This window comes from Suncus etruscus, chromosome 1, assembly GCF_024139225.1.
Source record: "Suncus etruscus isolate mSunEtr1 chromosome 1, mSunEtr1.pri.cur, whole genome shotgun sequence".
NCBI lineage: Eukaryota > Metazoa > Chordata > Mammalia > Eulipotyphla > Soricidae > Suncus > Suncus etruscus.
The window spans coordinates 100899361-100971449 of record NC_064848.1 but is presented as its reverse complement, the minus strand read 5'-3'; positions in this window follow the sequence as shown (position 1 = coordinate 100971449).

Below are 72089 nucleotides of genomic sequence, written 5' to 3'. Positions count from 1 at the left end.
CAGTATTTTTCAAGGCAATGATTGCCCACCCCCAGCCCCCAAGAACGGCCCAGCGCTTAGTGGTTGGCCCAGACCCCAAATTTAGAACGAAGTGCTGTTTACTGTGGATCTTCGTTAAGGTAGGTAGGTACATACAGTATCTGTGTTTTGTTTTGTTATCTGAAAATAATGAAGGTTGTAAAACTAAAGCAAGAAAAAGAAAATTGTGGTACAGCACCTGTCACAGACCATGCCACATACATCTTCATGAAACGTCCTCAGTGAGCCTGGTGGAGCACTAACCCAAATGAAAACTTCTAATTTTTCCAGCACAACAGCAAGCATCACAGGAATCTGAGAGAGACATCACTAGACTCCAAGGTAGTGACCAGGCATCTACATTGTTCTATATTTTGCTATTTAAACAACAGACTGTACCTGAATCTCCACTTCTTTCTGGAAAAATATGTTGAGGGAGAGAGGAGTGTTGATAAAGTAACTGTCATTCAAGCATACCACTCTGACAGCTTCTCAGTAACAGAATTCTGGTGCATAATAGACAGCAGCCTGTTCACAGCTGTTTTCCACAGAGGAGGGGGATGAGGAGGAGGTGTGTATTTTCTGATTTTCTGATGACTGGAATAGATCCAGCTACCAGATTCGAGTTAAAAGTTGATGCCTTACAGTTCCATCCACAGCATACCTGAGAGGGTATTGTAAGTAAGCAAGATAAGTCAGAGGAAGAACAGATACTGGATAATCTCACACATATTTAGAAAGGAGAGAAACAAAGGACTTGAAAAGCTTTTGTCTTAGACTGTAAAATTGGTCAACAAACGGTGTGGAGCTAGTGAAGATTGGGCCAGAAGTTATATAAGAACAGGGGCACCTTGGTGGTGGTGGTAGTATATATATAAATGTACATCAATACTATAAATTTAAACACTATCTTTTTGCATGACAGCCAGAGGTATTTTATTTTTTTATTATTTTATTTAAACTTCACTGTTTACAAAATTGCTGATATTATAGTTGTTTCTGGCATTCAGTGTTGCAATACAAGCCCACCACCGATATAATATTCTCTCCACCATAGTTCCCAGTTTCTCCCCACCCTATGTCTGCTGCCTTGGCAGGCACATAATAATTTACTTTGTATTGCTTGTTACAATGAAATGTGAATAGAATTACCAGAAAAAAATCCTTCATAAAAGAAAACTTGTGAAAATTGTATCTTGCAATGGGGATGTTGAGCCACTGTCTGAAGGTTTACTAAGCTGTTTGTTGCCAGTTGAGCAACCTGTGTATTGTTTTTGTTTGTTGAACTTAGGTGGTTTCTATGCTACATTCACATCTAATTTGGTACTTTTCTACCGGAGTTCAGTAGAGGAGTTGAGAGGTAATGCATGGCTGTGTCCACAGCATGTTCCAGAAATTCCAGAATTTGTGGAGTTGGGCTGATGAGTTGACATGGTGGCCAGCCATTTGTGTTGTAGCTGCCACGCATGACATTACATTACAGTATAGAGACACCAGGCAAGCTAATTCATAGTATCAAAGTACTTAAAATAAGTAGGCAAATAAAACTTAAAAACCTTTGTAATTCTGGGGTTGGAGAGATAGCATGGAGGTAGGGCATTTGCCTTGCATGCAGAAGGATGGTGGTTCAAATCCCGGCATCCCATATGGTACCCTGAGCCTGCCAGGAGTGATTTCTGAGCTTAGAGTCAGGAATATCCCCTGAGCGCAGCTGGGTGTGACCAAAAAAATCAACCCTCCCCACAAAAAAAAATCTTTGTAATTCTAACAATAATTACAATAATTGGTTCCATTTTTTCAAAGTTGTTCATGATTTAGTTTTAATCATGCATTTTTTTCCTTTTAGGCATTGTGGTTTGCCTAAGACAATATTTTAAATACTATCTTAACCATATTACCTAAACTATAATAGGTAAGTTAAAACAAAAGTTAATGCACTAGAGAAGTACTTACTGTTGCAATACTGCCCTTGATGGGGTTGACTGATGGAGGAATGGAGGATGAGGCCTTTCTCCCCCAGCTCGGAACATGCAAGACAATATTACTTACTTTTGTATATTATTGTTTGTTTACTAAAAACAAACGGGGGAATTATTGTGTATGTAAACATTTCAATGGGATTATTATGTTACTGACCCTACCCTAATCAGTGATTGTGCCCTACTCTAGGGTGTGACTGGCATTCTGCTCCCACCCTAGGGTGGTACCTGATTCTGCTCCCACCATTGGGTGGTACCTGATCCCACCATTGGGTGGTACCTGATTCTGAAGTATAAAAGCAAGAGTCTGTGGAAGGCGGGGATGGGGGGTGGGTGGGCTTTTTTCCTGGGGCTGATTCTGGGGCCTTTTGGCTTCAGCCTCTTCCACGGAATAAAAGCTGTTTTCTTCAGAAGCCTGACTGCCTGTTAGCTTTCTTCCCGCCGCATTCACCTCAGAACCACCGGCTGAACAGGGTAATAGACGCGTGGTCCAAGCTGGAGGAGAAAGGCCTCATTCTCCATCCCTTCATCAGTCAACCCCATCAAGGGCAGTATTGCAACACTTACCAAAAGAATTATAGAGAAGTCATAAAAAGTGGTACTTTGAATACTTTTCTCTAACATTTAGAGTATGTAATATAGCTATGTGAATATATATCTCTTGGATACATGTGACTTGTTAGTCTGGTATATTATAGTATGAGTGAGGTCAGAGGCAAGTTTTACTTTTCTTTTAATTTCATAGTTATGTTTTTTATATATATTATCTATTTTGTCATAAGATTTTTATTCTCATTGAATTTTCATTAATAAAGCAACTGGGAGATGTAAGGATAATGCTATGAAATGAAAGGCTCTAAGTTTTAGGAATTTCTAGGTACCTGCAGACATATGTTATTTGTTTTTTTTTTTTTGGCTTTTTATTTTTAAAAAATATCTTTATTTAAGCACCATGATTACAAGCATGATTGTAGTTGGGTTCCAGTCATATGTATTTGAAAATTAAAGAAAAAAATTAAACATGCAGATACTCTAGTTATCATGGTGTAATCTTAAAAGTTCTGTCTTGTTAAAAATTAGTAAGCTCAAAATTAAATGGGGACTCTCCATATTTCCTTCAGAAACTCAGAGATCAACTCTTGGAAGGCAAAAGCAGTTGGAGATTGTAGAAAGTATGTGTCTGAATGTATGCATTCTGATATGCATAGGTATTTCTGCTATATTTATAATGTTTTGAAAATAGAAAAACATGAAGAAACACATTCATCTGAAGAATGAGGAAACCCCCTAGGAAAACACTTCAAGCCTTCAAATCCCTCCTCCTAGCACCAGGAAGTGTCAAGTCATTCATCATGTGTAATTAATAGATCCCTCTTTCTCTCCCTTTTCAAGCATAGGCATTGCAAAATCAGTCATATGGCATTGTTGTAAATAACACTGTTTTCAACAATTTGTTTCTATGTCTGGACAGATGTATTGCTTAATTTGTCAATTTTGAAAATTTATTTATTCTAATACATTTTCATTCTTGAATGCAAATATACACATACCTTGTAATGCAAATATGGACAGAATATTTTTCAATATTAAAAAGAACAAGATTATAAATATATCTTCTCAGGATGCTAATATGTTTTATATTAAGATATGTAAGTAAGTTGAGATAGTTTAATTATGCACAGAATGGTCTTCTAGTTGAAGAAAGTAATTTAATGTAAATGTCTATTCAGCACTATCTTTTGTCAGATGCTATTTACTGTTCTATGATTTTCCTTCTTCCATAAGTTTTTTGGATTAAAAATAAATTTCAAGCCTTAGTGTATTGGACAATACAGAATATGTACTAAATCAGTGCACAGATATTTAGAGAATTTTTGGCTAGCTGTTATTTTAGGAGAAAGGTTATTTGTATAAATAGTCCCCAAGTATCTGTTCCAGCATCTTAGAGAGTATTTATTTGAAAATGAGTGTTTAGATGTGAGAATTTAAAACTTTGCATATTTTGATCAAGACATCTAATTAAAAATAAATGCAGGTGTTTATTTTAGCATGGGAAATATATGTTGGAATTTGCTAGACATTTTGGTAAGAGCTGTGGAAGGCCATACTGATGTTACTTAGGGGTTGTTGGCTTGGGAAACCACATGGTATTGGGGACTGAACTTGGGTCAACTTTATGCAAACAAAAGTTTTAAACCCTGCTTAGTCTTTCAATAATAATCACTTCTTTTTTTTTGTTTGTTTTTTTGTTTTGTTTTTTTGGGCCACACCCAGCGATGCTCAGGGGTTACTCCTGGCTGTCTGCTCAGAAATAGCTCCTGGCAGGCAGGGGGACCATAAGGGACACCGGGATTCAAACCAACCACCTCTGGTCCTGGATCGGCTGCTTGCAAGGCAAACACCGCTGTGCTATCTCTCCGGGCCCTAATAATCACTTCTTAAAGAAATGCAATCACCAATATACAATAAACTTTATCCTTTTTCCATTTTACATATGGGTGAATGAATTATAAAATGATTGGTTAAAGTTATAGGCAAAAGAACATAAGTAAAAATAAAAGAATAATTGAAAAAATTCTATTAATTTATCTAATTATGGAAATTAAAGCTTGAGCATAAAATGAACTTCTATGTTGAGTATTTTAATGAAAAATTAAAAGGAATCTTTATTATTTTATAAAACTTTCCTAGTCTTTAGGGCAAATAAAAGTATAATAGGTAACTTAAGTTACTTTTACTTAAATTAAATTAAGTTACTATTACTTAAATAGGTCTAAAAATTCTAATCAATTATATATTTATGTTATATAATTGAGACTAAGGCAGGTATTGTAACTGAAATAGGGACTTGATAATATGACTTCAACTTGATATCTTTGATTTGATAATATGGTTAATTCTTTTATCTGTATCTGAGCATAATAATAGTCAGTGTTATTCTAATTTCAGAAGGAACATTTGTTTTTTAGATTATGATGTAAATTAAATTCTATATCTTTTCTTTGTATACATCTGTATGTAGTCTAAGTGATAAGTCTTATAAGCTATATTTTGTTAAATATGAAAGTGGATTTTAAAGCACCTTGAAAATCACAACACATTGAGTTACTTGCTTTAGTTGGTAGTTTAACTCTTATGCTACCAAGCAATCTATCTCTGGTGTGTCTGAAAAGAACTACTTTTATTTGAAACCTTCTTTGGTGTCTGCAGAATTAAAAGTACAGGAGAAATCTTCATGTGAGAGATGAGGAGGTGATATTTAATCCTATTTGTCAGAGGCTGATGAAGTTTCTCCATAACATTTTCTGTCTTGTATAGCGAGATTGTGCCCATACTCCTAGAATTCTACTCAAAGTAGCACATCCACTTGAATATTTAGTTAAGGAAAAAGAGAAATACAAAAATATATAATATATATAAATTTATATATATATAAATATTACGTTGATATGCTTTTGGTTTATAGAAACACAGATAATAACAAAAAGATAGTAAAAAGTAGTGTAATTATTTTTCTCTTCCTGGAACAATCTTACTCATTTTATCTCTGATTAAAAGACTTGCTTCTCATTTATTCCATTTTTATTTTTTGTTAGTGGGACAGTTTTAATTGTGTTTTTGTGATATGTATATATATATATATATATATATATATATATATATATATATATATATATATATTGGTGAATTGATAAGACCTTGAATTCCTAGCATGGATGAAAGAAAGACATGCAGTCTTGTTTTTCTTTTTTTGTAATATTTTCTTCAGAGGTCTTGCATAGGAAATGTTCACTGTTAGATTCTCCTGTGATACTGTGTGAACCTCTGGTCTGCAGCACACAGGGACCCTTGCCCTTCATTAACAGAGAATCCTAGTTCAGCAGTGGTTTGAACTTTTCTTTATTCCATTTGAATGCACTTACATTTAAAGGTAACTTTAACAGCTACATTTTCTTAACTTCTGAATAGATATCATGGAGATACATCCCTGGCATGTTTCTATAACCCCAATTTATTCCTTGTAGACTGTACTGTACTCATATTGAAAGATCTAAAAGAAAGTAATGTTATTTCTAGATAGCTCACTGCATTGAAGAATCTTAATATATATGGATTAGCTAAGGTCCTAAAGAAAAGTTGCATAAACTGGAGTCATAAAAACAGCATACTGCTGAGACTGTCTTTGAAAATGTGTAGCTTAGAATAAAGGGGCTGATTTTACCACAGCAGTAAAATTGCAGTAGGTCAGCACTTGTAGCTTTGATTGCTGCTTAGAACTTCAGACTTTAGATGTTATGAAAAAGCAGAAGTTATCATGTGTGCATTTAAGAGATTTACTTTAAAACGAAAAAAAAAGTCAGATCATTATTGAGCACCTACTTATGCAAGATGTGGCATTACTTATTTATGTTTAAAATTGAACATTGGCACACAAGAAATTAAAAGGAAACTGAATAATATAATTTTTAACTTCCCCCAAATAGAAAAAATTCTTATTAAACAAGACAGCTAAGTATGATATAATGCCATAACTCACACAATAAACTAATTTCAACTTAAGAAATTAGTTTTACATGAGCCTAGCTATTAGTATTAGCTGCCAGAAGACTGACATGTTCATTATTTTTATTCTCCCTCACAGAGGTTTTGCTAGAGTAGGATTGCTATACATGAATTCATGAGAGAGTCAGTAAAATAGTGAAGGATTGAACAAATTTTCTGAAAGGTTTGAGGGCTGAAAATTTCAGCTCTGATTTTAATGTAATATTCACAGAATTCAGTAACAATTTTGTGAACTTATTATTGTAGATGGACAGAGGATGAAGCTTAGTAGTAAGCCTTTGTCTAGTATGTAAGACCCTAGATTCAATCCCTAACAAAGAAAATAAGGAGATAAAGATAAAGTTAAGCGATATTATGGTGGAGCAAACACAGGAGGATGAATTATTTTTAATATGCTCCCTGAAATGGCTATTTTTAATATATTTTTTATTTAAGTAACATGATTATAGTTGGGTTACAGTCACAAACAGAACACCTTCCTTCACCAGTGTAACATTCCTCCCTCCCAATGCCCCCCAGCCCCCTTCCCATCTCCTGCCAGAAATGGCTATTTTAAAAATAGAATTGTGTGAGAGCTAGAGAGATAGTACAGTGGGTAGGACTTATCTGTGTTTGATACCTTGGCATACTATTATATTTCTTCCAGAAATGATTCCTGAGGGCAGGGCCCAAAGTAAGCCCTGGTACTGCTGGTGTGGCTCCAAATAAAAACACAACAATAACAACAACAAAATTATCCTGTACCAATTGAGAGTAATTACTCTAGAACAATCTTTTTTTGTTTGCTTGCTTTTTGTTTTTGTCCCCCCTCCCCCACCCCACAGTGGTTCTCAGGACTTACTCCTGTCTCTGCATTGTGGTGAGCTCAAGGGACCATATAGAGTGCTGGCAAACATACTCCCTTCTGTCCTATAACTCTGGCTCATGATCGAAGTTTTGGAACATTATTAATACTTTTCAATAGTAATTTTATTTTGATTGGACAATACCTATTTTCCTTACATCATTTCTCTTAGTGCCAGCTTTTTATTTGACTTTTTTTTTTAAATGGTGCCCACTGAATTCTTTTCCTTGAAGAAATTATGACATTTCAAAAGTTAAACAAGTACTATCAGAAAACATATGCTTAGCATGATGGAAAGTTTAGAAGGAATTCAGCAGATGATATCTAATATTGGCTGGATTAGGAGTTGGTGGGTTGGAGGCTAAAGGGTGAGAAAAAGGACCTGCCACAGTATGGACTAAACAGAAACCTTTCAATGTTAGCATACATTTCAATGTTAAGAGAATGTGTATGTGAGGGAACAACACATGTGTGGGTAGAATCTCTCTCCCAGTCTAAACTTATCTTCAGAGTCTTATTATGTTTATAAATTTCACACTTCCCTCCTCCATATCCTGTGGTACTGGTAGGCATTGCATGAACCAGGATTAGTACTAGAGTCTCTTGAACAGGCCTATGCCTACCTCTTGATCCACATCTCAAGCCTCAGAATATAATTTATGTGATTTAATTTTAAAGAATTAAGCATTTTATTTAATTGTAGGGACTTAGGAGAATGCTATAAATTTATTTAGAAATTTCCTAATTAGGGGCCGGAGAGATAGCATGGAGGTAAGGCGTTGCCTTTCATGCATGGTTCAAATCCCGGCGTCCTATATGGTCCCCCGTGCCTGCCAGGAGCAATTTCTGAGCATAGAGCCAGGAGTAACCCCTGAACACTGCTGGGTGTGACCCAAAAACCAAAAACCAAAAAAAAAAAAAAAAAAAAGAAAGAAAGAAATTTCCTAATTAAAGATCTCTAATGGAGGAGAAGTTGTTCGACTAACAAGTATATTCTAGTGAATCTATTTTCTTCTCTTTTCTCATCAGTGCATGCTTTTTTCCTTTTTCTTTACTTTGGGTTCTCTGATAAACTATTGGTAGTTGGTCTTCGGTTTTTCTCTCCATTCTATCATTTGTTGATATAATGCTAGATTGATCGTGACAGTCTAATTTAATATAATAAATCTGACCACCTTTAGGTACATGTCCTCAATTAATTCTCTATAAATACTTATCTTCTTTTGTCCTCATAGATTTTTTTTTGCATCTTCTTATGATTACGCTACAACTTTACCTTTTATCATAGTTACATAATCCACCTCAGGTTTTCTGCTTTTAAGTTTCTGAGACTCTCTTTTTATCTCCCTCACCAAGATCTTCTCCTTCCTCCCTTCACACTAGCAAAAATAAAAATTTAGGAGGGTAAATATGGGAGCTAGAGCAGTAATACAATGGGTAGCGCATTTGCCTTGCATATAGTCATTCCAAATCTGCCTTGTTTTCAAACCCAACAAAATATTCCTGAGTATAGATCCAGGAGTAACTCCTGAGCATCACCAGGTATGCCTCACTTTAACAAACAAAAAATAAAGGAAACCTTTTGTCTCCTGGCTTCTAAATGCATATTTGTTATATATTGAAATGACAATATGAGAGTATCTATTTTTGAGTTTATACAAAGAGATTTTCAGTTTATACAAAGAGAATTATACTGTTTGTCAATTTTTCTGAGTTCTATTTATTCAACTATGCTTATATTTATTTACAAATTTTATTCAAGTAATGAAACACTATTACATGAGGCATATACATCCTATAGGCACATGGATCATTGATTTTGAGCATGGGGTGGGGTAGGATGTGAAGCATGTACAGGAAGTTGGTTGAGAGAAAGAACTGTGAGGAGAATAGCAAAGGTTACAGAGTTTTCTGGTGAGAGTTTAAGTTTTAAAAGAATGTTTTCTGGTTAAATAGTTGAATGTCCTTTTACTTTGATTTTTGAGCTAACAAGATCACTTACTATTAACTAGAATACACTCCACTAGTAACTAGGTCAGTGTTGGAGTTGCATAGCACCAATGAAATAGTTTATAGACATGGGATGTTAAAAATGAGAAGCTAGAGATAGCGTGGAGGTAAGGCGTTTGCCTTGCATGCAGGTGGTCGGTGGTTCGAATCCCGGCCTCCCATATGGTCTCCTGAGCCTGTTAGGAGTGATCTATGAACATAAATAGAGCCAGGAGTAACCCCTGAGCGCTGCTGGGTGTGACCCAAAAACCAAAAACCAAAAAAAAAAAAAAAAAGAGAAGCTACTTCAATGTAGCTTTATAGCTTCTAACATAAAAAATACATTGGTAAGTCCTCCATACATTTAAAAATATTATTCACTAAAAATAATAGTGCTTGAACTTGAGTATCAGAATCATAAAGATGAGTTTATTTCTTTTTTATTTCTTAAAAATTATTTTATTTAAAGATCATGTATCGAGGCTGGAGAGATAGCATGGAGGTAGTGCGTTTGCCTTGCATGCAGAAGGACAGTGTTCTATTCCTGGCATCCCATTTGGTCCCCCGAGCCTGCCAGGAGTGATTTCTGAGTGTAGAGCCAGGAGTAACCCCTGAGCGCTGCCAGGTGTGACCCAAAAACCAAAAAAAAAAAAAAAAAAAAGATCATGTATCACATAGATGACATAGTTTTTCATAATATATTTGTTTCCAGGTAAGTGGCAGAAAATTATTAAAAAATAAAAACATAAGAATGGGAAATAAAGGGAAAAACATACAGCAACAAGAAATTTTGTGAAAATTATATCTAATCATTGCCAGAAGATTTAGTAACCTCTTATTTCTAGTTTATCATTCTGTTACTTCTTTTGTTTCTGAACATTAGGTGGCTCAGATACACATTGACATCTAAATTGGTGTATTTCTACAGGAATGACAGTTTTAAACGAATTGAAGTTGCCCAGAAACTCCAAGCATGTTACTGCAGCATTTGTGGGCCATATTTTCAGCTGCCAGGACTTAATGGCAGGTACTTAATGAAGTACCAGAAGGTGGGGAAGGAAGGGTACTTGCACTCACTCAAAAAAAAAAAAAATCCTGGTCTGTCAGCCCAAATACTGGCATATCTTGAGTTTTGGTCAACTAAATAGCAGTTGTGGTGATGGGTACAGCAGGCCTGGCTTTGGCAGGGAAGGAACTTGTCCTGCCCTCTCTTCCTGAGAATGCAGTTGTGAGCTGTGTAGCAGTTGTTCCCATGATTTTTATGGCTTGGTTTACATCTTTTGATAATAGAGTGAGTCTATGGAAAATGGTTACAACACACAACTTACAAAGGCAATTAGCTTATTTGTTTTGGAAAAATATTTAGTCCTTTTTGATTAAAAAGGAAAAAATTGCTCAGGGTAGTGTCACAAATCACTCTGTCACTTGAATTTTGACACAAATTTGTGGTAGTTTAAAAACAAATGAATACATAGAATTGCATGATTTTAAAGCCCTATGTATTGTTTCTTTTTAATTGACTGATTAATAATCAATAGGAATTTAGCAGAATCAAGGTTATATTAGAAACCGTAGGGTGATTTTCAAAATAGCTTAGAATTGCATTGTTTTTATAGTAACATAAAAGGAATATTATTATTTTTCTAGAGGTAAATAACACAAAGTAAGAAGTGCATAAAATATCAAAGTTTTCTTGACTTTTCCAGTTACTCATCATGCAGTAACTATTTAAAATAAACCCTATTATTTTCTTTTGAAGTTACTATTTTAAATATAAATTTCTTTATTTAAAGACTGCATATTACACAGTTGCTCATAATACATGTTATAAGACCAAAATAATCACCAGTGTAAAATTCCTTCTACCATTTCCTTGCATTCTGACCCATTCTCAAGCCTTTCCCTTTGAAAGCATGCAATAATATATTTTATATTGCTTATTTATAGAGAAGTGGCATTAAAATTACTTTTAAAAAGTACTGAAATAGGCAATTTTGTGAAAATTAATGTATCTCACAATGAGATAATTAAGACATTGTCAGAAGGTTTGCTAAGTAATTTATTGTTGATTTTTTGGTTTGTTTTTATGATAATAGGTGGCTTTGAATCCATATTGACTTCTAAATTGGTGTGTTTTTACTGGGGTGACAATATTGAAAAAGTTTAGAACTGTCATGTGGCCACTTGTGAAGCTATTTGGTTCAGGAATTCCAAGGTATGTGACTCATATTTTGGCTATTGCAGGGAATGGTTTTGGCTTCAGGAAGTACAAGTAGGTAGAGTGGTAGGGTGCCCACACTTACTCCAAAAATATCTTAGTGATATCAACACAAATACTGCCATATCTGGAGTTTTAGTTCCTTTAGCAGCTCTTTAGAGATCAGTGGTTAAATGGGGAAGCTGGACCATGGCAAAGCAGGTTTGTGGATGGTTGGTGCAGAACTTGTGACTTTGGCAAAGTAGGGGCTTGACTCATCCTCTCCTCTAGAAATTGTCAATTTCATCTGAGTGAACAGTATACCCAGGATTTTTCACAGATTTGAATATGCTTCTTTTGAGAATAGAGTGATTCTATGGATGTGGAGGAATGCACACATGACAGTTCCATTTGGGGAGCCTGGTTTCAGCTTCCAGGACTTCTGGAAGTATGAGAAGGTGAGTAGAGGGTGCCCATACTCATTGAAATTAACTTCTTGATCACAGAGTGATAATAAAATAAAGAAACATTAATATTTTTTGTTTATATGTTTGTTTTTAACCACACCCAGTGGTATTCAGGGATTATACTTGACTCTGTGCTCAAGGATCACAACTAGCATTACTGTTGTGCAGTGTCCAGGATTGAATCTGGTTTTGATATATACAAGGCAAGAGGCTTACTTTGTAATAGCTTTCTTTCCCTATTATTATTAATAATAGACAATTAGAATAAATATATAAATATGGTATTTTTTAAAGTAGTTGTTAACTGAGTCTAAAAGGAAACCCATTCTGCTTAATTTTTTGCCCTTCTGCTATTTCCATATGAAAAATTGTTTAATTTTTATATATAACCCTTTGTGTCAACCATTCTTATAAGATTATTTATAAGGGAAGAAGATCTACTAGTATATTCAGTAGCATTGAAACTTTTTTTTTTTTTTTGGTTTTCAGGCCACACCTGTTTGATGCTCAGGGGTTACTCTTGGCTAAGCGCTCAGAAATTGCCCCTGGCTTGGGGGACCATGTGGGACACCGGGGGCTCGAACTGCGATCCTTCCTTGGCTAGCGCTTGCAAGGCAGACACCTTACCTCTAGCGCTACCTCACTGGCCCCACACTGAAACTTTTTAAATAGTAGTGAAAATAGTGAAATGTTTTTGCATTTATATGGTTAATTCTACCATCATTATAGTGTGTGACTTTGTTATTGGAAATCCCTTTTAGAGACTTAAAATCAATGCTTTTTTTTTTTTTACAGATATACATTATATAACAGCAAAAGTACTATCTATTTCAGCTCAGAATATACAAATTTATTATTTTAGAAATTATGTCAAACCTAATGAATCAAAACTATGTATTTGTATAAATTACTGTTGTGAATTCAGGCTTTTGAACTTTTTATCTGTCTTCAATTTAAGTTTTAGAGTAGTCTATTGCTTAATTCCTATCATAACTAATTAATTTATAAATAATTTAGATCCAATCTTCTTCCAAGAAAGAATTTAAGGAGTCCGCATTTAACTAGGAAATTACCATAAATATATAATGAAGTGGATTTCTGTATTCTCTTTTTGGTGTCTAGAAGGTCAGTTCTCCTTGTCTAAGAAAATGATCAACATAGCCTTCTCTTCTAAGCATCTTCTTTTCCCTATACCTGCATAAGCTTAGAGACTATGGGAGTGGAATGGGCTGAAAATGTTCCTTGTCTTAGTCACTAAGGCCTAAATGAGTGCCAAATTCTAGGAATAGAATCTGTGTGTCAGCCTTAGTACTCTGTCTCTGAGATCTATTGTCATGTCCAGCTCAAAGCAGTGCTTTAGTAGCTGTTCAATGTGTGATTTTAGAGTTTTGTTTGGGATATGCTGAGATAGAATTACAAAAATAATATTTTTGCTTTGCAAGCTTTAATTTTCATTTTTTTTTATCAATTCTTTTCTTTCTGCCATAGCAAAAAAAATTCTATTATACCAACTTTAGGTAATACATTATGTTATTCCAGAAAGGCAGCAATGAAACTATGGAATGGAGTTTATATTTGCTTCTATATCATGCACCTTTGACATGAACGAATGGTTCTTTTTCACAAGAGACATTTTTTTTTTTTGGTTTTGGGCCACTCCCATTGACACTCAGGGGTTACTCATGGCTATGTGCTCAGAAATTGCTCCTGGCTTCGGGGACCATATGGGACACCGGGAATCGAACCCAGGTCCTTCCTAGGTGCCACATGCAAGGCAAATACCCTCAAGAGACATTTTTTTTTTTGTTTGTCTTTATTGGGTCCCTGGTACTAGCATGTTGGTGCAGAGGCCTGGAGCACTGCTTATCTCCTACTGCACCTGACAGCCCTACCTCAAAGACACAAGGTCAGAAATGTTAATAGCGCCAAGGTAAACAATAATAAAGTTTTGTGGAACAAAGCTAGCTCATCTAACTCCCCAAATTTGTTGTCATTAGAAACATAGAACAACAGAAAATTGAAGGTTAATCGTAAAATGTATTTTGATTATTTTGATGTTGGTGGATTGTATTTGCTGTGTATTGTGATTTGATGATAATTAAATAGAAATAGGAATTTAATGTGGTCCATTTGCTAGTGTTTTATAGGGTTTTCTCTATAAGCAATGGTTTTAAATAAGTTGGTTTTATGCAGCCAAATAACCAATAGAGAGATATTTTAAAAGGCATTTTACATTGTTTATAAATAATGAGCTTTTAACTTTAGGCTAATAAAACAAAGATAATATAGGGGTACTTAGAGCCAATGGAGTTTTATCTGCTTAAATTTTATTTACATCTGAGAGAACAGAAGCAATGCTGCATTACAAACCAATAAAATCATGGAAGCCAACCAAGGTTTTGTTTCTTCTTTGAAGTTCATTAACTATCTGTTTCCCCAGACCATTCATTACCTCTATTCAACATCCATACCAATCCAGGTTGAGAGAGACTGAGACGTTATTCTTAAAATAGCACCATGTAAAACCTGTGGCCTTATTAGTGAGAATGATTAGGAAGAGAGAAAAGTATGGGAGATAGTATATGACCATTTTATTTTTTTCCTTTAGGTGGACTGCACTCAGCTGTGCATAGGGTTCATTCTTAGCTCAATGCTTAGGCATTACACCTGAAACTGTCTGGGGAGACCATATATGGTACAAGGGTTTGAATGGTGTTGGTTACATATAAAGCAAACACTTTGCTTCCTATAGTATTGGCTTATGCCATGTTAATTTAAATAATGACTTTAATTTAATTAAATAACTGTGATTTATAGTTACTGATAGTTGAGTATTAGGCATATCATTATATCATTTTATATATATATCATTATCATTAGGAATCATTATAGTTGACTTCCAATACAGTTAATTTGTTTAGCCAATTATGCCATTATACCAAGGGTTAGGGACTCAGTGAAGTTCTATTCTCTCATATTGTATGGGAGAAACAGAAATATCTCTTAGCATGAGCACAATAATCACTAGCTTTAATAATTTTTACCTTTTTGTATGTTGTTCAACATGGTTTTTAAGAAAGAATTTTCTAAGTACACAGTATCATATCTCATACCAAATTATCCTAATTTCATTATATTTATTTTAGGTTTGTATTTATATCTCATTTAATGTATTTTTAATTTGCTTCTTAATGTTTGGCTTTAAAATGAGTATTTCCTAGATGTTAAGATACCTGGTTTCTTAAATGGGCTAACATTTAGTATGGGGTTCTAGATGCTAAATGATGAAGATGGTGGCCTTTGCATTTTATTAATGGTAAGTGTTAAGAACAAATTTTTTGTGGTAAAGAAATAGGATACATTGATGAATTTTTAAGGTACTGTACAAGACCTGTGACATTTTGTGCTTGAAACAGGCTGTTTATAACTGTGCCCAGAGAAAACTGCTTTAAATGAACAGGCTTGAGAAAGACCTTATGTACTTAATTTAAATATAATATTCCCATAATTATTTTCATGAAAATCCTTTTATTTTAAATGACCATATCATAGTTTTTTTTTTTTTAATGAAGCTTCTTCAGGCTCATTATTTCATTCTGAAAATGGCCTTTCTAGTCACATAGAGGAAGTTATTCTAGTAGCAGTTTGAGGGGAGAAACTGAATACTAAAATTGATCAGTATGTTTATTATTTTAGGCCATTGCATGGTACAAATAATGACCCCACTCTTAATCACTTTTTTTTTGTTTTTGTTTTTTGGGTCATACCCGGTGGCGCTCAGAGGTTACTCCTGGCTCTATGCTCAGAAATCGCTCCTGGAAGGCTCTGGGGACCATATAGGATGCTGGGATTCGAACCACCGGCCTTCTGCATGCAAGGCAAATGCTCTACCTCCATGCTATCTCTCCAGCCCCCACTCTTTTTTTTTTTGTTTTTGGTTTTTCGGGCCACGCCCATTTGATGCTCAGGGGTTACTCCTGGCTAAGCGCTCAGAAATTGCCCCTGGCTTGGGGGACCATATGGGACGCCGGGGATGGAACCGCGGTCCTGATCCTTGGATAGCGCTTGTAAGGCAGACACCTTACCTCTAGCGCCACCTCGCCCGCCAGCCCCCACTCTTAATCACTTTATTGTTATGATTCTGTTTATGGTTCACAGTACAGCATTAAAGCCTGTGTTCTTCCTTTCACTATACAACAAAGCCACTCCAATATGTGATTGTTCTAGTTGCTGAGGATTAAGACAAGGCGGATAAGTCCTCTTAATGGTATAATTTCTAGTAGGCAATAGTCCTAGGATTGGGAAGTTTCTCATCATTTCTCATTTATTTATTCAGCCATGCTATGTAATAGGCACTCAGCAATGCTATCAGTTGTAAATAAGAAGCAGGAGTGCAGTTTTTAAAAGGAGAATCTCAGCATATGTGGGCCTTGATTCAGGTTGTACGAGATGTTCCAAGGAAACTCTGTTACCACCTTATGCTGCTTTTCCAGTAAATAAAATTGGTGTGATGACATTTTTACTCGTGGTACTGAATTCTTAGAAGGATTATGTGAGTTAATATTTGTCTATCCAGTTTTCACTCCTACCATTACTCCCATTACTCCTCCCTCCCTCCCTCCCTCCCTCCCTCCCTCCCTCCCTCCCTCCCTCCCCTCCCTCCCTCCCTCCCTCCCTCCCTCCCCCCTCCCTCCCTCCCTCCCTCTCTCCCTCCCCCTCCCTCTCTCCCTCTCTCTCTCTCTCTCTCTCTCTCTCTCTCTCTCTCTCTCTCTCTCTCTCTCTCTCTCTCTCTCTCTCTCTCTCTCTCTCTCTCTCTCTCTCTCTCTGCTACACCTGGTGGCAGTGCTCAAAAATTGCTCCTCGCAAGGTAGGGGACCATATGAAATACCTGGATCAAACTTAAGTTGGCCATGTGCAAAGCAAATGCCCTACCTGCTGTGCTATTGCTCTGGCCCCTAGTCTTCCTATTAATCTGACGCTTTATTCCTTCTCCAACCTGTGCACCCACTCCATATCGCTTTTTCATTCTCTCAGACCAAAGTTTAATTATCAATAATTAATTTGAACACTGTAATTTATTAGTGACATGTTAAAAATATTGCATTAAGAAACAGTGAAAAATATGCAGCTCTTTTTTTTCCTCGTATGAAGTTTTTCCCTTTGTTATATTTTAAATCATGGTAAAAAGCCACTGCAAATCACATTCTTTTAGGGACTTAACCAGACAAGACTTTTTATCCAAGGGCAAGACGACCCCAATCAGAAGTTGTGTGATACAGGAGCCTCTTTCACTTTTCAGGTTTTGAAATTCGGAAACATTTCCTGTCTGCCTCCATTACAGGGACCTTACACTTCCTCCAGGAGTGGATTCATCAGACTCCCAGAATCATCCACAGCCTGCAGGGCTACCTTGGCAGCAGAACAGCTAGTATCTGCCTGCTGCTTGAGGATTTTATATGGTTCTGTGAAAGTGCTTCACTGTAATTTAACTTTGCAAAGAAATAGGTAGGTGTAAGAACTCAGTGGAGATTCATTCTTTGGCAATATTTGCATTTTATAGGAAGCATACATATAAATTTCCCACTTCTATAGCAATATGGTTTTAATCTTAATGAATGTCATTTGGCAGTTTTCTTCAGAGAGCAGAATTAACATTCAATGTGAACTGGAAATGTTAAAGTGTTATTAGTCTCCTGAGGTTTTTGCTTCCGGCTATGCAGCTTTAGAGGTTTCATCATAGTTTTAGGTGTAGCAAAATACCACCACTCTTTGTTAGAATAAAACTCTCTGAGGTTTCTGTCTACTTAGAGCTGCCCTTTCAGTTTTTCAAAGGAAAATAAATGTTTTTCCTGGACCTCGAATATAACCTGATGTCAAAAATCAATTGAAAATCCATTAAAATATTGGTCATGAGTGCTTTTAGAAAGCGTTGTCAGAAGCAGTTTTATGGTCATTATTAAATGATTTCTTAATTAAATTGCTTAGGTTATTAGCATGGTTCTGTACAATTTTAGAAACTATTCATTTCTTAGTGATTTACACATTGCTTGATTCCACAGAGTTGAAATGGGCAGACCTATCTTGTGCTGATTTTTCTAGTGCATTTTAAATATTTAAAAACTATAAAAATAAGAACTTGGATTTAATAATTATGTAAAGTTATTATGGGTTTGAAAATATTTAATTTTTGTTTTTGCTGCCTGTTTTTCCCTATCCTCCTCTCAAGTATGGAGCCTATCTTGATTACTATCCAAGCTATGGGGCCATGAACATTTTTCTTTGCATTAATATTCTTGAATATTATATAAAAATGAAGAGTGCTTTAGATTTGGTCATGTAGTAATAAATATAAGGAAGCTGAAACTTTAAAATTTTTTTTTGGTGGGCCACACCCGGCATCTCTCAGGGGTTACTCCTGTCTCTGTGCAAATCACTCCTGGTAGGCTTGGGGAATGATATGGGATGCTGAAAATTGAACCTGGATCCTTCCCGGGTCAGCCAGGTACAAGGCAAGGCAAATGCCCTACCACTGTACATCTGTCCAGCCCCTGAAACTTTAAATTTTCATCAGTGTGACATACATTATATACATACACATGGACCTATTAGATGGTGTGTAATGTCATTGGAGAACATTTACATTTTAATTTTGTCATTAAAAAATAATGTTCTTAGACACACCCAGAGATTCATAGGGCTTTGTTTCCCCTAGTTCTGCAGTAAGGAATCACTTCCTTTGGTGCTCAAGGGAACTTCCGGAGATCAAATCTGAGTTGAGTTGCCTGTAAAGAAAGTGTCTTATTTCCTGTACTATTGATTTAGCTCTTATTTTTTTGTATTTTTCTAGTGAAACCCTTGGTATAAATTCCAAATCCTAAGGCTTTTCTTTTATCACAAAGATGGCCTTTACACTAAAAGAATTTTTTTGGGGTTTCTTATTTGATTATGCTCGTATCTTTTTTAATCCTCCTAAGGATTGTACAAGGAAGATTATTCTTACCTTATGTAACTGATAACGAAGTGGAAGTTCTGCCAGTATTACAAGGTTTTGGCCAATGTCACAGCTTTGAAGTATCAGAGTTGGGACTAATTCAGTTATAGCTAGTTCTGATGGCTGCACACTTCCATTAGAGCCTAGTTGCCTTGGTACTCAGAGTACATAAAATGAAGAATTTTGAGGCCTAATATGGTGATACCTGATTCAAATTTTAAGTTAATTTTGTGATTTTATATGCACATTAAAGTTTGAATTGAGAGCCAGAGCAATAGTACAGTGGGTAGCACAATTGCCTTGCATGTGGCTGAACCAGGTTCATTTTTCTGGCATCTCATATGGTCCTTGGAGCCTGCCAGGAGGCAGAGCCAGGAATAACTCCTGAGCCCCACTGGGTTTGTTCAGAAAACAAAAAACAATAACAGTTTGAAAAGGGAAATAGTGTTCTTAAATAAAATTTTGTTAATTATATATAGAAAAAATATCCCTCTTGAGATACATCTCTAGTACTTGTGAAATTTTTCTTTTAACTTAATTATACATTAGATTCTTCATTGTCTTTTAGTCGTTCTATTCTCACATCAGACTTCAAACTGAGCTAGCTAAGTTTATGTTCAGGATTCTAGAAATTTGCTTAGTGACCTGTTTTGGTAGTTCTTGATAACTAAAAGAAGTTGTGGTTATAAAATAAGAAAAATTGATTTTGTTCTTATTGATCTTTACACATATCTGGGTAATGATCTGGTCACATTACCTCCAGATTACCACGACCTTATCTCTACTTCTGCCTTATCCTCTACCTCTGCCTTCAAAACATTATGAATGACTTGCACCAACTAAACATACTTGAAATTGGCAAGCTACACAGAAAAGTTATAAAGCCAAACTTAAGAAGGTGAAAAATTCTTAAGCCTATGTTATCAACTGGTTGATATAGGCAAAAAAGCAACATAAATTTTGTTTATTAGGGCTACCCAGTCAAATAGGAAAATGCAACAAGGTGCTGAATTCTCAAATTAGGATGGAAAGGCATTAATATTAATCTAGAACAAAACACATTTTACTATTATTAAATACCAAGAGAAACACATTAGGCACTTTGTATAAAAGTTTGTAAGATAACAAAACACACAATGCTACATTTTCATTTAAAAATAAATTTTAATTTAAAAATGATGGCTTTAAATAATATGCCATGTTAGTTTTTAATAAATTTCCCTACTATCATAAGATTTAAAATCTGTGAAGTGATTTTTCAGGGAGAAATAAAAAAGATAGTATATTATTCCTTGGTAATCAAACTAGTTAATGTAGTGACAAGAATTGGAGAGCCCTATCTAAATATGCATTTCAGTATTCCCCTTGGGATGAGCTTTCTTCTTGCACTCCAGGTATTTAAGTAAAGTGGGCTTTATGAAAAGTGAAATATCTCAGTAGGTTTAAAGTATAAAATGAATAAGTAATGCAATAAGATGTTCTACTATTAATTCAAGGTGGCTTATATTAGGTATGTTGGAAGAAGTATTAACATCTCATTGTGTTAAGTATTTTTCTCTTTTTAGCGGACACTCACTGTTGCAAATCTCTTATTAGATAATGGAGGAGACTTTTTTTGAAGGCCTTATATTTTAGGTTAATTCAAAACTTGAAATATTTTTTTCAAAATTGTTATATTAACAATTCTATAATATATAATGACTCGATGATAATAAGTACGCTTTTGATGAAAGTCAATTAAGAAACATAAGAACTTTATTAGCCATGCTTAAGGGCATAGGGGAAGAGAAGACTTTGACCTTTGACCTTCTAGGTTCTTTTAAGACTTCTAAGACTTTCTCCTACATACTAGTAGAAGAAAAAGAAATTTCATTACAAATGTGTGAGAATCTACATGTAGTTATGAAGTCAATAGGCAAAATATGTGTGACTTTAATACTTATATATAGATATGTATCTTGAGATTATAAATGAAATCAAAGACCTGGGCTTCAAGGAGGGAGAAAGAAGACTCATGATGAGGACCAAGTACTCATATGATGAAGATCAGATGCTCTGATTCTATAATTTGATAATTAGATGTTTGCTATGAGGTATATAAAAGTGTCCTGATAGAAAGATTATTTCTGAAAAAAAATTGTAGCTGTGGGCTCCAAGTTTTATTCTTTTAGATAATTAAATTGCTAACATTTCTCATAAGCCTACAAGGCCTAGAGGCATGCCAAAGTGACTGGTTGTGAGATCTTCTAAACATTTTTGGGAGGCTACCTTCCAAATTTATTCTATATTTAAATATTTTTGAGCATGGTTTTAATTCTAGATTCTTTAGTAAATAATGGAATAATTGTCAAATAAAGTATGATATCAAATATACCAGTTAGGGAATTTAAAATGGTGTTTTATACAAAACCATAAAATTTGAAGCAACATGAATAGAATTAGTGCATATCATGCCAAGTGAAGTCAGTGAGAAGGAAAGGGACAGATACAGAACAATCTTTCATATGTGGTATTAAAGATGCATAGCAAGGTAGCAACAAAAGTCTAAAGGCAACACAATCGGGGAACTAATCCCCACAAGTTATTTGTGGGGATTGGGAGTGAGAATGTTGGGGTCCTTGAGAGAGGGGGGATACAGTGGTGATGGCTGTGGTGTTGGAATTATGCACATAAGAAAACATTATTATTACTAGCACAGTGTGCCACATAATCTCAATTAAAAACTTGAAAAATTTAAAATAGTATTTTATACATTTATAAAAGAAAGAAGGACATATATCTAATAATCTGGTTCACAGAAACACTAGAATCACTTAAACATTCTTGGAAAAATGCACAAAAATAATTGAATGAGAACCAAAACACCCATTTGAAATAAAATCCTTAGTTGATTCTTATGTAGATGTCATTAGTAAACTCACTGAGAAGTAATGGAAGGGAATGTAACCTTCCATTTAATGGACTAGCTGGTCATTTTAGTTTCATGGAGTCCCAATTAAAGTATAATGACTAAGGTCAGCTGTAAAGAGTGGGCTTAATAATCTCCTTATAATTTTACTGGAGGCAAGTTATCCATGTTAATCTCTAGGCATGAAATGTAATGATCTGTTTTATTATTGTTAATTTATGCTCAAGATTCTTTTTGCTCTTCTTTTTAACCAACATAACATTATACAGGCTAACTGCCTAAGGGAGATGCTGTAATAGGACTAATTAGATATTTAATATTTTAAAGGACTTAAACAACCTTCTAAGTAATATGTTAATAGGAGATAAAATTATGGTGTTCCTTTTAGTAGGAGGTATATAAATGAAAACTGAAACTGGACATTTGTTCATACCTATGTCCTGTATCTGTCAGGAGACAATATAAAATTACGGTTAAATCATTGGCTTTGACAATCTATGGCAGGTCTATTTTCTAGTTATGATTCCTAGATTAAATTTCTTAACCTTCTAAAACTAATTTCATTTTTGTCACCTAGAGAGTGAGAATAAAAATACTATATTTTGGCATATAATTTGAGTCATACAGTAAAATGGATTTTATTAATCCTATAGGCTATCTATGTTACTGTATTTGAGAAACATAGGTTTATCTTTTAAAACTAGAAGTAGCTAGAATTTTGGAAATTGAGATGCATTTTGAACCTAATCTTGGAAGAAAAATAGGGAAGGAAAATGTTATAGGTAGGGAGAAAATACCTAAAACGTACCTTACTAAAGATAAAGAAAAACAAACTCATAAGATTTTTAGAAACTTTGTGCCAGCTTAAAAACTCTAAAATTAATAAATCATAGAATAATCAGATGTCAATCAGGGTATGCCAATAATTTAGGAAAAGTATTTTATAGGAAGTGGTTAGTGAGTGAATTTGAATTAGCTAAATATTTTCAACATAATTTTTAAGAATGGCAGTTTAGGGGCCATAGAAATAGCATGGAGGTAAGGCATTTGCCTTACGTGCAGAAGGATGGTGGTTCACATTCCGGCAACCCATGTGGTCCCCGGAATCTGCCAGAAGCGATTTCTGAGCATAGAGCCAGGAGTAACTCCTGAGCACTGCCAGGTGTGACCCAAAAACAAAAAAAAAAAAAATGGCAGTTTATTTTTCTAAATTCTTGCAGAGAATGTATTAGAAAATGTCTATAAAACTTATTCCTTTGAGTGAAGGATTTATAATTTATAAAAAGGGAGGTATTCAAATGATGAAGTTTAAAGAAACATGAGCTCACTTTCTCCAAAGACAGAACAAATCTACACATATATATGTATACTTATATTTACTTAGAAATGGACCTGAAAACTAAATAAGTAAAGTTTTTGAGAGGAATATACAGAAAACCAAGATGTGGATAAGCTCTGGATAAGCTCTTACAAGAAGACAGAAATTCCATCTTGTGTGTACCAGTATAGAAGAATCTTGAAGAATTCTACTTTCCCAAAGAGAGTTGGAGACTTACCCCACATTCTTGATCCTGTTTGGTGGAAATAACATCTAAGGTTATGATGCATAGGCTACGAAGACCACACCTGATATGCTGGAAGATACATGCTGTGCCCGGGATCAATTGTGGGTCCCTATGCATGTAAGACACGCATCCCTGACTCTTGAGCCCCATGTCTATAAGCCTTGTAATGAACATCATTTTTGATAGCCAAAAAAAATAATGTTCCCAACTCATTTTTCATTTGGCAGATATTTATGATTGCTATTGTGTGATAACCACATTAGGAAAAGAATAAGACTAATTCTTACTAAAATTTATTTGTAGTTCTAATATAAATTCTTATGGCACTTGGAAGCTCATTCATAGACACTTGAATACAAAATTTGTGTCACTCTATGCATGTTTCTAGATAGGTCAAACAATTTTATATATATATACTTTTGTCTATACCTTGCAGGAAGCAAGGCTTATTCCTGGTTCTATGTTCCTAACAGTATTCAGGGGCCCTATAAGGTGCTGTAAATTGAACCCAGAGAAATTGTGTGTAAGCAAACAACTTAACCTCTATTATTTCTCTGACAACTAAACATACAAAATCTGACACGGTCTCTAAGTGTCCCTCTTATTTGTGAAATTTTCAGGTGATTTAATATAGTTTTCAAGGATAGTCATAAAAAGCGGTTTAGTGTAAGAAAACTTATAGAGAAAATATATGTGTCAAATTTCACTCAGACATGTTGGCTCATTTCTATGTAAATGAATTAAATATACATGAAAAATATACATTGAGGGGGCTGGAGAGATAGCATGGAGGCAAGGTGTTTGCCTTTCATGCAGAAGGTCATTGGTTCAAATCCTGGCATCACATATAGTCTACCGAACCTTCCAGGAGCTCTTTCTGAGCATAGAGCCAGGAATAAGCCCTGAGTGCTGCCAGGTGTGGCCCCAAAACCCAAAAACAAAAACAAACAAAAAAAAGAAAAATATACATTAAAAAATCCATTTAATAAGTTGGTGACAATGTGTTCAGATGGTTGCTTATTCACTCTATTTTTCTTTAGAGTATTTCAGAATTTACAAACTATAACTACTGTGTCTAAAGATAAAGTTCCAGTTGATTTGGAATTTGAAGACATTATTCACTAAATTGTCCATTTCTAATGTAGCTCAAGATAAATGATTCTTTCTGTTCCATAAACAAGTAATAAATAAATTATAGGGATGGGTTATTAAAATAAAGCTCAATCATAGTTTGGTTTCTTTCCTCATAAATGAAAACTGATGCTAATAAACAACACAGTGAATCTAGAGGTTTGAATAAATGAAAAAATTGTAATGTGATATAATTGTTTTTGCAGGTAGAGATTTATTTGTTCAGTTTCTCATTTTATTCTTAGGATTTGGAATAGTTTCTAACCCATATGGAATGTTCAAGGTATCTTTTAGAAAATAAATTACATTGAAATATATGTGAATTTATATCACAATTAACTTTGACAGTGACTTGAAAGGGGAAAATTTAGAAAAAAAATTAAAAGTTGGAGATGTGTAGGGAGCATTTACCTGGAGGAGACAAAAGGTCAAGTGACAGATTGATTCTCTGTTAGTTTTTCTGGGTGATCTCTGATCTTGGCAATGATGGCAGGTGCCAGCTCTCCTTTCTGGGTTTGCTCAAGTAGTTGATTCTATGTGTTATCTGGAGAAAGCAATTTATTTCTTCAGGACTTGATGTATAATCATTCGATTAATAATTATATAGTAAGAGAAAGTCATTTACATAATTTGGAAAATATATATGAGACCTGAGGATATCTGTAATATTGCTTCTAAAATTCTGCACTGAATAGAAAATAGGGAAATGCAGTTAATTTTATAAATGAAGTACACTATCTTTAGCATCTTTGAGTGCTCCTATCTATTTACTGTTTGGTTTATTTTGAAACCCGTGTACACTGTGTTCAGTGAGTAAAGCTAATTGACTAAGTTCCTAGGCAAAATGTATAGAAGAGAATACAGGGACTTGAGAATCTAGGAATGGTGGAGTGAATTTATCATTAATGACAAGGGCCTCCATGTAGCTGTAATTTCTGACTATTTGGAATAAGGAGAAAAAAATAAGTAAAACAAATGGAAGTTAGAGGCTAAAACAATATACTATTTTTCTTCGAGTGTATAAAGCTAGACCATGTACATAATCAACAATTCACATATTTTTGGGAATCTTTGGGTCAGCCACATTCATGACTAACACAAAAGTGCATCATTATCTTTTTATATCTGTATTTTAGCTAATTATAATTTGAAAGTACTTCTGTGATTGTAATCATGACTGTCAGAAATATCTGGGCTTTCTTTGAGTGGGTACTTAGTTAATTTAGTGTTTAATTTTTGCATGGAACAAAACTTTAAATATCCTCTGAAAATAAGCTGGATGCTTTTGTTAAATGTTTATGTTTTGTCACAAACCTTCAGCATATTTAGGCTAAAAAAACTAGTTCCTAGCTTTAAAATAAATTTTATGCAATTACTTCTTTTTCTTAAAGCTTTGTACTTTATAATATACAACACAATCTAGCATATGAAAAATTGTAGACAGCAATGAAAAGCAAAAATTAGTTTTATTGAAGCAACAATTGGACAAATAGGAATTGTAGGTTCCTGTCACAATTATTCTTCTGCATGTGTGATCCAGTTTTTTTAAATAAAATACTACAATAAATGCTTTAGATTTAAGAAATTAAAAAATGTGATTTGTAAAATTTTATTCCATTTTAAAGTTGAATATATAGCAGGAATAAAATACATTTTTAACCTTAATATCTAACATATAACATAGTATTACCATCAGAATGTCTTTTAAAATGGGGCAGAGTGATAGTATAGGGGTCAAAGTATTTGTATATATGTAGCCAACCCTGCAGGGCTGTTTTGAATCCCCAGCCCCAAATATGTGGTCCTCTGAGCACTACCTGGGATCAACCCTGAGCATAAAATCAGAAATAGTCCCTGAGTATTTCTGGGTGTTATCCATTCCACAAAATTAGATTAGAGATGAGTAAATCTTAAAAGAGAATATCTTTAGCAAGATCACAGTGTGTTGAGTCAGGTTTTCAGTAGCCTAATGCCAAAGTTGACAGTAACCTAAGTATATTTCTTTCAACAAAAATGCTAAGTGGATCTGGTAATCTGCACAGAAGTACTATTTTTCTTTTTTTTTTTTTTACAAATATGAATAAGTAGTTAAAATTTCTGTAACTACTTAGTTCTCTCTTTTTTACTCTACTATTTTTATTTTTAATCTTGTTATAAAGCAAACAAGAAAACCCTGTTTTAGTCTTTCATTTTCTAATTTAGTTGAAAAATGATTTCTAAAGGAGAGCCTGACTGCATTTGAAAATAATATTATCTCAACACTCAACGTGTCTTTGTATGAACTTATTTCCTTGTCATTTAGTTGAAAAACTAAATTAAGAATCTTAGTCTTCAGCATAGTGGTAGAAGTGCTAACCTCTAGCAGATGAAGTATTTTAATAATATTATTTGACACTAATAATATCTCTATTTTAATCTCCCTATTCAGTGCTTTCCTGTACTGCAGAGGGTGGATGGCTAAGCGCCTCTTTGCTTAAACACCTTTTCAGCTGTAGATCTTTATGTGATTTAAGTCCTATCATTCAAGAGTACCTACAGAAAATTAGAAAATGTAACACCCATTTGCCCATAGAGACTTATCTGGTGGGGATAAATCTCTTGAATGAACTAGAAAAATTGTTGTCCAGATACTTGAAGTTATTAAAAAATTTTTGTTTAGTATGATATTGTGATTAAACATGTAAAGAAATATTATAATGTTGCTAATTTCTAAATTTCATATGCAAAACTATATCCATCTCTTTCTCTTAAAAAGGTTCAAATAACAACTAAAATGTAGTATGACCTAGAGAGGCCTAAATATTTTGATGATTTGTGTCTGATTATTGTTAGACTGGAAATAATTTTAGTTAGAATCAAAATTAACAAAGATTATATATAAATTTACTTAAATGTTGGGAATGATATAAAATCAGTTAACATTCAACTTTAGCTCCATTTTAATAAATTCAATTACCAAGAATTACATAATTACAAAGTTTTTTGTAATGAATTTCAGGTTTAAAGTTTTCAAACACTAATACCTTCACCAGTGTTCACTTCTCTCCATAAACATCCCCATTTTCCCTTGTGCCTGCCAGTCTGCCTCCCTGGTATACACATTCCTTTTAGGTATTGTGGCTTACAATGCTATTACTGATAAGGTATCATGTTTATTACGTGACCTCCGTTCAGTCCATTTCTAGTCCAGAGTGACCACTATCCTCTGTCATTGTTCTAGTGGTTAATTTAAAAAAATATATTTTAAAGTAATTTATTTAAGCACCGTAGTTACACAAATATTCATAGCTAGATTTCAGTCATAGATTGTACACCACCCTTCATCAGTGAAACTTTCCCGCCACCAATGTCCCCCAATTCCCTTCTCCCCCATAACTGGCCTATCTTCAGAACAGGCATTTTTCTCTCTCTCACTATCATTGTCATTATGGTTATTAGTGCAGTTATTTCTCTAACTGTGCTTACCACTTTTTGTGGGCTTCCAGCCCTCATCTTTATTGTCTGTCTTTTATTTTTTAAAATCCCACAAATGAGTGAGATGATTCTATGTCTCTCTCTCACTCTGACTCATTTCACTTAATTTAAGAGTCTCCATATCCACCCACGTATTGGAAAATTTCATGACTTTATTTTTTCTAATAGAGAAGTCATATCTCATTGTGTAAATGCACTAGTGGTCCATTGCTTGACCTATCCCCTTTCTCCCCCGCACACACATTGGCAAGGTTCCTACTAAAAGCCAGTTCTGCTCTTTTCTAGTGTTTTGTGGGCTTTAGTTATTCCCCTACTATATTTTTTTATATATTGCACATGAGTGAGCTCATTCTTTGTGTTCCTCTCCCTCTGATTCATTTCACTCAGCATGGTATTCTCCAGATCCACCCATATACCAGAAAATTGCATGACTTCATATTTTCTGAGTGGTATTTCACTGTGTATATGTACCAAAGCTTCTTTCTCCAGTAATCTGCTTTTAGGTAATACTTGGGCTGTTTACAGATTTTGGCTACTGCGCTTCAAATGAACATAGGAGTGCAGATGTCTTTTCTGACTTGTATTTTTGGGCCCAATGGTTTTATTCCCAGGAATAAGAATTGCTGAGTTGAATGAAAGCTAAATTCTTTTTTTTTAATATAATTTTTATTTTGATCATAGTGGCTTACATATTGTTGACAATAATATTTTAGGTACATATTTACATAAAATCAGGGGGGATTCCCATCACCAAATTGTCCTCCCTACACCTCCATTTTTGTCCTACCTCCCATATCCTCTTCCCTCACCCCCAGAGTTGCTAGAATATGTGGTCTCCTCTGTATCTAGCCTATTGCTTAGTAGTCTTGCACCTGTTTGGTTCTGGTGCCTCCCTTATTTCCCCCTATAACTGGGGGGGCAGGACTAGCTAGTTCAAGTTACGTGGTTTTGTTTGAAGGAGAGAAAAGTAATAAACTGGGGCAAAAGTCTAATACGCCGATAATAAGCAGAATTCTTCTAGAGGCTCTCATCATCGGTTTGAGAAACGAAGGAGAGAAAAAAGGTGAAACATTCCACCAGTACAAAAAGAAGTGTCAAAAATCCAGTGAGTATTCCAACAATAACGACAAGCCCCCCCCCAAAAAAAAAGAAAGCTAAATTCTTAGTTTTTTTTTTGTTGTTAAAAAATATACATATTGTCTAACAAAAAGGCTAGACCAATTTACATTCCCATCAGCAGTGAATGAGAATTCCCTTTTGCCTACTTTCACACCATTACTGGTTGTTGTTCTTTTTGATGAGTGCCTATCTCTCTATTGTGAAGTGATATTATATTGTTGTTTTGATTTGCATTTCCTGATAATTAGTTATTGAATATTTTAATTTAAATATTTTAATATTGAATATTTTAATGTCTCTTGACCATTTGTATTTATTTTTTAAAGATGATTTTATTCATCTTTCTTCCCATGTTTTGTTGGGATTGGATATTTTCTTATGAAGTTCTACCAGTACTTTATATATCTTAGATATTAACTCTTTACTGAATAAGTGGTGGAAAGATGATTTCTCCTAGTCTATGGGCAGTCTTTGTATTCTGGTCATTTCCTTTGAGGTGAAGAAGCTTCTAAATTTAATGTAGTCACGTTGTTTATTTTTGCTTCCACTTTCTTGGCCAGTGTGTCATGGAGGTCCTGCCTAAATTTTCCTTTATGTATCTTATTTATTTATTTTAATTTAAATATTTCTCATGGCATTTAGAAAAGGTCTGAGTTAATATTTTTGCCAGTGGTCAACAAGTTTTCTCATCACTACTTGTTGAAGATGCTCTCCTTGATCCACTTCTTCATATTTTTTTTGTTCCTTTACTTAAGATTAACTGACCATATATCTGAGGGTCTGTCTCTGAATATTTTATTCTATTCCATTGATACAAAAGTATTTATGTTTGTATTTTCAGTATCATGCTATTTTAATTACTACTGATTTGTAGTATAGTTTGAAGTTGTAAAGAATTATCTAAATGATGTCTGCAACCTTCTTTTTTCCAAGGATCTTATCGGCTATTGAAGAAGAGAGAAGGGAGTGCTATTGTTTCATATAAATTTCAGGAATATTTGATCAACTTCTTTGAAAAATGTCATAGTTATTTTTGTAGGGGCTATTAAGTATGTACAATATTTTGAAGGGGATATTGCTATTGTGATGATGTTAATCCTCCTGATCCATGGCAGTGCTCAGCACTTACTCCTGGCAGTGTGAGAAGGACCATGTGTGTTGCTAGAGATTAAACTTTATTCAACCACATGCAAGGTAGGTACCTTACCCATTGTACTATCTAGCCATGACTTCTTGATGTTTTTTATCAAGACACTTCAATAGAATTTATCTAAATTCTGTTCTTTGAGCTGTTTTCTTTTTTTCATCTCACAATAACATCTAATATTAACTTATGCATGAATTTTGTTGCTTAATTGTAGTCTATACAACATGATACAGGTTGTGTTTCATCAAGATTATGTATATAGTATGTCAAAATTTTTTTCTAGTGTAAAAGTTATAAAACCTCTAATTATTTTCTAGGTTAATTTCTCTGTACTTTCTAACAAATAATTATAAGTACTTGTCACAAACCATTTAATTGACTTATTCTTTTGTCAAATATTTATTAATTTCTTCATATGTCACATGTTAGATGCTGGCTCTATATGAAGGTGGTTACTAAATAATTATAAATTATTAATTTATTTAATAATTTAATTATTAATTGTGCCGGAGTCATGGCACAAGCCATAAGGCTTGAGCCTGCTAGCCTAGGATGGACCATGGTTCGATCCCCAGCATCCCAAATGGTCCCCCAAGCCAGGAGCATTTTCTGAGAACATAATCAAGAGTGACTCCTGAGTGTCACCGGGTGTGGCACAAAGAACAAACAAACAAAAAATGGTCTCTGCCTTAATTTTATAGGTCATTGTCACATAGGCCAGATTGCTTTTTTGAGGGTCAACAATTTACACAATATCTAGCCTTTTTTTTCTCTCTCCATTTTTCTAATGTTGGCTTATACATTTTATTTTTATTTTTTGGTTTTGGCCCACACCTAGTGGTGCTCAGGAGTTATTTGGCTCTGCTCTCAGAAATAGCTCCTGGCAGGCTGGAGATTATATGGGATGCTGGGGATTGAACACAGGTCCGTTTGGGTCTGTCGCGTGCAAGGCAAACACCCTACCATATGCTATCTCTTCAGCCCCTATTTCCTTTCCACTACCTTAATAACTATGCAATGATACTTAAAATTAATTTTATTTGCATTTTTAATTGCAAATGGAAATACTCATATTTATTTTTCCCCTGTTTTATTTTAGTATAATTGCTGGATTATTTTTCTTTTTATTAAATCGTATCTATTTTTCCTTTGTCCCTAAAATCTAAAATACTATTTTGCATTTTACATAGACTAATCAGAGTTAGTGGGCAAGTGATTTCACTATTCTAATAAGTACTTTTCTTTGAATAGGATAGAGTAGATTTAGAGATCATTATGGTAATTATACATTTGGCTTAAATGATTATAAAACCTTTTGATATCACATAACATTTTTGATTATCTATAAATATGTAACATTAATTTGCAATAGAGCTGGAAGAATAAAGCATAAGATAAGTAATGAATTAAAAGCTAAATTAAACAAATTTTTATTTACTTAAAACAATATCAATGCAAAATTATCTTTATCAAATTATCATTGAATATCATTCTTGAGGAAACTATAGACATCATGTTGTAGGAAAAACTCTTAGATTATTTGCTACTTAGACAAGTTTTTTGACCTACTAGAAATTTCAACAAAAGCAGTAGCTATAGCGACTCACATAACTGCTGAGAAACTTGTCTATTTAGCATAAACTGCTCAGTTCTGGGACATGCATGCCATAGTTGCTTTTATGAGAATCAGTGCCTTTCCCCCCTAAAACTTTCACATATTTTGTAGGCATCTTCCATCAAAATAATGGGCTCTTAGCTACCTACTTCTTTCATGACTTTTTCTCCAATAATTTTCTTCATCTTTGTGGTTTGTTTTGGGACTATACAGGAACACCTGTTTAGGGCTTTATTTTCTTTATAAAAAAATATTTTTTGAGGGGCACACCTGGCAGCACTGAGAGGTTACTCATAGCTCTGTGCTCAGAAATTACCCCTGGTAGGTTCAGGGGACCATATTGGACGCTGGGGATCAAACCTCTGTCAAACGTGTTCAAGGCAAATGCCCTCTTCACGATGCTATCACTTCAAGCCCCCTAGGGCTTTCTTCTAGCTCTGCATTCAGGTATCACTTTTAGCAGAGTTGGGGGACCTTAGGGGTTCTGGGTATAGGTATATAGAAGGTAAAAGGCAGGTGCATTACCCATTATACTATGGTCCCTATCCTCCTCCAATTACTTTTGACTTATATTCCAAGGGAAAGACAAGTTGTCGAAAAAATTTGGGAGAAAGAAAAACAAAAACATAAGAACAAACAATATACAATTGTCAACACTTTGGTTAATACATATTCATCTATTGGTTTCTTTGATTTTTGGGGAGAAACAAATAATCTTGATAAATCACTTTATCCCTGGACTTTCTTCAGCTTTCAAATTTCCTTAATTTTTTCTTTCCAAGACCCAACACACCTACAGTTGAGGCAGTGAGATTTGAATTATAGAATCTTAAAAAAATAAACTCTTAGATTAAGCCACATAAGATCGCAAATATTTGATCATTCTTTAGCCTAACATAAAGGTCACTATATAATTTTTCTGTAATGAAAAACTTCATAAGACTACTGAGAATAGTAAAACAAGATAATAGAATTATAATATTGTCACCCAGGTTTATAGTAAAAAATACTAAAAATGTCAAACAAAAGAATAAATCAGACATTTTCAGTTGTATATTGGCACAGATTGGAATATTTTTCTTGCAAATTACTAGACTATTGGGACCTCAGAGTAATGAATAGTACCCTTTGTCTTATTTAGTTGTTCATTATCATTCAGAGCCACTTATTGAGTGAGTGGCTGCTGTGTGTAAATGTATAAAATCTGTGATGAATACCAAAAATGTCACAATATCTCTCTGTAGTCTAGTTGAGAAGCATAAGACAGAAACCCACTAAATAATTTGAGAAAGATTCCAATGTAAGCATCCAAAAGAAAAGAGTTCCTATATATAATAGAAATAAAAAGTAAGACGAAGGTCACCATTAGTATAGATTATCTTGCCTGAGAAAGTTTTTGGTGAAAAATTTCAGGGAATCAAGAGTTTTAAGCAAGCATGCTGTGCATGGGTACTGTGGCTGGGGTTAAATATATATTAGAAATTGGGTTATTAAAGAGAGGCCTGTCAAAAGGCCTGGTCACCCAGGCTCTGACATAGGACCTGTTGAGAAACCAGGATCTATAACTACAGTAACATGACAGCAACAACCGTGCTCCGTTACTGGGGACCACAGAGAATGTCTAAGGGGTTGGACAACCTAGCATGCTTGGATCCTGGAGTTAGGATTATGCCAGAGTGCTTCATGGGTAAGATCCTCCTGTTTTTAGGCCAAAAGATTTTTTTTATTTCACCCATATTTTGCTCTTCTTATGCAAACAAACAACTACCATGCACACGCATCTTTTGTCAGTGTATCTATCTTTAAAAAAACGGGGGGGGGGGGGTTTACTAAATCTTCTGCTATTGCATTAATGACTTTATTGGTGATACAATAATTTTCTTTTTTTTTTTTTCTTTTTGGTTTAGGGCCACACCTGGTGACACTCAGGGGTTACTCCTAGCTATGCTCTCAGAAATTGCTCCTGGCTTGGGGGACCATATGGGACGCTGGGGAATCGAACTACAGTCCTTCCTAGGCTAACATGGGCAAGGCAGATGCTTTACCACTTGCGCCGCCGCTCTGGCCACAATAATTTTCATAAATATACTTGCTAATGAACTTTCTCATCTTTTTTGTCTGTATTATTTTTTCTATTTTTTATTCCTTAGATTTTCTTTCTGTCATATTAAAACAAATGTATTATGATCAGTTATGCCAACTATGTGACACACTTTCTTTCAATAAATAAATTAAAGACATGGTGACTTTTGCATTGTTGTATATTTGCCTAGCTACTTCAAATGATTCCATGCATGGTGGCATTATGACTTTAGGAGGGTTTATGTGTCTTTCAAAGCTGATTTACTGAGGCTGGAGAGATAGCATGGAGGTAAGGCATTTGCCTTGCATGCAGAAGGATGATGGTTCAAATCCCATCATCCCATATGGTCCCCCAGGGGCAATTTCTGAGCATAGAGGCAGGAGAAATTCCTGAGCGCTGCCCGGTGTGACCCCAAAAACCAATCAAACAAACAAACATCTGATTTACTGACTTTTTGATTGCATAATTGAACTCAGCATTGCCAGCACCATTTTTTTTTTTTTGGTGTGGGTAAAGTAAAATCAAACTTTGTTGTGTTTTTAAGACTTGGGCTATTTTGTTACTTATTTTTAATATTTTAGTATTTATTTTTTTAGGGGCTACACCTGATGATACTCAAAGCTTATTCCTGGCTGGCTCTGTGCTCAGGGATCAAGAGTTCAGAGCTCAGAGAATTGAATGTGGTAGCATGCACTGAGTCAAAATTGGTCTTACCGGGGCTGGAGCGGTGGTGCACGTGGTAAGGCGTCTGCCTTGCCCATGCTAGCCTAGGACAGATCCAAGGCAGTTCGATCCCCTGGCGCCCTGTTATAGGGTTCCCCAAGCCAGGAGTAATTTCTGAGCTCATAGCCAGGAGTAACCCCTGAGCATCACTGGGTGTGAACCAAAAGAAAAATTGGTCTTACAGATGTTTTTTATAACTTTTTAGTTTTTTGTTTTTTCGGGCAACACCCGTTTGATGCTCAGGGATTATTCCTGGCTAAACGCTCAGAAATTGCCCCTTGCTTGCGGGGACCATATGGGACTTTGGGGGATCAAACCATAGTCCTTCCTTGGCTAGCGCTTGCAAGGCAGACACCTTACCTCTAGCGCCACCTCGCCGGCCCCACAGATGTTTTTAAAGTGCATAGGAAAATATTAAATTTGTTAACCACTGAAATTTCTCAACATACTTAATATTTATTCTTAGCAAAAGGAAATGAAATTATTATTATTATTGTCATCATAATATCAATAATACAGGCAAGAAATTGTATAGTCTAGTTATTTAGCTACTGGGTAAAAACCAATTCATTGAACACAATAAAATATTATAAAAATTCAAGGAGTTGTTTTAAGCTGTATTGTAGATTGAAGAGTGAATACAACTAAAATAGAACAATATTCTCCTCTTTAGACTTAAAAAAATATAGAACTTCCTTTACCATTGTTATGAATACAAATTGTATACCAATATCAGAAGAGAACAAAAGCTGGAACATACTCCTTTCAACTTTTAATGATTTTTTAACTAAATAATTTTTATTTTGATCAAAGTGGATTACAAATATTTCACAGTAATATTTTAGGTACATAGTGACATTAAATCAGGGGCATTTCCACCACCAGTGTTGTCTTCCCTCCACCCCTGTTCCCAGCATGCATCCCAACCCCCCCCCCCCGCCTCTCCTTTGACCCTCTGGGCTAGTAGTAAAAGTGGTTCCCTCTGTGTCTAACTTTTGTAGATTGGGTTTCGATTTTGTTGTCATTGGCTTTGGATTTGGTATTTAAATCTGATCATATTTTATTTCTACTCAATGGTCATACAACTGTTTGGTCTTGGCACCCTTTATTATTTGCCCCTCAATTTGTGAGGCAGAACAAGATGGTTCAAGTTATGTAGTTCTGTTTGGAGGAAAGAAAAAAAGAAAGCAAAAAGAAGAGGGGGGGGGTCAAAAATCAAACAAGCAGAAAAAAATGAGAGGAGTCCTTCTAGAGGCTGTAAGTGTCAATTTAAAAGAAGAAAGGGGAAAAAAAAGAAAAACATAAAAATGATAAAAAAATCAAACAAAAGCACCAAAAAAAAAAGCAACAACAACAATGACAAAATATTAATTTATGCTTCTTTTTTTTGCATAGGCATAGTAAATATTTGGGAGATTAGAAAGGAATTCTCTTGTCCTATGAGATACAGGGTTTCTCCACCCTTGAAGCATACTGTCATGGGAATAACTATAGGCTCCATACATGCTCTTTTACTCTCCCCTAGATTGTTTTGTGTTGTCTAGAGACTTTCTGCTCAGTCGTGGATGATAACATCAGTCCTCTGTAACTAAAGATCTTGGTATTTGCACAGGTCATAGGATGGAGACTAGAATGATATCTTTATTTACGTTTCTAGAAGTTCTGTTCCATCACTGTAGTTTTAATCAGTCTTCTGTAGTCGGTGGTCTTGGTTTTTGCACTGATCCTAGGCCAAAGCCTAGGATAAAGTCTTTCATTATGTTTCCAGAAGTTCTGCTCAGTTGCAGTTTGTCTCAGCCAGATCTCTGGAATTAGAGATCTTGGTTGTTCAGATCCTAGGCCAAAGCCTAGACTAGGGTCTTTTTTATTGGTCCCAGGATAAGTTCTGTCCAGTCATGGTTGTCATAGTTAGTCTGTAGTTAGTGATCTTGGCTTTTGCACTTATCAAAGCAAAGACAGTCTCAACAAATGGTGTTGGAACAACTGGATAACCACCTGTAAGAAATTAAAAATAGATCCATACCTCACACCTTACACAAAAGTCAACTCAAAATGGATTAAAGACCTTGAAATCAGACATGAATCTATAAATTTTATTGAGGATAACATAGGAAGAACACTTGAAGACCTATATATCAAAAAGCCTTTGAGAATAGAATGCCAATGGCAAGAACTGTAGCATCAAACCTAAATACATGGGACTACATCAAATTAAAAAGTTTTAGCCTGGTGAAAGAAACCCTCAGTAATACTAGAAGACAGTTAATGGAATGGGAAAATTTCTTTGCACTCTACATGTCAGATAAAGGGCTGATATCTAGGATATACAAATCACTCAGAAATATGAGCTCCAAAAAACTAATAAAGCCACATAAAATGGGGAGAAAAATCAAGACACTTCTCTGAAGAACGAAAGATGTCCAACAGACACATGAAAACATGCTCACCTTCGCTCATCATTAGGAAAATTCAAATCAATACAACGATGAGGTACCACCTTATACCAGTGAGGATGGCTCACATCAAATATAACAGGATCAATATCTGTTGGAGGGGATGTGGTAAGAAAGGAACTCTCATTCACTGCTGGTGGGAGTGCTGCCTGGTTCAACCCCTAAGAAAACATTGTGGAGAGTGCTCAGCAAACTCAGAATCGAGCTGCCATATGACCAGAGCAGTTGCTCTCCTGGGTATCTATCCCCAAATCAGAAGGACATTCATCCCAAAGTATGTGTGCACTTCACTATTTATTGCAGCACTCAGTACAATAGCCAAGATTTGGAACCAGCCTCGATGCCCAACAACAGATGAGTGGATCTTGAAGATGTGATATTTATACACAATGAAGGAATACTATGGAGCAGTTAGAAATGATACAATCATGGATTTTGCAGCAACATGGATGGCTCTACAAAATATTATGTTAAATAAAGTAAGCCAGAACATGAAGGATAAATACAGAATGATAGCACTTTTCTGAGGTACTTAGAATATACACTGTATATACATATAATACTTCAAGAACAAATACAACAGTCTAATAGGCTAGAAATTCCAAGCATTGTTGTTGTCAGCATTTACTGGGGAGAAGTGTTCAAAACAAGTGGAAGAGGAACTTTTAATGATTTTTTAAACACCAATATGTGATTTGTCAGGATTATACAGACCGAACTACTTAATAGTTCCCCCAAAATGGATATTTTGTTGTTTTCTATTTGCAGAGCACTTCTAGATATTTATAGAAAGATGAAAAAGTTAATCCTTTGGGGTTTTAAAAATTAAAATGGACTCACTAAGATGATTAGGAGCAATCAAATAAGAATAATTTATTGTTTTCAATATCATTCCAAATCTAGCCCACACACATAATTTTCATAATTAAAATACATAATTTTCATTTATGATCTTCAGTGGAGGAGGAATGGAAATTGTTGAATCCAGGATATCTATATTGCTTGTAAATCATTGCTCTACTGACTAAAGATTTGCCCTCAGCTAGGCATCAATATTTTTGGAATTGAAATCTGTGCTTCCCATTTCTCTATATATTTTTTTCAGGTTTGTTAGCCTCAATTCTTTCTCTCCTTAGCAGAGAACATAATAAACTCTGAAAACTCTGATAAGCTTGTTAAAAGGTCCAGACCCATGTACAAAGCCAGCATTGCTTAAGTTCATAGCTCTATTCTGTCTTTTTCAAAGTGTCTCGTGCTTTAAAGCATATCCATATATCCTGCCAGATTTCTACTCTTCTGGAGGCAGAGATTGTGTCATTTATCTTTTTATTTATCTTTCTACCCTACCTCATCAATATAACCTTGCTTCTCGTACTCTTCTTCATAATCCCCTCCTTAATTCAGAGGGTATGTTTTCTTCTTAACATTTACTGCTAAAGTATTAGAGGATTGATTCAAAATGACACTAATTATAGACAAAAACTTGTGCAACAAATTCACCAGTATATTTGTAGCACTCTTCAGTTTCTAGTGCATTTACATTTTATGGACCCATTTTCTCTCATGGGAGAATAAAAAATACCAAAAAAGAATAAAGCTGAGGAATATTAGGACTTGGAGCTATAGACTGTCCCTAAATGTTTCTGCAAAAGATTTTGCAGACAAGCCATATAGAATCCTCAGAGAGCAATTTCAGGCAAACAGTGGCAAAATAATTTCATTCAAGTGACTAGAGAAACATTTATTCATTAAGACATAAGCTGGGGGAAGAAGAAATGGAAGGGTTTGCAGACCTCTGAAGAAAAAAAATAGTTATAGACTCTTGGGAAGAGTTATTGTTTGAAATTTTAAGTCTCAAATATAACATTCAAGGGCATTGTATAACTTACTCTTGGGAAAAGAAAGGCTTCAAGTTCAATTCATTTGCTTTGGAGTAATAACAAGAAATGCTCCTAGTACAACCTTGTGATTTTAAATATGAACAAAACAAGCCCATGGAGGGAAAAGCAGGCTACAGTAGCTGACCACAATTGTACTAAAGAACATTAAATTATAAATCAATGAGTAATTTGAAAGATTAAAACCTGTGTTTGTTAGTCTATTTTTAAGCTTTTCTTTTATAAAGCTAAAAATGAAGGTTACATAAAGTTTAGCCAGCTTTTAGTAAGATAATCTAAATACACCTTCTTTTTCTGTTTCTTATTTGGCAATAAAAAATTCTGATCACAGTTTCTTGAAGTATAATTACTTTGTCAAAAGAAAATATAATTAGAACTGATATTTTAAAATGTATCATAACTGTATATAAAGATTTGATAATTTACTCACGTATGAAATGTTCTGTTAATTTAGTAACTACCAGTGGTGTTGGAGTTAGGAAATGTTCTGACAGCTTTTTTTCTTTCTGGTTTAAAAATATATATTTTACCCCTTTGTCTATTCAGTGAGATAAAGGCAGTTTCAGTGGTGGATTGAATTAAATGTTTGATGCTTTTTGTAGTATCAGGCCCAAAACCTTCTCTCTTCAACTGCTCTTTCCCACAAACCTCATCTCATTACTGCAGCAGTAAAACAACAAAGTGCCTCTAGAATTCTACTGAATCTTTTCAGGTCTCATCATTCTTAACCTTGATCAGCATAAATTGTTTTGTAAAATTAATTTATTTAATCACCATATTTATAAAATTGTTTATGATTGAGGTTCCATCATACGGTGTCCATCTCTCTTCACCAGTACATGTTTTCTGCCACCAATGTACTCAGCTTCTCTCCCATTCTTCCCTCTGCATAACTCTGGGACATATATTTTACTTCTCTCTCTCTCTCTCTCTCTCTCTCTCTCTCTCTCTCTCTCTCTCTCTCTCTCTCTCTCTATCTCCCATCCTAAACCCTGCCTGTATTTGGGGCAGATAGTATACTTTCTCTCACACACACTCTCTCGTGCTCCTTTATTAAATAAAGCGTTTTGACACTATGGTTTGCACTATTAATTAAGGGGTACCATGCATATCATTTTATCCTTTTTCATAACAGTTCATGTTTCTTCTCTACTCTAACTTCACTACTCCACTACTGTGGAAAGGTTCCTAGCATGGCTTGCCCTCATCTCTATTGTCTCTGGATATACCAGAGATAGTGATCATACTATCTTTTTTTTTCCCTTATAAGTCCACAAATGAGTGAGTTAATTCTATGTCTATTCTTCTCCCTCTAACTCATTTTACTCATATCTCCATATCCATCAATGTATAAGCAAATTTCATGACTTCATTTTTTATAAATGCTGTGTGGTATTCCATTGTGTAGATATATCATAGTTTCTTTATCCACTCATCTATTCTTGGGGAGTTGGGTTTGTTTTCAGACTCTTGATGCTATAAACAGTGGTGCAATGAACATAGGAATGCAGAGGGCTTTTCTGCATGGTGTTTTTGGGCTCCTAGTGTATAACCTTAAGAGTGGTATTCCTGGAATACCACATATGGAAGCTCATTTCTATTTTGTTTAGGAATATATATATTGTTTTATATATTGTATATATTATACATATTGTATATATTATATATTTTATGCATATTTTATATATATTGTTTTCCAAAAAGACTGGACCAGTCTACATTCCCACCGTCAGTGAGAGTCCCTTTCTTCCCATGCCAACATTGATTGTTCTTAATCTTTGTGATGTGTGCCAGTCTCTATGATATGAGATATCTCATTTTTTGATTTGCATTTTCCCTATTATTAGTGTCATAAATAGGTTTTTTTCTTCCTCTTTAGTCTGAAAACTCTGAAAATCCCCCTCTTTTTTTTATTTTGGGCCACACCTTGTGGTACTCAGGGCTTACTCCTGGGTCTGTGCTCAGGGATAATTCTTGGCAGATTTGGGGATCAGATGGTGTGTCCAGAGATAGACTAGGTCTTCTGTATGCAAGTCAGTTACTCTACCTGTTATACTATAACTCAGGATCCATCCCTATCCACTATTTTATTTTCATTTATCACTTATATTGATGAAGAGGAGATTCTACTACTTAGTAGCAGTTTAATAACTTGAATTCTTCCATGAGTGGTAGATTCTTGTCAGGAATGTTTGCACATTGTCCTATGTTCAAGTAGATTTGAATCGAAAAACCGGCTATCCTTTGCAAAAGCTGGCTCCCTGTGTGTGACACCAGGCGGGGAAAATCCGCGAAAGTACACCGGCCCAGTGGGGCTCAGCTGTGAAAGACTGTGAGTGTGACCTGTCTATGTCTGTCTACTGTCCTCTTGCGTGAAACTCTTGCGAGTGGGGCAAAAAGAGGCTCAGAGGAGCACGGCCGCTCCGCTTCGCTACGCGGCCGTGCACTCTTTCTAAGGAAAGAACTCCATAGCAACAAGAAGGAAAAATCACACTAAGAACGGCGCTATATCACAGAAGCAAACATTTCTCTCTGGACTGTCTTCTCTGTTACATGCTCGGGCCTAAGATTTGACCCAGTGTGAGGCTTCATCCACGGAGGACTCCCCTCCCTTAGAGGCAAGTCAGCCCATCCAGAAAGGGAGGAGCCAGAGGAGTGTGCTGCCTACATCATATAGACAATGAATACCACTACAACACGTAGAAAAACCCACAATACAAATGTGACAATGGGGAAACAGCGCAGGCCAGCATCAGACATAGAGAATGAAGATGACAATTCTGAGGACCAGATAATGACTGAACAACTAATCAACCTCTCAGATAAGGACTTTAGACTAGCAATATGGAAGGTGCTCAACAGACTCCAAGAAACCATGGATCGAGTTGAACAGAACACTAATAAGAACCAAGAAAATATGAAGGCAGAAATGACAAAACTCCAAACTGAAATAACATGTCAACTAACAGGCCTGAAAAACTCAGTAAACGAAGTGAATGACAAAATGGATAAGCTCTGGGACAGGGTATCAGAAGCTGAGAATAGACTTGGTGCTGTGGAAGATGAGATACATAACAATTCCATACAGCAGGAGAGATTGGACAAAAAACTTAAAGCAAATGAGCAGACAATGGAAAAATTAGTCAAAGAATGGGAACAGACGAAAATAGAAGTCTATGATAAGATCAACAGAAACAACTTAAGAATCATTGGAGTCCCAGAGACCCAGGAAGAAAATTTCCAGGAAGAATCAATGGTCAAGAACATCATTAAAGAGAAACTTCCAGAGCTAAAGAATATATGTGATCAAATCCTGCATGCCCGAAGAGTACCAACCAAAAGAGACCCCAGAAAAACCACCCCAAGACACATCCTAGTCACAATGACAAATCCCACAGATAGAGACAGAATTCTGAAAACAGCAAGATCAAAAGGGGAAATCATGTTCAAGCAAGCTTCCCTGAGATTTACAGCAGACCTGTCACCAGAAACGCTCAATGCCAGAAAGCAGTGGTGGGATATTGTGACAAGACTGAATGAAATGAATGCTTCACCTAGAATACTATACCCAGCAAAACTCACTTTCCGGTTTGATGGAAGAATACATGGTTTCACAGACAAAAAACAGCTCAGAAACTTCACAGACACAAAACCAGTCTTAAGAGAAAAACTGAAAGACCTAATCTAAGACAAGACTACCCAAAAGACACACCAAATTTTGAAATAAAGATGGCATTAAATCCCAGGACAATTCTTTCTCTCAACGTCAATGGACTAAATGCACCAGTTAAGAGACACAGAGTGGCTAAATGGATCAAAAAACTCAATCCAACCTTCTGCTGCCTACAAGAAACGCACCTGAATAGTCAGAACAAACATAGACTCAAAATAAAAGGCTGGAGAAAAGTTATCCAAGCAAACAACACCCATAAAAAAGCTGGAGTGGCCATACTAATATCAGATAATGCAAACTTTATACTCAGGAAGGTTGTAAGGGACAAAGACGGACATTTTATATTAATCAAGGGGTACGTAGAGCAGGAAGAATTCACTCTCCTAAACATATATGCACCGAATGAGGGGCCAGCAAAATATTTAATACAACTGCTGACAAATCTGAAAAATAATATCAACAACAACACAATAATTGTGGGGGACCTAAACACGGCTTTGTCAACACTGGACAGGTCAACCAGACTGAAACCCAACAAGAATATACTAGACCTGAGGAGAGAAATGGAAGAAAGAGGCCTAGTGGATATATATAGGACACTCCATCCCCAGAAACCTGGATACACATTCTTCTCCAATGTACATGGGACATTCTCCAGGATAGACTACATGCTGGCACATAAAACATACCTCCATAAGATCAAGAGGATAGAAATTTTGCAGACTACCTTCGCTGACCACAAGGCTCTGAAATTATTTGTGAACTCCAAAGGGACTCAGAAGAAACACTTTAACACCTGGAAGTTAAACAGCCTCATGCTCAATAACCAGTGGGTCCGAGATGAAATCAAGGAGGAAATAAAAAGGTTCCTGGAAACAAATGACAATAAAGACACAAACTCTCAGAACTTATGGGACACAGCAAAAGCAGTACTGAGAGGAAAATTTATAGCTTTGCAAGCACACATCAGGAAGGAAGAAGGAGCTTACCTGAGTAGCTTAATGACACAGCTAATAGAACTAGAAAATGCTCAACAAAAGGACCCAAGAACAGGAAGACAGAAGGAAATAACAAAGCTGAGAGCAGAAATCAACGAAGTGGAAACTCAAAAAACAATCCGAAAGATCAACGAAAGCAGAAGTTGGTTCTTTGAAAAAATAAACAAGATTGATAGACCACTGGCAAACCTAACAAAGAAAGAGAGAGAGAGAAACTTGATAACTCGTATCAGGAATGAAAAAGGAGAGATCACTACTGATATGACAGAGATTCAAAGGGTAATCAGAAACTACTTTGAAAAACTCTACGCCACTAAAAATGAGAACCTGGAAGAAATGGAGACCCCCAGCTAACATCATGTACAAAGGTAAAATCCAAATGGATTAAAGACCTCGATATCAGCCCCAAAACCATAAGATATATAGAACAGCACATAGGCAAAACACTACAGGACATTACAGGCATCTTCAAGGAGGAAACTGCACTCTCCAAGCAAGTGAAAGCAGAGATTAACAGATGGGAATATATTAAGCTGAGAAGCTTCTGCACCTCAAAGGAAATAGTGCCCAGGATACAAGAGCCACCCACTGAGTGGGAGAAACTATTCACCCAATACCCATCAGATAAGGGGCTAATCTCCAAAATATACAAGGCACTGACAGAACTTTACAAGAAAAAAACATCTAACCCCATCAAAAAATGGGGAGAAGAAATGAACAGACACTTTGACAAAGAAGAAATACGCATGGCCAAAAGACACATGAAAAAATGTTCCACATCACTAATCATCAGGGAGATGCAAATCAAAACAACGATGAGATACCACCTCACACCCCAGAGAATGGCACACATCACAAAGAATGAGAATAAACAGTGTTGGCGGGGATGTGGAGAGAAAGGAACTCTTATCCACTGCTGGTGGGAATGCTGTCTAGTTCAACCTTTATGGAAAGCGATATGGAGATTCCTCCAAAAACTGGAAATCGAGCTCCCATACGATCCAGCTATACCACTCCTAGGAATATACCCTAGGAACACAAAAATACAATACAAAAACCCCTTCCTTACACCTATATTCATTGCAGCTCTATTTACCATAGCAAGACTCTGGAAACAACCAAGATGCCCTTCAACAGATGAATGGCTAAAGAAACTGTGGTACATATACACAATGGAATATTATGCAGCTGTCAGGAGAGATGAAGTCATGAAATTTTCCTATACATGGATGTACATGGAATCTATTATGCTGAGTGAAATAAGTCAGAGAGAGAGAGAAAAACGCAGAATGGTCTCACTCATCTATGGGTTTTAAGAAAAATGAAAGACACCCTTGTAATAATAATTTTCAGACACAAAAGAGAAAAGAGCTGGAAGTTCCAGCTCACCTCAGGAAGCTCACCACAAAGAGTGATGAGTTTAGTTAGAGAAATAACTACATTTTGAACTGTCCTAATATTGAGAATGTATGAGGGAAATGTAGAGCCTGTTTAGGGTACAGGCGGGGGTTGGGTGGGGAGGAGGGTGATTTGGGACTTGGGTGATGGGAATGTTGCACTGGTGATGGGTGGTGTTCCTTTTATGACTGAAACCCAAACACAATCATGTATGTAATCAAGGTGTTTAAATAAAAAAAAAAAAAAAAAAAAAAAGAAAAAATAACAAAGTAGACATATATGGTATCAGTAAGTACATTGATAAATAAAATAGTTTTGTTAAACACACACACACACACACACACACAAATGCAAACACAGCCAAACTGTGGTACAACTTAACAGGGTCATAGTATTCAAAGCTACTAGATCTTGAAACCAGGTGGAAGGATCTTCAATGCTTATTGCTAAGTTTTCCTTAAAAAGACATTCTGAAAAGGCTACAAGTGATATGCTTCCAATTATATGATAGTCTGGAAAAGATCGAGATATAAAGACATTGAAAAGATCAGCAGTTGCCAAGAGTCGAGGGACAGAGGAGTGACAAAAAGAACACATCATTTTCAGGACACTGAATAATCTCTGTTTGATATTAGGACTGACACATATCATTATACATTAGTGCAAACCCACAAAACGTTTCACTATTTATTTTTGAAGCATTTTGGATGATTTCAAGAATGAAGCCTTGGGCCAGGCGGTGGCGCTAAAGGTAAGGTGCCTGCCTTGCCTGCGCTAGCCTTGGACGGACCGCGGTTAGATCCCCCGGTGTCCTATATGGTCCCCCAAGCCAGGAGCAACTTCTGAGCACATAGCCAGGAGTAACCTCTGAGCGTTACCGGGTGTGGCCCAAAAACCAAAACAAAAAAAAAAAAAAGAATGAAGCCTTAAAGTAAATCCAAATAATAGGCTGGTTATGATGATTTAGGTTTAGTTCCTTTAGTTATAACAAACGTCACTTTTTGAGGCCTGAGTGGTGTGCAGCGGTAGGGCATTTGCCTTGCACGCAGCTGACCTAGGATAGACCACGGTTCAATCCCCCGACGTCCCATATGGTCCTCCAAGCCAGGAGCGATTTCTGAGCTCAGAGCTAAGACTAATCCATGAGAGTCACTGCGTGTGCCCCCCAAACCAAACCAAACCAACAAACGAATAATAATAAAAAAACCCCACAAAAAAAAAAAAAAAAAAAAGTAGATTTGAATCCAGAAATAGAAATTTTAGACTATAATATTCTTTATATATAAACATGCTCATTTTTCACAAATCTTAAACCTACATAACCTGTTGGTCATTAGAAATACTCAGTGATATCAAGTATTACAGTTAGGTAGAGAGAATGCACACCGAATTCAGAGTTCACATCCTCAAAGACTAGAATTGTCAACGCCAAAAGAAAACAATGAGTCATTTTTCCTTTTCCTATTTTTGAGTTGTCTGCTTCATAGTCAGAGCTTTCCTCAGCTCTGGCTCTGTATCTGTGACTACATAGGTTGTGGAACTGATCTAGACTTGTGGAGAGGTGGAGGCTCTAATCAGTGGCCTTGACCTTTAATCCCAGATCACCATTTAACCTCTAACAAGTTTAGATTTTCTGAACTTCTAGTTCCCTTACCGATAAAAAATAATGATAACACCTTTTTAGTTGTTCTCAGGTATCTAGAGTACTCTGTGATTACTATTATTATGCTACGTTAAATACTTTGTAGTCAAATATTGAAAACAATTTATGAGCTAAAATGACTCCTCTGAGGCTAGAACAATTGCTCCTAGAATTTAAGTTCCTATTGATGGTGAGTGAGTGTTAGAATCTCACTTATTTCTAATTAACTTTCCTTCTTCCTTTCAACAAGTTTTTAATAAAAGAAAATTACATGATGTCTTTTCTAAAATTTACATCAGAAAATTTCAGTTTGAAGTTAAAATATATACAGGGGTTACATAGAAAAATTGTAATGTTCTCATTATAGAACTTTGTTATACTGGGCTAAATTGAATTAAGGTGAGAAAAAAATGTAAGAATAAGAAATATTGAGTTGAGGTGAGAGTGTTTGTAATGATAAAAATAAATAACATTAGAGGAACATAAACTCCAATCACATTTTCTCTGCCTATTCTTTCACTATGATATTGATTTGCAGAAGAGAAATAGAAACAGAATGACAGCTAATTTAGATAATTAAAATAATTGATCCTCAAAAATTCAATGTTTGCCTTAGTTAAAATGTCATCATTAATTCTGGTGTGACACATATAATTTAGCATCATTGAAGAATTGGGCTATCCTATATTGTTTTTTATTTTTTGAAATATTGATATTTAAATAATTCACTAATCATTTTCCCATATTTTTCTAGTTAAAATTTTTAACCACAAAAATGTACTTTTGAACTAATTATATTCACTAAGTAAAATTATGAAAAATAATTGGTATTTAGTTTATTATTTAATTATATTTCAAATAAGTTATTTTTGTTAAATATATAAATATTTTAAAAATATCATTCATAATATTAAATATAATTAAATATAAAATATTAAGATATATTCCTAAATATATTCTAACCATATAAAACTATAGAAACTGGATTATTTTAAGGGTATGGGAACTCTCAAGCAGTGTGCAGAAGACCCAGAAGATTATTCTCAACCAACCAATCTGGTGGTGCAGTGTGAGGTCCGAAGGGCCTCCATCCTGCTTGGACGCCGAGACATCCGAATGGTGCTCAGGAGCCTCCAAGTTTTCAAGGACCTTAATAGCCCCTCCATTTCAACACTCCACACCCCAAAGCTAGCACAGTTTTGTGGCTCCACAATGCTATTGAATTGTCCTTGGCCCTTTTTGCTACGTTGCTGAGTATCTTTAAGTCTCACATATGAGACAATATTCTTTATCCAGTACTTCTGTCTGCACAATATTTTCTTTAAAGCTAATTAATGTTCTATTGTTTATTTGTTTGTTTGTTTTGAGGCCATACCCAGTAGTTCTCAAAGATTACTCCTGGCTTCATATTCAGGAATCTCTCCTAACAAATTTGAGGGACTGTATGGCATGCAGGATCTCAAACGCAGGTTGACCTCTTGCAAGATAATCACCCTACCTGCTGTAGTATCTCTCCTGCCCTATTTTTATGTAATATTATTTTTAAAGATAAACTAAAAAGTGTTCCTAGGAGTGTATTTGACTTTGCTTTGTTTTAATAAGGAGGTAGTGATTTTAGAGTATAGAAGCTAGAATCATAGTGGGTTGAAAATAACAAAGAGGCCACAGATGGCTTCTTGTTTATTCATTTTGACCATTCACAGAAATATACCCTCTGATGATCAGTTTTATAGAACTTGTTAACTATTCATTGATAACTAAAAGGAAAGTTGCACATATGTAATCATTCAGGTTTATAATACTGTTGACTTGAATATCTAGTGGGAACATGAAACTAATTTTCTTTATTTGAATCTACAGTCATCTGCCTGAGTGATATGGCTTGCTGCTACAGAATATGGGCTATTTTATGCTTTATCTGGCCTCTATTCATGACTATCATTCATATAAAGCTAATGATATACTATGTCTTGTTGAAGGAAGAAATTTTATAATTCCTTGAGGAGTCTAAAAGTAGTAGACTTATATAGACTATCTATCAGGTTAATTAGGTTGAACAGTAAGAGTTTCCTAACATGGCCTTTTCTTTATTTCAGTTTTTTAATTGTTTTGTTTTGGGGCCACATCTAATGTTGCTCAGGGTTTACTCTGGCTCTGCACTCAGAAATTATTCCTGGCAGGGCTTGGGGAACAATGTGGGTTTCAGGGAATAAAATCAGGTCAGTTGCGTGCAAGGCAAGCACCCTAGCCTCTATACTATAGCGTTGGTATACATTTATGTTTTGTTATTTTTGTTACATCTTTTTTTCTGATCAAAACATGGGAGCAGATAACTTTTTTTTACTCAAACAATACTTGTTCAGTGTTTCTAAATAGTCTTTCTAATTCAGAATGGTAGTATTTTTCCAGTTTTGTTCAGATTTAGCAAACATAAACTATGTCTGAAATATGACTCAGCCCAGTCCTGTAGGAGTTGGTAATATGGGTTTGACATGGATTTCTTAAAAAAAGGCAAAAATGTGTTCAAATTAATAAAGCCATAAACAAACTATACTATATAATGCCAAATATAATATGAGTTACTAACTAAATTTGAGATTATATAAGAAATTTTACTTGTACTAGCTATATTTTCTTATAACCTCAGGACGGGGAGATAAATGGATTTTCAATATAAGTATAGCATGTTTCAAAGCATGGAGGAATGACAATTCACACCATTATTAGAAAAGTGTATAGTTTGGCATGCAGTAAGTTATAACATAAATGATAACATAGCAGTTCATCACCTCTGAAAAAAAAATCCAAGAATTTAGTAATCTTCTTTAACTATTCTTTCTGCTCTACCTTTTATGCTTCCTGTGGAGTGTCACACAAGTCTTAATTATCTAGTTAATAGATACAAAGTTATAATAACTGAATACTGAATTAAAATTGATTGATGCTGTCACTCAATTTTTATTAAAATGCACTACTTGAGTTTATGATATTTTATTATTCATTAAAGATCTTGGAGAGGCTGTTAATTTTATTTTGTCAAAGAACTTCATTTGGGGATTTAGATATTAAATCAAAGTTTACTTTAAAGTACTGACTAAAAAATAAAACTAACTAATATTCTAACAGTTGGCTGACTATTAGAGGACTGGCATGGAGGTCACAATTTTTATCTTTATACTTTACGAATACTATGGTCCTCAATCACAAACATACTGATATTGTTTTCTTAGAAAAATGTTTTTTAGCAAATGTTTAAAGAAAGAGCGATTATGAGGACAGCACATCACTGTAGGATGAAATTTAGTCATTGAGAGCAGCTTAGGTGAATACATTTTATACAGGAGATTAATGTTATAGATCTTGAGTCTACAGGTATTCAAATTATAGCTACATCATCAACTCTTTTGTATTTTCAATTAAAACCCTGGGGAATTGTCAGTTTTCATAAATGCTTGAGAATTTTCTTAGAATTTCTGTACATGGATATTCTATTATTATGATTTTTATAAATTCTAGAATTTTAGGATTCTATTGAACCCTTAAATGTATCTCAGAACATTTCTATAGAACTTCAATCTAGTATCATGCATTACATTTACATGTCATTAAACTAAAGCATTAAACTTTGTCCTTCATATTGTTGGTATTTTGAAGTAATTCAGTGTAACTATTTTACAGATGGCTTTTTATTTTGAGAATTATAGTATGTTCATTCAGTTTATATATTTTTGGCAGAATACTAACATGAAAGTCTTGTCTTGCCATCCCAAACTATACCTTATTGCTGATGTTTATTGATTAACTAGGTACTACAAGTTGCCTCATGTTACTTTATTAAACTAATAAACAGGGGCCAGAGATATAGTTAAGGTACATACCTTGCATGTGACTGATCCCTAGTTCAATACCAGGCACTTCCTATGGTCTTTTTAGTGATTTCTTATTACCTGTATAGTTTTATTTAATTTAATAACCTGAGCATAGGTCGGTGCCATTTCAACCCCCCCCATCCCAAGATTAAAGCTAAAATTAATTAGAAAATGTCTTAAAACTATTTCCCTTTAAGACTTTACCACTAGATTTAGCTCTTATTAATAATTCTGATATGGGTCTTTTCCCCCTATTCATTGTTTACCATGGTGGCTGTGAAATAATGATTTTAAATTATTTTTATTTTTATATTTAGTAGTCAATGTTTTACTATAAATAAAATATTTTCTTTGTCTTCTACCTTTGTTTATTCACTTATTTATTTTTCAGTATGTATCTAGGGTTATCTAATTGAAGAAATTTTTAGAAAAATGATTAATTATGTAGTGCCATAATCAAACCCAGAGTAAAGCATGCTTGCAACCACAGAGCTACATTCCTAGCCTTTTAATCGTATAAAAATAGATTTAATGTTTCTATGTACCTAAAATATTACTGTGAAAGATTTGTAATCCACTTTGGTCAAAATAAAAATTATTTAATTAAATATGCATACAATAAAGTTTTAGTCTACAAAATAAATGAAAAATACATGGTATTCCAGTATGTAAATAATGTAACAAAAGAGAGAGAAATTTAAAAAATAAATTCTACTCACAAAAATATAAAGTACCTGCAAATCAACTTAACTAAAGAGGTAAATGACTCAATTAAAGAAAAGTATACATCATTGATAATAGAAATAGAATAAGATACAAAGAAATGGAAGTACATCCTTTGTTCATGGACCGGAACTATTAACATTATTTAAAATAAAAATCCTACTGAAACTATATAGATTCAATATAGTGTCCATAAAAGTACACATTACATTTTTAATGAGTTAGACCACCAAGCACAGTTGAAATTTTATGAAGTAATAAGCTTCCCACAAATAGCCAGTGCAATTGTAGGGAAAAAATGATGGTAGGCTTCTATTTTTATCCCCTAACTTTAAGTTATATGATAAAATTATAGTAACCAAAATTGTGTAGTAGTAGGATAAAGAGAGACTCTTAGATAAATGAAACAAAATGAGATCCCAGAGATAGATCTTCAGGAACACAACCAGCTAATGTTCAAAAAATGAGTTCAGAGCATAAGATGGAGCCTGGAAAGCCTCTTCAACAAATGGTGCTGGGGAATCGGTAAGTCACACATACAATAATGTACTTAGACACTTCTGCCATGTACAAAAATAAATGAAAAATCAAATAAAGTTCTTGATACCACAACTGTATTCATAAACTACACTGAGGAAAACATAGGTATAACCCTTCATTACACAGAATCTAGAAGCATCTACAGTGGATTAATGGTGTGAAGTTTGCCTTTGTTTCTTTGACAATCTTTTACTTTCTTCCATTTAATTAGATATGTGCTTTTAATACAGTGGTGAGGTTTCCAGTGGTCTCCTTTTAGTTGTCTACAATGTTTGTTTTAATATTGACATCTCCTTTACTTTTGACATTACTAGTCTGATGAAAGTAAGTGAACCTCATGTGCTTTATGCAAGATTGTTACTCCTATTTCCTTTCTACCGTTTTATGCTTTTGGTATTCTGCTACTTAAAGGTAGAGTACTCTTTACCCTTCAACGGATGCCATTTAATGCTGTTTGGAAGAAGATAAAATGGCCATGAACTTCTTTTGTTTTTGATTTTGGGTCATACCTGGTAATGCTCAGGGTTAACTTCTGACCCTGCACCCAGGAATTACTTCTGATGGTTCTCAGATCACTAAATCCAGATTACTGAGATTGGATATTGATGATGGAGCCCAGTTGGCCACGTGCAAAGCTAAGCACCCTATACACTGTACTATTGTTATGTTCCTCAGACGTCTTTAGCTGATACTTATATGTATGACTTTGTCATTCATTTAATAACTTAAAAGAAATCCTAGCTTGATAGAGTATTCTTGTTGAGATATTTGTTTTATATAACTAGTTTGCTGTGTCCAGCCATTCTCTTATTACCTGTATAGTTTTATTTAATACATTAGTAGGAGTCTATATATAATATATAATATATATGTCCTTTTCTTCTTTGATTTTGTTGCTCTGAGGTATATGTCCTTTTATTCTTTTATTTTGTTGCTCTCAGGATGTTGTCATATATATATATATATACATATATATAGTTGATTGATTGATTGTTTTCTGGGCCACACCCAGCAACACTCAGGGGCTACCGCTGCAGCCTGGGGGACCATATGGGATGCCAGGTCCCTCCCCATTTGGTTGCATGCAAGGCAAATGCCCTACCGCTGTGCCATCTCTCTGGCCCCACAGAATATTATATTGACCTTTGATTATAGTGTACCATACAGTTTTAGTTGAGTTAATTTTGCTTAGAACTTTGTATCTTACATTCATCCAAAAGGATGTATGCACACCACTATTCATTTCAGCACTCAGTACAATAAATAAAACTTGGAATCAATCTCGATGTCCTACATCAGACTAGTGAGTCATAGAAATGTAATACATTTTTTATGTGTCATAAAAATGTGGTACAATGCAATACTGTCTAGCTGTAAGGAATGATACAATCATGCAGTTTGCTTCAACATGGATGGAAATGGAAAATATTATCTTAAATGAAATAAGCCAGAAGAAGAAGGATACATACAGATTGACATCACTTACATGTGATATTTAGATAACTTCATGAATTAATGTAATGTTCTAAATAAAAGTTGTCTCTAACACCCTTCACCCCAGAGTATAATGAGGGGAAGAAAATAAACTTGAATAGAAAAGACGAAATACAAATATGAAAGTTCCCAAGAAGTCACAGATGCATTGGTGGAGTTAAAAAGGACAGGACTAAATATTCAAGCCAAAGTCAACAATAATGAAATCAAGAATCCCAAACTTTAACAATGTAAACTTAAAATGGACCTGCTATATTGATATGCTGAGGGCAGGCTTGGTGGCAGGGTACACTCTGGAAATGTTGATGGATGTGAAAGGAGGTTGACATTAGAGGTGGGATTGGTCTGATTCATTGTATGTCTGAAATCCAACTCTGAAGGACTTTGTAAATTACAATGGTTTCAATAAAATAAAATAAAAAAAGGAACTTTGATTTTTTTTTACTAATTCCATCGTTTTATTTGTTTCTGGAATGTCATTTAGTTATTTAGTTGGAATTGTACAATATATGGCTTTGTTTACTTAGTAATATGGTTTTACTATACCTACATGTCTTTTCCTGGGTTAATAGCTCTTTCTCTATTGTCTTTTTTTAGTGCTAAATAAAATTCTCTTGTTTGAGTTTACCTTGGTTTACATATCCATTCACTCAATGAAGAATGTCTAAGTTGCTTCTAAGTAATTAAGAATAGAATTAAAAATACTTTTTGTTCATGTTTTCATACATTTATTTTGATGACAAAATTGTTCTAAATATCATTATAAAGTGACTGTTGTATCTTCCAGTTATTCTTTCTTAAACTTTGAATATTTCCTTTCTCTCCTTGCATATTAAGGTATTTCAGATACATTTTAAGTTGTAGATCTGGAATTCATTCATGTCTCCAAGTATCTCTGATTCCTTTTATAGCCCTACACTTCTGAAAATGGATTGATACTCTTTAAATTTAATCCGTTATAAAATAATTGAATATTAGCAATGAAAAATAAATTTGACATGTATATAATTGTAGATAAAAATTTGAGAAATGGAATATTGAAGCAGTTGATGAGTTTAAGAAACTTAAGCTGTTTTAGAATAGGATGCATGAAATATGGGCCAGTTAAATGTAGGCTGTAGCTGAATCCTGAGGGAGGAGAAGTATGAACATTTTATGTTCTAAAAGGAGGAGAGGAAATTTTTTTTTTTTTGGTTTTTGGGCCACACCCTGTGACGCTCAGGGGTTACTCCTGGCTATGCGCTCAGAAGTTGCTCCTGGCTTCTTGGGGGACCATATGGGACGCCGGGGGATCGAACCTCCGTCCATCCTAGGCTAGCGCAGGCAAGGCAGGCACCTTACCTCCAGCGCCACCGCCCGGCCCCCAAAAGGAGGAGAGGAAATTTAAGAGTGTTAGCCAATAAAGAATAAAATGTAGAAACAAAAAACTCTGTATAAATACATTAAGAAATGTATTTAAAATTTATAAAAGATAAATATCTCATGTATGAAGACAATATGTTGAGAACATGCAAATAAGGTATCTACAAAACGCTGGAAAGATCATTATTAAATAAATTATTAAGTCAATTTTTACAAATTATTTATCTTGAGATAAAGAATATATGCTAATTTATAATTCATATATGAATTAATGATAATTAAAGCATGAGAAGATAGTGGATGATCTGGACAGAGCGTTGATTAACAGTGCCATGTATGAAAACTCAGGGATTGTATCATTAAGAGAATTTTCAATTTTGGCATCATATAGAAAGTAAATTTTATTTTTAGGGGCCAGAGAGATAACACAGCAGTACGGCATTTGTCTTGCACAGTGCTGACCTGGAATTGACCCGGGCTCGATCCCCAGAATTCCATATGATCTCCTGAGCTTGACAGGAGTGATTTCTGAGCACAAAGCCAGGAATAACCCATGAGCATCACTGTGACCCAATAACCAAAAAATTTTATTTGTATTGTCAAAATAGGAAAAACACAAATACACAATATACCTGTATAAGTTGAAAAAGAGTCATTAACTCATTTGCTTTTATAACAAGTGGTGAGAAAGGCAATTTTGTAGAACATTTTAGAGGAAAGCAAAAATTACATCCCAATAGATAATTAATATAGTAAAATTAATGATTTTTACTAACAGCAGTACATGAGCAATAATGAAACACTTTGAGTAATTTTCTAGAAAATTTAGAATTCAACTTGCACTGAGCATGCAGAAATCATCATTAGACTTGAGACTAAAGAACAGTAGACCAGACAATGCAGTATTCGCATTCCACCACTTCTATTACTTATGGGCTACATGACTTCTTAGTAAATTTTAGTTAGAAATTTCTCTCAATAATGTATATTCTACTTATATTTACAGTAATAATGTGTTTGCCTCCTGTCATCAAAGAACAAGGACAAAGTAGTTTTTTTTTGTAGAGTTTGTTGTGGGTGTCAAGATGGAGGCTATAATTGTATCCTGTGGGAAGTAGCTTGGAAATAAGTTTATTCTCATTTGGTGATAACTCTGAATTTTGTTCATTTTATACAGCATTTCCAAATATTTAACATTTTCAAGAAAATATATCGACCTAGAGGATATGTAGGGAGTATGTATTCTTTGTCCTCAAATTATTTCTGATGTATTTTTGTGAAAACTACAAAAAACTATTAATGAGAATTTTACCAGCTGACTCTTGGAAATAACATTTCTAAGTTTCCAGGAGCTACTTCACTATTTGTTTATGAGTGATTTACAAGGAACATGGATGAAAGTGATAAACTGTTAACATGGGGGAAAGAGATGGGGATCATTGTTACAAGATCTTCCACATATGTTATTTGGAAAGTCCTTCACTGAGAATCTTCATCTTTCTGTTTGATATTAAGGCTTTCTTAGTGAGAAGAGAAAATGTAAAATGGTTTTACAATGTCTCACGAGGTGATGCTAAAAGGATTGTCAAAATTATCTTCATTGGCTCACCAGGGGAGTCCACATCATCTGAATGACTCAACTTATGGTCCAATTAAACACACTCTCTCTCTCTCTTAAAAATAAATGTTATATTTACTACGGTAAGCACATTTATAAACTTAAGCTGGACAATAGTATGTCTAGGACTTCTGTGATCTGTATCTTCAGTGAAACAAGACTGGTCCATTTTGTAAGGAAGTTTAAGAATGGAGTAAAATAAGCAGGCATAGGGTTACTTTGCTATTGCCCTTTCTTCAGCAGAGGACTTTAGATTTTGAGTGGAAGATAAACCCTGAGAAATGTGAAAGAAGTAACCAGAAGGTCTTTTACATCACAATTTTGTCTTATATTTTTACAATTTTGTGTTACATCACAGTTTTGTCTTCTATAGGATAACTATTTTCAGTTTACCTACATACATCCTACTCCACCCCTCCTTTTTTTTGTTTGTTTTTGGGCCACACGCGGTGATGCTCTGGGGTTACTCCTGGCTATGTGCTCGGAAATCGCTTCTGGCTTGGGGGACCATATGGGACTCTGGGAGTTCGAAACACGAGTGGTCTGTCCTAGGTCAGCTGAGTGTGCGGCGAAGTGCGCACCACTGCTCTGACCCCTACTGTAGTTTTTCTTATACAGTGAGTTCCCAGGATCTTCCAAGGGGGACACGGGTGAAAAAAGAATAAATGAGGGAATTTAACATAAAAAGAGGAAGCCAGCTGGTAGGAGAGAAGAACCACAGGAAGAAATAAGATGGAAAGGAGTTTTGAAAAGTTTGAGAAACAGCTCTATAGCACAGCTGTATAACAAGCCACACTTGGGCATCATTCTAGGTTTTTTTGGGAATCACACGCGGTGACGCTCCTGCCTTAGGAGACCATATAGGACCCTGGGGATCCAAGCCAGGTCGGTCCTGGGCAGCCGCGTGCAAGGCAAGCACCCTACTGCTGTGCTATATAGATCTGGCTCCTATTCTAGTTTATTAGGTAATTTCATTTCACCAAGTCCTTTCCCTAGATTAGAGTTGTTCAATCGGGTCTAGTTTTTTTTGGTATTTTTTATTAATGTGTTTATTACACATTTGATTTAAATACAATTTGATTACAAGCATGATTGTAGTTAGATTTCAGTCATATAAAGAACACCCCCCTTCACCAGTGTGACATTCTTATCACCAATGCCCCAAATCTGCCATTTCCCTCCCCCTCCTTGACTATTGAGACAGGCTTTCACATGGTTATGTTAATTGTCAGTGTAGTTATTTCTCTAACTGCACTCATCACTCTTTGTGGTGAGCTTCCCTTCATGAGCTGGACCTTCTAGCCCTCATATCTATTGTCTCCAAGAATTATTAAAAAATGTCTTTTATTTTTCTTAAAACCCATAGATGAGTGAGACTATTCTGTGTCTATCAATATCCCTCTGACTTATTTCACTCTTATCATAATTGTGTTTCTTGTTAGTTTCTTCTCCAGTAGGAAATGTTCATTTAAAGCCATTATTATTGTAATCTTGAGTGGTTTTTCTGGTCAGCAATCATTTTAGGTAAACATATGATTAATTTATTCTAATATTATTTGGGCAGGTAACATTTGTGAAAAAATATCAATTTCTTTTACAAGTAACTTGCCCTAAAGTCCAAATATTAAAATACCAAACAACATGGTTGAGAGGGGAAACCTGCTCAAATTACACAGCAGCTAGAACTAACATGTATTTGGTACCAACCTCTGATTAGGGTAAGTTTAAGGAACATTAAATGCCTTTGCTTTCTACATCGTTTATAAATTGGAAAGATGTCCACTCATTTCAAAATGGATCCCATGTTTCTCCTTTGGAAGATGAAAAAGTTTCGAATTTCTTAGTATACCTTTTTCTTAATATTATGCCTTTATGAGCAAATGCATTTGTAAATTTATAGTTTTTTGTTTTAAACAAATGAGACAGCCATTACCAGTTGAAGCACTAACTTCTTCATTTTATATAACTCTAAGATCTAGTTCCCAGGGATTGTTAGTTTGTTTTCACATTGTTATACTGTGTATAAAAAGTAATATATCTCTTAAGGGTCTTAAGGGAATAGATATTTGTTATGAAATTATGATCATATAATTTTCTGTTGCTATGTACAAAAAAGATGAAACTTAATTATTTCATTGATCACAGTATAAGTTTCTCCTCAAATAAATTGATTTTAGATGAATTTCCTCATCTCTTCCACCCAACTGGGCTGGACTGCTTGCTATAAGACACAACTAAGTAGGAAGGAGACTCCTGTTGTTACAAAGTTAATTCAACAATATGAAATTTCAACAATTGAAAGTTAATTTCAACAGATGTTTATTGAATGCTTATACTCAATGTTTATTGAATACCAAATACAATCATATGTGTTAGGCATAAAAAGAGGAAAATCAGATATAGTTCTTGCCTTTAAGCAGTTCACTTTTGAATGACACTAATGAAATGTATATGGTAAACAAACCTGTAATGTTGTAGTGTTCTCTTAGTGAGATGCAAAGTGGAATTCATAGAAAGAATAAACTATTTCCTTCTTTCATTCAACCCTACTTCCTTTATTTTATTTAATATATATGCAAGTGTTTTACCATGGATAATATCCAAAGCTTGGAAATTGCCTAATTTATTGCATGATATATTCTCTGTACTTTTGACTCTTTTATCATACTAGTATAATCCCCAAAGAATGTAGTATATACAGTCCAGGTACTTTTCTGGATTGGCATAAACTTGTTCATACTTCAATAAATTTCAGCCTTTAATGGAAGGAAATCACTATTTTCTATACACTCCTCAAATCAGTGGTGGATAGGAGCTTATGGATAAATACCCCAAACTCTGTTGTCTGGATGCATTCAAAAAGGACCTAGTAGAATTTGATTCCTGTTGAATTGACTCCAGCAACTGATTCATTAATTTACCATTTATTTTTCTTCATTCCCTATCTTACTCAGCTAAATCATTATAACTTTCTAGTATAGCTCAAAGTTGGAAATGCAGTGCTTCCTAACTCCTTCCCAACACCTAATTAGGGCTTCTTTGATTATTTAAGGTAAACTCAAACATTTGACTGGAAGTCTGTGATATTGGTAAATATACTGCTAAGATAATTTCAAAAGGTGTTAGAGATTTACCCTGGATATTAACTGGAGCAAAGGATAGAGCTAGTCCAAAAATGGTTATAATTGTTTTATGGTCTTATTCTATCACTGCCAGATTTCTTCCAGCACCATGTGTTGGAGACTGAGATTCTGGTGTCTTCTATTATTGCCCTTAGATCTTTGCTATAGCATTTGATCAAACTGAAATTTTGAATGTCCTCTACAGAAAATTAGAAATTTTCTTACTTATATTTGTGACCCAGTGATGAGTATAGTACCTGACACATAACAACTATGGCATATAGATATAGACATACATTTATTATACATATAAACATGCACTTAATTAATAAGTGGTGAGAAATGAAAACACGCCAGTGTTTCCAAATGATCAGTGAAATAAAAACACCTCTAATGTGACTTCTAGTTTTGATCTGTAGGAGTATGGGAGTGCAGAAGTTGGGGCAATATAAAGTTGTGGAAGCTGAATTAGATGTAAGACCAAGTGTTAGAGTAGAAAGCAGGCAAGAGAGAAGCTAAAGTTATACTTTAAATTCCTAATTGTCTATTAAAGATATTCTCTAGCATGAGAGAAGTTGCTTTATTCTCCTAAAAGACAACCTATATGAGAGAACAAATGACAGATGCATAAGTTCTCTCACCATATTCCTATTATATTTGTAGAGCAATTTCACTTTATCTTTTTTCAGGGAAGAAAAAGGTTAGAGGTTTTTGAGTAGTCCATCCAGGTCCTACTGTTGAGTTCCATAAAATATATAAAATATTAATGTTTAATTCATTGTTTATTATTAAGGTTTTTTTTTGGCAGGTTCAAGTCTACATTTGATTGATACTAGTTTTGCTGACTGGCTCATATAACAAACACAGTCATAATTACAGTTTTAGATTGCCTTTAATGACATATAAAGATCTTTAGTAACAAGATTACTATTAAACATGTAATATTGACTAGAAAATTGGTACATTATTTATTTTTTCTATTCAAAAGTTGTATTCTAATAGCACTTACATGCAGTAAAGTCTGGTTAGTAACTTTTGTGGAAAACTCTAGTTCTGCAAGTAAAACTACTGAGTATGCAGGTAAGATCAATTTGTTTAATATATAATTGGTTTCTTATTCAATTCAAGTTACTTGGCCACTATAGAGTTTAATATACATAGATTTTATATAACCATTTTAATATTTGTACTGTTTCATTGAATATATAAACACTAGTTATATTTCCATTAATATTGTGCCTCATTGTTACCTAGCATTTTAATATTGTAATGAAAATCATGCTTTTATGAAAATACAACTATGCTTTAAAATGGAACAATTAGGTAATACAAATTGCAGGCATAGGCTGTAACTTATTGTAAATGAATATGTCATATGCATAATTATATGGTACATTATGTACCTATCAATTGACAATACAGCCAACTAGTATATCATATAGAACACAAATTCTGCATTTAGAACACACAGCAATGAAATAGGAGCTTTGTAAAACATGATATTTTCTCATTTATGCTTAAAATAAAGCAAACTCCCTAATATGCTACTACTCACTAAAGTCAGTAGTAAAAAGAAAGGTATTTTCCCTCAATTTTTATTTAAATAGTATGGCTAAAGGAATTTTATATATTTGAAGTGTCAATTTTTCTTAAAAAAATAAACCAGCTGTATAGTAATCAGTACAGAAAAATCTGATGGCCAGTAATCCAACTATTAAAAGTAGATAGCTGATCAATGGCTTCAGAATGTTTTATTTTATTCTGAAATACCCCATATTTCCCAGTATTACTCTTCTTTCTCAACATGTTTTATTACAAATGACTCCTGTTCAGGGCTAGAGTGGTAGCATGTTAACTAAGGGTACTATTTACAATCCCTAGCATCACAAATGGTTGGTTCCCCCAAGCACTGCCAAGAATAAGCCCTCAACACAGCTGGATATAGCTCCAAACCCAAAAAATTCCACTTATATTGACATATTCTTATTTTAAATGGCAAAATTATTTTATTTTATTTTTTTAAGTAAATCTTTGCTTAAGCACTATGATTACAAGCATGTTTGTAGTTGAGTTTCAGTCATAAACAGAATCCCCCTTCCCACCACCAATGCCCCCCTCAAAGGGCAAAATTATTTTAAAGACAAATATTGTCTAAAAATTTTATCATGCTTAAATTTTGTGATTTTTATTATATTTTTAAAAATATATTTATTAATTGCTTTTAGCTGTGCTTTTGTTTGTTTATTTGTTTGGGTTACACCTGGCAGCTCTCAGGGGTTACTCCTGGCTCTGTTCAGAATTGCCCCTAGCAGGTTCAGGAGACCAATTGGGATGCCAGAAATTGAACCACCATAGGTCCTGGGTTTGCCATGTGCAAGGCAAAAGCCTTACTGCTATCCTTTCTCTCTGGCCCAGCTGTGCGTTTTTTGTGTGAAATTTCTTTAAGGATGAGAATCTTATTAGAATGTAGGATATACACTTCAAATATGAGACTATTTCTTCAGAACATTTTTATACAGTAGACACATTCATTTTCCTCTCATACCATCCCAGTGAAGGAGTAACAAGAAATTGATTAAATGTGTATGAATATTAGAAAACTTCAAATGAATGCAGTGGTATAAAGAAAGAAGCAAACTAAGAAGAAATGAACTCAAAAATATTATTATTTATTATCATCATCATCATTATTATTGCTATTGCTTTTGGGCCACACCCTATGATGCTCAGGGGTTACTCCTGGCTAAGTGCTCAGAAATTACTCCTGGCTTGGGGAACCGTATGGGTCGTTGGGGATAGAACCAAGGTTCGTCCTGGATTGGCTGTGTGCAAGGCAAATGCCCTACTGCTGTGCTACTGCTAGGCCACAAAATCGCTTGGCCACAAAATATATTTTATTTTTGAGTAAATTTTGGGTATATAATTTTGGACTTCATTGTCTTTCAGGAGAAATGATTGAGTCACAATTAGTGGTGTTCAGTATTACTTCTGTCTCTGTTCTCTAGTTCTGTCCTGGTGCTGCTCAAGGGAAAATGACAGGGTTCAAGTGCCTTCTTCATCTCTGTAATTTCTCTCTGGTCCTGAGAATCTATCTTTAACTCATCTAAGTATTTTCATGTCTAAGATGAAGTCGAACTGCTGCACAAAAAGGGAAGCATAAGCCTTGATAAATCTTGTTACTTCATCTGCTTTTGAGAGTCAGAATTTTTGTAGTCTAGATAATAATTTGTTAAAGATGTTTAATAATTTACTAAAGTAAATAAATCAATAAAAAGGAAATAACATTTTATAGATGATAGTATTAAAATCAAAAGGATATTTCTCCTCTAGGGGAAAGTTTCTTTGTTAATTTTTATTTTTAGTCTAGGGGTTCAAATTCAGATTGATTCTCTCATGAGAATATTCTTTTTTTTTTGTTTTTGTTTTTGGGTCACACCCGGCGGTGTTCAGGGGTTACTCCTGGCTGTCTGCTCAGAAATAGCTCCTGGCAGGCACGGGGGACCATATGGGACACCAGGATTCGAACCAACCCCTTAGGTCCTGGATCGGCTGCTTGCAAGGCAAACACCGCTGTGCTATCTCTCCGGGCCCTCATGAGAATATTCTGACTACAGACTTCTGCATAAAAAAATTTCACTTACCGGATTTCTTTATGTAGCTTTGGGCCTCCAATGTGGTTTTAAATTTTAGAGTCTCATTAGAGCAATTAAAAGAACTTACTTGGGATATAATTATCTTAGATATTAGTTGTTTTAATTTTCCCTTTTTACATATAGATTTAGGGACATTTATAGACAATTCTTGAAATGAAAAATTCTTGTGTGTTTACATTTATATGGAGTTGATTATGAAAATTATATCTTAATGAATTTTCTATAAAATTTATATATTGCTTGGGAAAATTTTATTTATAACCTTAAACTATCTTAATGTATGTGCCTTCAATTATATCTCCTAATTATCAAATTATGACTAAAGTAATACTTTTCTCATTAAGGCAATTCATTAAAATATTACACTTCTATGTAAAAATTTCCAGTGTTTTCTCTACCTTCCTAATTATAAACTGTCACTACCAGCAAGGAATTTCTTCCTCTTAGAGTCTGCTGAATGATATATAGTACATACTACCATAACACTTTTCATTTATGCACAGTGGAAATCATTTGATTAACAAATTTAAACTAGATTTTTAATTATGATTGATTATGATCTTAAATGATTAAGTGTTCAAAAGTACAAATTATTTTATTGTTTATAAACAAAAATGAATCATATAAGATGTTATAAATATCAATTCTGTAAGAGATACAAATATACCTAGTAATTAAGTAGGATGGTGCCTCTGAGTGCCACTATTCTATATCCTGAGAAATAAATATCATTACCTTCATTATATAGGTTTTAAAGGTTTTAAATTATTTTCAATACTCAATAATTTTTTAATGGAAGAAAAGTAGGTTTTAGTCTTGATTAACATGATTTTAAATTGAATTTATAACTACTTTCTTTCAACAGGCCATTCTATTTGTCAAGTTTGTTAGTAACTTATCAAAGGCTCAGCCCACTTCTCCAAAAATGAATGAATGGGCTTTGTTAGAAAGCAAAGATACATGGGCATAAATAGTCTATGTGGTTCTTTTTATGTACTTTATAATAACTTTTAAAAATTTTTTGGGGGGGTTTGGGTCACATAAGAGTTACTCTTAGTTCTGTACTCAGAAATTACTCCTGGTAGAGTCGGGGAAGATATGGGATGCCCAAGATCAAACTCGGGCCCATCCTGGATTGGCTGCGTGCAAGGCAAACACCCTACTGAGGTGCTACCACTCTGACCCTATAATAACTTTTATATTTATCATATTATAGCTGAGTTAATCAACATGCTACCTTGAGTAATAGTAAATTTAGTATTCCAACTAACTTTAAAGGAAGTTAAATTGAAGCATGAAAAGAAGCCCTTAATATTATTGGGCTCAATAATCTCATTCTATAGAGTATAATATATAGGTTATATCTTCTATCTGTGGTTACATGGTTATATGTGAGATTGCACAAAAGTTTGCTGCTATGAGTTTGTTGTTATGTTGTTACATTTTGGTGGGAAGGAAATTGGCATATCCATTGGGATAAAATATATTAATTGCATTACATTTGAGAAACTGCTTTCAAAAGAAATAAAAATTATAGCCTTTGTAAGGATTTAACACTAGTCTGTATCTTTGTATTGAATCAGTCAATCATTACTAAATTAATTTTCTGTAGTTTTTATCTCTACTTAATAGAACCAGAATACTGTATTTGTAACTTACCTCATAATTTCTATATATGAATTTAATTTCATTGTTTTATTATAGGTCATTAAATTTCCAACTTTAGATATAAGGATCTCTTCTTTAAAAAGTATACTGGAGTTTTCATATTAAATTAGTATTTTGGCATTACTAATGAAATGCATACTTTTAATATATTATTTCTAACTCAATAACCTTTTTAAAATAAACTTTTATTACATTAATGTTAAAATAATCTTCACACATTTGAGTAGCAGTAGGAAATATTCATCAAGGAACTATTTATTTTATAGGCAATAAATATGCATATGGATTCTTTCATATAATCATAACACTATTAATTTCTTTTTTCCTCACTTATAATGTTACTTTTTGCTTAATGAAAAATTAATAAAGTATTTATCATGCATTTGATGCTGTGTAAAGCAGTAGGTATATAGAATATTAAAAACAATCAAGGTGGGGCGGAGCGGTGGCATAAAAGGTAGGGCATTTGCCTTGCATTCGCTAACCTAGGACAGACTGTGGTTCGATCCCCCAGCATCCCCTAATGGTCCCCAAGTCAGGAGCGATTTCAGGAGTAAACCCTGAAAGTCACCGGGTGTGGCCCCAAAACAAAACAAAACAAAACAAAAAACAATCAAGGTTCCATTCATTCTTGAGAATGTATGATGAAGGAAGCTTATAAGGCACCAGAAGGTTATTAGTTATGGCCTAGTGAAGGGTTAGATTATTATTGAGTCAGTGTCTCACTAATATTTGAAGGCTGGGCAGGTTTTAGGTGGGTATGTGTGAAATAGTGGGTTGTTTGTTCCACTATCCCCAGAGAAGGAGAGGGATCCCCATGCCCTAAGTCTAGGTAGGACAAGAGACGTAAGTCCAGCAGCAATTCAGATGCAGGAAATAATCCTCACACGGTTAGAAAAAAAATAGCAGAGGTCCTAGGGCAAAGCCTAAGATAAAGTTTTCTTCATGGGCCTAGGAAAAGTTCTGTTCAGTGGCGATTGCTGTAGTCAGTCTTCTGTAATTAGAGATCTTGCTTTCTGTACAGATCCTATGACAGAGCATCTTCTGATTTGATCTCACCCACCATTAATTGGTGAGGTAGGGAAACTTGCCCTTAGATCAAGTTGTTGCTGTTTCCTCATCATCAGGATGTTATATGAACCTACCCTGGTGCAAGTTGGTGCCGAAGTGGTATTAGAAACTCCCCTGAGGAGTGTTTGATTCCTGGTGCTGCTGCAGGGAACTGTGTCAGTTCTAAGGTTGGGATCCAGGTAGATTCAGGGTTGGACAATGTTAGATCAATTGAGGTCTAAGTCAAGTCCCTATGACAATTATTCAGGGTGGAAGTACCCCTGCATTATAAAATTCATGGGTTCTTATTCCTATTAGATAAGAACTTCTATACATAATATTTCCCTGTGTCAGTGTGCCTATGCAAAAAGAAACAATGCCATTATCGGTGCATTTGTGAATAAAAATGACATGCTATATACAGCCTCTCTGCCCTGGGTTTTGATTAGGAATTAATGTTTTTACTGAGTCCTAAGCACCAGATCAATTCCTATGAAGTCATTCAATTTATGAACAAACATGCATTAACTTCCTCCTATATGCTAAGTACCCTTTGAGGGATTAGAAATACGCAGAGTTTCTGTCCTCAAAGTGTTCATTCTAGTTGGTAGAAATAAAGAAAAATATGATATATATATATATATATAATGGCAGTAGTTTCCAAACCTTATTAATTCAGAAAGAATAATTAGACCCTTTATATTTCTAAGGCTTATTCCCTGTTATATATATATATATACATATATATAAATATACTACATATATATCCTCAATAATTTGTGTTGTAAGATTACATACTGTCAATATATATTTAATTTAAAGGAAATTGAATAAAGAAATGAAATAGCTTGTGACGATTTTTTTATGATAATATAAGACTCTTTACGACCAACATGTGCCAGATTAGAATTTGGTGGTCCGAAATCCATTTTATCACTTTAGGACATTGTTTTGAGATGTAATTGTATTTCATCTTGTATTTGATAACATGGAAACTATAAGCTGAGGAGGAAATTATAGTCCCTTAAATGATACAATGAATAGGGGACCCTAACTAATATATTATAGGCAAGGAACAATATAGGCTATTGTTTTAGAGCTTTTATGATTTTTGTGTTCTTAGTTGGCATAATTTAACTTATGAAAATTTCTAACATGCAAAAAGCCATGTGGTCATTTTAGTATTTATTTATGAAAGGTTTCAATGGAGGGGCCTGATTAAAACACTGCGGTAAGGCTGCACACAGCCAACATAGGACAGACCCTGGTTCGAATCCTGGGTCAACACAGGACAGATCCTGGTTCTAATTATGACATCCTATATGGTCCCATGAGCCTGCCAGGAGCAACTTCTGAGCAGAGCCAGGAATAACTCCTGAGCGCCACCCAGTGTGACCCAAAACCAAAACAAAACAAAGGTTTTAATGGAGCAGGAACAGTATTACCCGTTTTAAAAATGAGAGGTTTAAATATGTTTATAAAATAAAACTGGTGGCAAAACTCTGTAGAAACTGCATCTGACATAAGGCTGAGAGATTGAAATAAAATCAATGGTCTTTACCACAAAGATGATAAAACTAATAGTGTGACAAATATGATGATAGGTATTTCAGAAATAGTAGCCATCTGGTAAAATGTTTATTTTATTTGACAATTGATATATTCTTCTTGAATGAAGATCGCTGCTTCTTGTTGAGCAAATAATTCTACAACACAGCCCTGGCTCCCATATGAGACAATATATTTGATCTTCTAGAAGAGTTTTCTGTAACAGAAAGTAATGAAGCTCATATAAGTTGCCTGCAACTCTCTATTCTAATTAATTTTCTTTAGTGGGAAGCCCCACCAGAAGATTAAGAATAAAGGAAGAATGAAACAGCTGGAATTGGGTGAGGCCTTTATCCATTCAAGTTCATGTGGGTTGTCTTAGTTCTTTACCCAAGCTGCTGACATACACCCTTTGCTGACAACAGTTTTCTCAGTGTGCTAATAACTTACTCTATTTTGCTAATCCTCTTCTGAAATGTTGTAGTCACACTGCTTTCCTGGACCTGGGTTCCTTAGCTTTTCTTATAGTTTTCTTAGCCTTAGCACATGTTATTAAATATTTGCCTTAAATACATTCTTCTGTCAATTATCAGGATAATTTTTTCTTAGGCACAAGCTCAGGATTTGAAGTCAAAGTCTACCTGTGGACTATCAAGATCTACATGTACATATGAGTTTATCGTCTGCCTGTCTGCCTGGATAAAAAATTTGAGTAAGAATACCAGTTATGCCTTACTTAGAATCCTTGCTATTAAAATTTTAAAGTTTTAAGTACACAAGTAAAAATCTGTTATTGCAGGAAAATGTCTGAGTTTTTCATATGACAAATGGTTATGATCAGCTTTTATAGGTAATATATATTCATAATGTATATAGTACTTTAGGTATAATTTTTGGTGTATTTTACATGTACTCAGAATTATATAAAGTATTATGTATAGAGAAATGTCATACTGTACATTTTTCATGTTTTGTTATGCAAAATTATTTTTTATTTTAAAAAAATGAGCTACTATGCATATTACTTTTTAACCTAAAATATGAGTTTTTTTCTCCAACTTGTCCTTCATAATATTTATTAGTAGCAATGTATAGTTTTATTTGTTTTGGAGTCACACCCCACTGTGTTCAGAGTTTACTCTTAGCCCTGTGTTCAGGGATTACTCCAGAATTCCTGGTGGTACTTGGGGGCTGTAGATTATGCTGGGATTAAACTAGGGTTGATTAAGTGCAACACGACTGTCTCACCCTTTGTACTATCTCTCTGGCCACTGTTTATTAGGTCCTATTTATACATTTTGCTATTATTTGATGTATTATTCCCAGTTTTGTCTATTTTGCAAAAACAAAAATATATATGTATATATCTTTAGTGTCTTTGATTATGTGAGATTAATTTCAATGACTAGAATTACTAGTAAAATTACATGAACTCCCAAGACTTTATTACACATTGCTGAGGACCCCTAAACAGTGTGTGTGTGTGTGTGTGTGTGTGTGTGTGTGATTTCTGTTTATTTCAGTAGTATAATTATATTTCTCTCCATTTTGGTCAAAGAAAGTATTAGCACCTGTAATGTTGATATTTCTGAAAACAATAGTTTGAAAATTATGACATAACCTATTGATAGCCTAATTATGTCATAGCCTACTGACTTCTATTACTAATTTTCCAATCCTTAAAATATGGAGAACAGCTTTTTACATAAAATTTTCAGATATTATTTCCTTAGAACAGTTAAAATTATAGAACATTAACATCAATAAAAGAACAATCATATACGGTCCCCAAGCCCAAGTGGAGTGATCCCTGAGCAAAGAGCTAGGTGTGGTTCCAAATCCCATTCTAAAAAAATATGACATTAGCATCCAGAGAGTAAGGGTAGCACTCATCTCATATTTATACAGATGATCTCAATTTTAATACCTGGTGTTTCATGGTCTGCTGAACACTACACGGACCCACTGGCAAGTGTGTTCTAAGAATATAGCCCTCCAAAAAATTCAAATTGAATTTTTGTTAGTATTGTATTAAGCTTACCTATTACTTTTGGTAGAGTGGGTGTTTTGATGTTATTGATTTCACAATTTATGTTCATAGATAATATTTTCATCTCTTAGTATCTCTTTCTATGTTTTCTAGCAGCTTATTTAATTTTTATGACACAAGGCTTTGCCTCCTAATTGATTTTTTTCTTGAACTTAATTATTTTTGATGCAGTTGTAATTTCTTTCTTAATTTATTTTCATTCTCATTCATTATTTGCATATACTAATACAATTTTTTGAATAGTGATTTTATTATCAGTCACTGAATTTATTATTTTAAATTCCTTTTTTTGCTGTTGCTTTGGTGGGGAGAATAGTACTGGACCTAGGTTGTTAACCATACAGTTTGGTGCTCGGGCTCAGTAATTCAGGGCTTTTCAGAATCATGGTTCTTGGGACCATGTAGGCTATACCTCACTGTGCTAGGGGCCCAGGTAGTGATTGGTATCAAGCTTGAGACTTTGCCTATGTAAGACATACACACCCTTTGTATGATCTCCCCAATACTAAATACCATTTTTATGAAGTATTCAGAATTTTCTATATAGCATTGTATCAATGCAAAATTTTATTATCATTATAAAATGAAACATAGTCTCATTTATTTCTGACCTGAATTCCTTACATTTCTTGTCTTATTATCCTGGAAAAAACACCAACAGTAAATTAAATATGATTTGCCATCACTAAGAAATGGTGATGGTGGGTGATTTTGTGTTATTACTGATTTTAAAGAAAAAGCTTCCAGTTTTACCTCACTGAGTAGAATGACTTTCTGTTTATGGAATCCTTTTATAGTTTATGGTACTGGCAACTATTTATTTGGGAATACTACATTTACTGATCATTGCCAGTGAGACAGGGTTTCTTTGACAAATTGTTTTCTCAGATAAGTTTCCAAAAAGCTTTGCTTTTGGCTATGTTTTGAACACTAGTTTAATGTCTGCTAATTTGTGACTATCTGAAAAATCTTTGTAAAAATTTCTATTTTCTGTAGGCAGACCCTTTTTACCACCATTAGTGAAAATTTCATCGAATGTTTAAGCAAGATCTTGTATAACCAACCTCCTTTTTTTTAACACTGCTGTTCACAATTTGTAAGTTTCAATATGGGGTACAGAAGCAATAGGGTTTTCACCCTGCAAGAATCCTAATTGGTAACTCTGTCAATCTAGAGTGCTTAGTGAAGACACAGTGTATTTCAGTAATGCATTACTTTCAATCACTGCCAGCGGACTTGTTTGCTTTATACTTTGATAGGACTTGACTGGAAATTGCCATAACTACCTTTTTCCACATTCTGAATCACCTCTACCTTTTAAAACTCTATTCTGTATTCAAGCCAACTAGTCCAACTAGGTCAAATCACAATTAGCCATGTGTTCTCTTTCTTCATAATAAAGGCCTCCATGTTACAGACTGGAATGCCTGGATCTTTAATTTCTAGTTATATTTTCTTTCTCCACTCAAGGTTCTGATACTTAACAGTAACCTGCCTTTGGGGCACTGAATTCTATTTTAATCAGTTATTAATTAATTTAGATTAATGTAGTTACTGTAAGTTTCATCAATAATGAGTTAAAAAAGTAAGATATGATTAATTTGTATTTTTCTTTTATGTGTTTTGTATTTATAGTTAAAGAATAGGTCAAATGACTCAAAGATACTCAGTGATCCTACTTTTAAATGTTCTTCATTTGCAGTGTTTTATTTATTTATTTATTTATTTATTTATTTATTTATTTATTTATTTTTGTTTCTGGGGTCTCCCCCAGCATTTAGCTTGCTACTGTCTCAGTGCTGAGGGAAAACTCTTGGAAGAACTTGGGGGACCATAGAGAGTGCCAGGGTCTAACTCAGACAGGCTGTGTACAAGACAAGTGCTGTATCCAATGTAGTATCTCTCCAACCCACACTGTCATTCTTGTGTGTCATTTTCCTTCTTATAGTTCAAAGATAACTACAGTATCTCGCACTTTCTTAGGGAAAAAGAGTAAGGCATAATCATTGCTATTCATATCTTCCTCTTTGAAAAAGCTTTCCTGAAAGCTTCACCCAGAAATTGCGGCTGATCTCATTGCGTTGCTACAAGTCGCATGATCATCTTGAGTTTAGTCTGTTGTTGAAATAAATGCTCTAGAAAGGAGCCGGGCTTCTCAGTCAGCAGCATCTGTAGGGTTTGTGTCAGAGTACTGGGGCCTTTGCCTGGACCTCAGCCTATATGTATTGACCTTTAATTTCAGCTCTTTTAGAAGTGATTTCTCTGATTCTGTGTAGACTTAGTGGGCTTTTTAGATTTTATTTCACTTGTCAGACAGGTTTGCCCATCTCCTTGCCACAAGGTATTTACTACTTGCTCCCTTCTATTCTGACTCAGCTTTAGTTTCTTTTTATTTTTCCTGTCTTTTTTTTTTTAATTTTGTCAGATTTAATTCATGGGCAACTTCTTAGTTCTTTGAACTATATAGTATGAACCGGATATCTTACAGCGTGATAAAATTTTGCCAATCATAAGCAA